This window comes from Lampetra planeri, chromosome 1 (genome assembly GCF_965212315.1).
Source record: "Lampetra planeri chromosome 1, kcLamPlan1.2.h2, whole genome shotgun sequence".
NCBI lineage: Eukaryota > Metazoa > Chordata > Hyperoartia > Petromyzontiformes > Petromyzontidae > Lampetra > Lampetra planeri.
Genome location: NC_136107.1, coordinates 13,060,068 through 13,132,156, shown reverse-complemented (window position 1 = coordinate 13,132,156; position 72,089 = coordinate 13,060,068). Strand labels below are relative to the sequence as shown.

Sequence of the window (72,089 nt, the reverse complement as noted above, 5' to 3'; positions counted from 1 at the left end):
CTTATGGTCACAATGGGCTCATTGAAAAATCTGGTCTTGTAAATAGAGGGCAGTTAAATCCATTGCTGGTAGGAGAGATTGTTTTGTGTTTTGCAGGGCTTTGAGTTGTATCCCCTTGGATGCATGGGATTTATCTGGGTACTTCAGTTCACTCCCACCTACCACTCTGTAATAGACCATTTATAACAACTTTCTGTAAATGATAAGAAACTCATCAGACAGAATAATGCGTGGAAGCTGAAAACAATAGTTAACAATAATGCAGACAAAAGGTGATTTCCAGATGGCAAAAGGCAGAATCGTGACCATAACATGTATCCACTCATCATCCCATGCACGGTAGATGACATCACCATACTGTGTGTGCATATATAATGCATAAAGCCTTTCGATTGACAACTGCGTGGGTTTTCGCGGCTGGGCTGTATCACTCTCCGATGTGTTTTCTGGTTATACTGCGTGTTATTTGGCATGGTGTCAGACGCTTCGCTCCATGTGTTCGGAGCTAATTCAAGAACTGATTTTCAGATTCTAAATGCGAGATCCTCCTGAAAGAAAGGTCTTAACTCAACGAGGTCCCTCTTGGATAAATGCAATTTTTCGTTTCATTCTGATGCGTTCTGCGTACGCGTAGTGTTTGGAATGTTAATGCAACATAGCCTTCAGCATTCAGCAACCAAGACTTCACAACCTTTCAAGTGCTATTTCTGGTTAAACTCCAAGTCTCCTATTATGACACCAAATGGTAGACAGTACAGTGTATGTAAACGTATGTAGACTACAGCGCATGTATATGTACAAGTCTCGAGATAAAAGCTTTCGTGACGGCAGGGATTAATCTTCTTGGTTCTTTCGGTAAAGTCACGTAGAAGGGAAATAATAAAATAATAAAAATAAAACATAATAAAATAATTCTCACGACGTTTCGGCCACAACGCAAGCAGCCGTACTCAGGTGAAGACCAGGTCTGTCGGGGAGACAGCGTCAGACGCGTGAGAATTATTTTATTATGTTTTGTTTTTATTATTTTATTATTTCCCTTCTACGTGACTTTACCAAGAACCAAGAAGATGTACAGGTCTCTTTTGTCAATCCATTGGAAGATGAGGGTCTCCCCACGCCGTCCAGAGCAGTGGACATTATTTTGCCATACTTCACCACGCTGGTCACTGCGGGTTTGTGAAGGCGGGGGGGGCTTCGAATTACGGCCCAGCAATATATTGTTTTTTTTGCAATGCTGTTCTCTCTGTTGACCTCCACGGAAACGTGGCGTGTATGATGGTCGTTTCGTCCGAGCACGAACCCAGGCTCCAGCCTGCTTAGCTTCCGAGATCTGTCTCATTCCAGTTGATGTTGTCATAGCAAAGTACGAGATGTACATTTATTCACTGTTGTATGTCGGTGTTGTGTCCGTGCAAGTTATACTATGTATTAATAAGCAATACTCTCTATACAAACCCACAAAACAAGCAAATGCAATAGGTGTAGGTCTATAGATTACAGATAAAAGTATTCATACTCCGACAGACGGACGACACCAAAGCCGATGTGCGCAGTGAACCAGGTATTGTAATCCAAACAGGAGCTGGTCAATGCACCGTGTGCTTTTGGAAGCCAGTCTTGTATGACAGACACATCTACTATGTTTAAGCAGACAAAATAAATAAGCGGACAAAATAACGCCTACTTAGTTCCCATATCGGTCCCTCCACGTGTAAATGTATCGTATTTTCATAGGTTACATTAGCCACGGGGCCTTCTGGGGGTGCAAAAGGCGCTGTGGTTTCACACAAGCAACCTCTGGACCGGTTTGGACATTCGGCGATTAATTTGCTCATGGTCACAAGAGACTGAGCAGTGAGAACAGCACCGCGTCGTGTCTGGACACGCGTAAGAGTACCGGGCGTGACACACTTGCCACGTCTTCCCCAATGGCACGTGGTCACACCAACTCCACTTAATTGCGCTCGTACACGATGTACATTTAGGTAGGAACCTCCTGGTGACACCAGCCCACACGGGATTATTGTGTCCGTCCGTCGTGCAGGGAGGGGCTGGGTGGGGAGGGAGGGAGGGGCTGGGTGGGGAGGGGAGGGTGGGGAGGAGCTGGGTGGGGAGGGGCTGGGTGGGGAGGATGGGGTGGGGCTGGGTGGGAGGGGTGGGGCTGGGTGGGGGGTGGGAGGGGAGGGGAGGGTGGAGAGGGGCTGGGTGGGGAAGGTGGGGAGGGGCTGGGTGGGGAGGGTGGGGAGGGGCTGGTTGGAGAGGGTGGGGAGGGGCTGGGTGGGAGGGGTGGGGCTGGGTGGGAGGGGTGGGGCTGGGTGGGGAGGGGCTGGTGACCCCGTGGTGCCCTTATAAAACTCAACGTTTAACCTACTCACGCCGGCTTGTGCCCGCCCTCACAGTCGGGCATATTTGCGGAATACACCACGCCGCCGTTGACCCTGGCCATTGACCGAGCAATCCAACGTTCCTACCAGCTCCCTCCGCAGGAATGTGTTGCATGGGCAGAAGAGTAACACATATCGTTGTTAAAATACATAAGCATAACTAGACCAGTTTCCACATGTTTGTCCTTTGTTTATTTACACATCACATCAACCACAGGGTCTTGTGGGAGTGCGTAATTTCAGCAGCATTGGTTCAACACAAGCAAATTCCGGAAAGGTCGAAAGACATAGTGTCTCATCAGCAGAATTAGGCTCGCTTGTTTGCTTATTTTATTACATAGTGATTCGAAAAGGCAAAGTGATTTCTTGTTCAAATGAGCATGGAGAGAGTGATTTTGCCTCCTGTTTGCAGCCCTTAGCCGGCGGTGAAAATCTCAAATTCCTTTGGCGGAGAGGTGAATCTAACCATAGAGACATTGTTGACTTCACCACAAAAGGTGGTAATATATATGTTTTATCGATTTGGGATGCAATACGGGTTCAGTCAGCACCCAACAAGAATTTGAATTCGCTCATTCCGATTGCAAGTAACTAATACACTTAGTAGTACAAACTAAATATGCGTAGTTATGGAGCATTATGGATATATAATATACAATGCGGTACTGTATAAGCAAACTCTGTTCTGCGTATATTGTTTATGATTTTATCTTACTAAATATATCAAGGAAATTACATTCACATTATTGTTTATGCATCTGTACTGGAAACCTTTCTGGTGTTAATTCGATCAATCCATCATTATATTGGTTCATATTTCTCAGCACTAATTATCAAGGTCCATAGGAAGTGATTTGTTTGGATATGTAATTATAGTGTCTAATTGATACCCTGGGCACCCTTGCAAACGAGACGTTCCATCTCCAGGGATTATCCAGGTAAAATGTTTGCATACATACCAAAAACGTTATGTCACAGGTAAGAGCCAAGAATGTCATGTTACCAAAATAAAATGTTTCTTTAAAAAAAAACAACACAGAATTAAGCAGCTTTACAAACACACCGAATATTTATGTAAAATAGTTTTCAGAAAACATGAGAACATGAATATAAGCTTTTACTAAATTATGTAAATTTCCAGGGATAATTTATGTTAAATTATAAATTAATTATAATAGTGGGGCGTGTCGCGAGACTGCGCATGCGCAGTGTGTTCCCCGGTAGCTCGACGGGGAAGTGCCGGCCACTGTTTCGGGTTGGCAGCGATCAAATCGGTTTCGTCTTTAAAAAAAGCAAAAACATTTATTCATTCTTTTTTATCCCATCGTTACGTTGGTGAAAAGGGGGTATGTGTAACAATTAAGAGAGACGACGACGAAGGCGACGAAACCGACATTTATAAAAAAACAAATTTTAATAACGCTACCGGTACAATGACATAAGGTGCGGCGGCGAGGCAGCGCGCAAGGTACGAGAAGATACGCCGCGACCCCCACGCGAAACGTCTCCACTCTTGGGGTTTTACATTGGTTCGTGTTGAGTGTTTTGGGGCGACCTCTAGCAGTAGAAGAGCTTGCCTTGTCGTGTGAGTGTGTGGAGTGTTTTGCTTAGAGCGCCGTGTGGGTGGGGGGAGCGGTGGTGCAGCGGTTAGCGCCGCGCTACGAACCCGGCGTCCCCGGGTTCGATTCTCGCTCACGGCCAACACCGCTGACGATTGTCTGAACCGGTCCTGGGCCCTCCCCCCTAGGTCGACTCAGCCTCAAACGATTCCCTGCTGCGGTGTGTAAACATCGGCCCTGGGGGAGACAAAGGCGGCCGGGCGTGGTTTGCTGGTCACCACCCCCCCCATCGTGTGGTGCCGTGCCGGCTGTCGTGGGTGCTACTCACTAACATCACTTGCCCCACCACAGTGTGACATCGCGTTCACGTGTAGGGCTTGTTTATAGTTCAACATTTGGGACACGCGCGTGTTCGTTTAGTCTATTTATATGTGTACACGGTATGCCCCCCTCCCTATCTGCCTGTTTCTTGTTTTTAAATCCTTTATATTAAGTTCACTTGCTTGCGCGCTTACGACCGTGCAAATTTTTCGGTCGTTTTTTAACCCAATCCCCGTGATCCAATCGAGCTGACATTTTCCACACAGACTCGTTGTGCGTGACAATTAATTTTCGTGAAAATGTTTTTCCGAAATTTTACACTTTTTAGGAAAAAATAAATTATATTTAATTACCAATTGCTTAATGGTGGCAGGCAATCATCTGACCCATAGGTGGCAGCCATCTCAAGCCAGAGGACGAGAGGACTCTAGCCGCCACGCATATAAAGGATTTATAGTGAAAAACTTTGTTTTTACGGGTAAATTTTGTATTCGTGAACACTGGTGCCACCTGCGGGTTGGTTCGTAGGTTGTTGTTGTTGACAAGAGGACAACAGCGCCGTCTTGAAGGGGGCGTCACGCCGGGCTGACTGGAGGCACCAAGGACGAGGCCAACTCACTCCCATCACGAGGACCAAGGGGACGGAGAGGGCCCTGCACTTACCAACAGGGAGGGAGGGAGGAAAGCCAGACCTGACGAGGAGACTGGCAACACGGAGAGCAGAGGTACGACGGAGAGACATTCTTCTTTTTACCCTGTATTGGTCGGAATTCTCTTCGCCTCTTCCCAATGGCAAAATGTTCGCGAGCTTAAATGTCGATGTCTAGGTAATGTTGGCCATCACGAGAGGGCTTCAGGAGAGCGTTTGTGTCGTTTTCTCATGAACACGATTAGAAACGTGTTCTAGATTTGAGGCTTTCGTGTAACTGCAAGGATTCGTACTCTTTGATTTTTTCGGTGAAGTCAGGTAGGTAAAACAATCAATAAAACAAAATAAATGAAAACAATCAAATCGCGACGTTTCGGAGGCAACACAAGCTTCCTTCATCAAGTGTAAAAAATTACACAAAATAATTGAAAACAACCAAATCAAATCGCGACGTTTCGAAGGCAACAAAAGCGTCGTGTTGCCAGTCTCCAACACAAGCTTCCTTCATCAGGTGTAAATTTTTACACCTGATGAAGGAAGCTTGTGTTGCCTCCGAAACGGCGTGATTTGATTTGGTTGTTTTCAATTATTTTGTTTTATTGATTGTTTTACCTACGTGACTTAACCTAAAAAACCAAAGAGTAGAAACGTATTGCCCACGTTACCTGATTGCTGTAACAAGATGCTGGCTGGCTGGTTGGAAAATTGCCTGAAATGGATGGCTTTGCTGTGGTCCTATTGATTTGCTCGTGAAGTCGTGGGTCGTTTTGGTAATACTGTATGTGACTACAATGTTTGGCTGCGTGGTGATTGTGTACTGCGGTTGTGGACTCGCCCATTGGTTTTGCGGCTGGCAAGCGCGGCAGATGATGGCTGCTGGTTCTTTAACCATGCCACCCATATTATTTTTTGTATCGGTTGGGCTGGCTGAAAAGTGATCGAGACCCAATGTGTTTGTCCGGTTAACCAACGAGCCAACTGACATGCAGTTTGGACATTTAGTCTGACGACATGTTTGGTAAGCGAATTATGTTTGACAATGTGGAATAATGCATTTCATTTTCTAAAGCTTGCCGTGGGCTGTACGGTATTGCTTATGATCTGTGGTTGTCGAGCTGTGTCGTACACATAATAATGACACTTTGAAATGTAAAACACCATCTGGCTAGGATGTGAAGGTAGCATGGAAAGGACACCTTGTGATCAAATCACAATGAATACATCTGATCTCATCAGATCTCGGAAGCTAAGCAGATTCAGGCTGGATAGTGCTTGGATGGGCCACCATCATGCATACTGTACGATGCTCTCCCCCTTCAACTTGCATTAACCAGCGGGGTGAAGTATGGTCAAATTACTCCCATGACACAGCATGGATAGGCCCACATCTAGCAATGGATTTTAAAAAGGGATGTACATATATGTACGTTGTAGTACTGTACATTGTAAAAGAAAAATCAATTTAGCTTTTATTTGAATACGTTGGTTGAAATGTATAATTACTCTTTATATGATGTCCTGCTTAATTGTGTCTGTCTGAGATGTAGCTGGCTTGGTTAATGTCGTAGCAACCTTGTAACTTGTTAAATGTTATCTATTCGATTATTGGCAGCGTTGCCTGGGTATGTGAAAATGAGCAAGGGAGGGAATGTGGTCCGTGCACGTTGAAATACATTTACATTTGATAAAGAGTAAATTGGGACGTTTGGTTACAATTGTGTTTCTCCCCTCACCAAAAAAAATACGAACAGTGTACGCAGTAGATGTTTTTGAGTGTCACTGCTGTGTCCACTGCCTAGCTACGGCAGTCATTAAAAACTATCCAATAAAAACATTACATTTGTTTTAAATGATTTCATTCCCAACCCTAGTAACACATTATTTTTTGCATTCTAACGGGTTTTATTATATTGTGAGCCGCACAATATAACTTTCAATTAAGGGGTACATGTAGCTGCAAGAAAAAAAAACTATGATGAGGTTAATTCTAGATTTGAAGCTTTCGTGACTGCAAGGAATCATCTTCTTAGGTTTTTTCCGGTAAAGTCACGTAGGGTTACCTACGTGACTTTACCGAAAAAACCTAATATGATGAGGTTAGGTTGTGAATTCAGTGCCTTGTTTATACTCTGTAGTCATGTTTTTGTTGTCCTTCCCACGCACCTATTAGCACGGTTGACTACGTACAGTGCGATATAAATTCAACATACATGTCAAAAGGATTTATCCAACCTATTTATGCTGAAATTTTTACATTGGATTTGCATGAAATGATAGTGCATAGACTCTTTCCTTTTGAATTCCTTATGATTTATTTTCACATTCTTAATGGATGTTTTGTAATCTTTTTTATGTATGTGTAACGTTGTCAAATTGATTTACGTCTGTGGGTCCAATACAGGAAACCTTTCAAAGAAATTACAATGTCACATCTAGTATGTCAATGTTTGGCAAGCCCCAATGAATAAATGTAAGTTAGAGCCTTGTTTTTTAATTCACTGCTTGATGAGGGCTTCTCTACACTTTACCAAGTTGGTCAGTGTGGGTTGTTGAGGTGAGATGTGGGTTGTTGAAGTGAGCATATGTAGAAGCATGCCTGAAGTTACTATATAGGTGATTACACATTTTTTTAAACATACTTAGACTAAATTAAAAGAAGAATGAAGTCAAAAGGTCATCACTGCCACTTTTGCTTCCTTTTTCAAGATTTTACTGCTTCTGTAAAGTTGAGACCTGACCTGCAAGGTTCTCATAATGTCCTACCAACTGGGTTTAGGTTTTTGTTTTTTCACCGATCTCTGGGTACCACTCCAAATCCAATGTTGGTAACCTACCTTCATCCTGCAGACGTGTCCCAACCATTGCAAGCCTTACTTCACGTCTTCCAAATTTATATTTTAAACTTCTAAGCCACTCCCTCCTATCCTGCCTTGAATGTTCTACAATTTATTGCATGGACTTGTATTTAATTCAGCTGACAGACTTTGCCCAATATGCTCTAAAATTTACAGCATCCTCAGGTAGAGGCTCTGTTTGAAAAAAGTGGTCTGTAAAAGTACTGTCTGCTTCAGTAGAATTGTAACATGAATTGTTTTTCATAACAGTTTTAGTATGCGCTGTATGTGGTCATATTCACGCCAGGTTGGATGTAATAGAGTGACAAAATAAGTTAAATCTAATATCTTGCGTGCAGTTTTTTTCATGTTACCCGAGTGGTCAGCAAATGAATTGCATGCTGTTTGTACGCATATGGCTCCTGCATGTAACCATGGAATAGGGAGTGGTTGGTGACGTTGGTTGCGGCAGAACTTTTGGCACTGAACAGTACTTTTTACTTCATGTATCATGCAGTATGCCCGCTGCGAAATAACCATTTGGTGTGCATATAAAACAATTGACCTCCGTGTTTCAGTATTTAAAAGTATAAGAAGGGCACTGCGTCTCCATTTTAAGCCAGCTGGCCACTTTTGGGTGTGGCATGTACACACCATTTGTATTTTCAGATTGCCTCGTTTTCAAAGAAAGGAAGAAGCATTTTTGCTTTAAAGCTGCCATTTAACTAAAAGCACCTGTAGTCTGCATTCTTCAAGGTCACCTTAATGGTATAGCCATATGGTATGTTCCTCCGCCTTGACCACAAACTGAGTAAATTAAGCTACGTGCTTAATTTATATACTAAATTATTGAGGGCTTTAATCTTTTGTCCTTGTTATGGATGTGGGTTTTGAAGTGCCATGCTTTGTTATGGATAATGCCAGTCACCACTTGGATACGTTTAAGGAGGCAGAGATATTAACTCAGAATGACTGAGACCCCTGAACAGGCACTCAGACCTGCTCAAGGGCACACGTAGCCACATTCAGACCCATGCGGTCGCTTGTGTAGATATACCGAAATACTAGGAAACACAAACATGGACACAACAAACGTTGACATTCTGGAACAAGCAAGGTGAAACATGCTGGGAAAACGTATTTATGCTAAATGAGGCATTAACATTTAATGACAAGGTTTGGAATATCAGTTACATAACTCTGATGCAACATTGGACTCTTAATCTAATCTGTGTAGGATGTACTGGGTTTCCAGATTTATTTTGGTCAGATCAAATTTATTAAATAAATTGGCCACAATTTTCAGCTCGGGCCAAGGTCCGTTTATTGTTATGAGAATCATGTTCTCTACATGGATTTGTCAGCTAAGTTACTAATCACCGAATTGTGTGGTATTGGCTATTTCAATTCAGCAATGTCACACTGTCAGTGCTTGCTGAAGCATTTGGTGGTTCCATAGAGCATTAAAGCTGGAGACAAGCCCACGTCTAAATGATTGTAGTCGTTTGTACAAACGTTTTTGGGGACAATGCAAATCGTGTACACAATCTGTAATTTTCTGTTAAGATTTTGTGTGCTTTTCAACTCATAAAAGTAGTTTGTTTAGATTTGTTGAAAACACAACATTGGCCACAGCTACAGATGTCACGCAGTTAAATGGGCCTGGTTAACGGATTGTTTTCATTGGAAACAGAAGAGTGGTGTTATTGACTAACCTGGAGTCTCGAGACTGAGCTCTCAGCTGGGACAAGGTACTTGTGACATCTCTCTGGTGGCACAGAGGCAATGAATAAAACTTAACAGTATGTGAAAGAATAGCAACGCACTGCTTTCAATCTACTCAAGTAGATTATTGATAATAATGGAAATAAAATCTTTGATACTGTATCACATATTAGTTTTTTCTTTGACCATGGCAGCATGTAGTATGAACAAAAAATTGCACTTTGCCTTACATGGTGAAATATATTGCCACTAAGTATTACTCTAGTCTTCTACACCATGCATTTGCATTTGCCTTTACAAGACCTGTGAAACTATACCTGTGTGACATATCTTATATGTTTTGTGTAAATAAATGCAAACAACTATGAGAAAAGCCCTCAACTCACTCTTAACATTTTGATTTACAGGAAATTCCTTCACCCAAGTGATGAGCATTTCCCCGCTCGTTCACCTCTCCTAAAGTCCTCATCGCACCATGGCAGAAGACGACAAAACGGCCATCTTGTCTGAGGATGAGCTGGATAAAAAACACCGCTACATTCTCACTGAGCCAGCCAATGGGGTCACGCCGAGTGCAACGGAGGAATCACAGGAGAACTCCACAGACGACGAACCCGACTGGATTGAGCGACGATGCATAAAGATAAACGATGACCTCCTCATCTCTAAGGCCTTCTATTTCTTCTTCTACTCGGCCTACGGTTCACTTTTTCCATTGCTGCCTGTCTATTACAAGCAATTGGGCATTAATGCCAGCCAGAGCGGACTACTGGTCGGAATTCGTTATTTCATTGAGTTCTGCAGCGCGCCCCTGTGGGGGGCTTTGGCTGATCGCTTTCAAAAGGGGAAACACCTCTTACTTTTCTCCCTGCTTTGCTGGATTGGGTTTAGCTTGGGAATTGGCTTTGTACATCCGGCTACGCCACACTGTACCCTCAAAGAACTCTCCTTCGCTAATGGGACGACAACCACTATAACCACAACTTTACCAACATCTTCATTCTCCATTCCACCTACAAATGCCACGGGGAATTTAAGAAGGAAGCGTGAATTGGCAACAACAAATAACGTTCAAGAATCCTTTGCATTAAAATCGACCCCTCCAACTAAGATTCCCTTTTTTTCCATTGGTTATGCGCATCCATTAAGCACGCGAGCACCTTCAACCACAATTGGCTTTGTGAGAAATGTTAAATTATTCGGAGTGAATGGTAGTTCTTTACCGAACACCACTGGCCCTCAGACAACAGGAACCACACCAAAAACCACAGTCGATCCCACCAAGTTCATGATTGTATACGACAAATTGGAGCTTCGCACCATCTTCTTGCTGCTGCTGGTACTTGTGCTCATCGGAGAGTTCTTTAGCGCGCCCGCCATCACCATCGTGGACACAGTCACCCTGCTTTACCTGGGACGGAACCGTGACCGTTACGGGCGGCAGCGCATGTGGGGTTCACTTGGCTGGGGCGCGTGCATGCTATCAATCGGCCTCCTTATCGACTATACAGACGTGGATATGACTGGCTGGGTGGAGGCTCCATGCCTCCCCCCAGAGTACCACAACTACCAGATCGCCTTCATCGCATTTGGAGTCACCATGACAGTGGCTCTGGTGGTGGCAACACAGTTTCACTTTGACTACAAAAGGTGCGTGTCTGACCTGAAATAACAAAGTTATGCTTATCTCGAAAGAAAAAGTGTGGCTAATTATGCATATCACAACAAGTTTGAACACACCAGATGTTTAATAAACAAGCGAAACGTTATTACTACAGGGAGACCCAGTCATAGGCTGTTATTTCCACCATTATAATAGTACCCCTTGCGGGTTTGGGTGGGGGGTCAATCACGTTGCCTTTTTCATGAAAATGGACAACAATTTCACATTCATCTCATTCATATTAGTATAAACTAACATTTGTATAGATTGTATTCGCAATAAATATTCTGTTAAATGCGGAAAATATTCTGCAGATCATGCGCTAAATTATTTCCTTGCCAGTAATAATTATAATGGGTGGAGCAGTGATGCAGTTATTACCACACTGTGCTTGTGAACCCAGTGATGCCATGGTTTACACCAGTGACGAGTGGTCTCTGAACTGGTCCTGGCTGTCCCTCCACCCGTTCACTAACCCAAACGAACCAGCATGCTCGAGTATGGCCAACCAACCCCCATGACTCACAACATGGGGAGGTTTTCATCCAAAGTATCTTTTAAAAGGGGATGAAAAGATGATACTTATGAAAAACATGTATATAATAATTAAAACAATAATAACTGTGGTGGAGATCCCGAGAATGATTAATAGCAAAAATTTACCCCTGCAGGTTCTCGCGAGAGGCAATTGAGGAGACGGAGTCAATCGAGATCCCGCACGTGGAGCCTGTCGACAGCACCGCACGTGAACGCCGCACCAGCAGCAGCACCACCACGGTGTCAAGCACGTCTGCCATCACGGCAGCTGTGCCCATTCCCGACGACAGCGGGGGCAAGCCCGAGCCCAAGAAGTACCGCTACGGGCACCTGGTGAAACTGCTGTGCAATGTGCGCTACGGCTCGGTGCTGTACGTCACGTGGTTCATGGGCTTTGGCTACGGGTTCGTCTTCACGTTCCTCTTCTGGCACCTGGGCGACCTGGGCGGTACCCCAACCCTCTTTGGAGTGTGCTCCGTGCTCGACCACCTCTCTGAGCTGACCGCCTACTTCTTCAGCCACCGCCTCATCGCCCTCATTGGGCACGTACGGTAATGCTCCTGTGCGTAGATTTTCGCGGTTGTACTGTACAGCTCTCCGATGCATTTTCAGGTAGTATCGCTTGTTGTTCGGCTTGATATGCGATCTCTTAAGTTTTTAACGAATATTTCAGCACATGGAGCAAAATTTTTGATATTATGCCTAAACATCATGCCGAAAATCACGCGGTACAACCTGAACACACGCCGGAGAGTTGTATTTTGTAATATCTATAATCTGCAACCTTGCAGCATCGGCTGGGCCCTTAATAATTAACCCCCTTCTCCCACCTCTGAGACACGTCACGTAAAAGGCTTCTACTGGCAGGAACGAAGTGAACCAGCCTACAATAGATTATATCGTCCGTCCGTCCGTGTAGCAACATCGCCCCCTACTGCAAACACTTGGCAGGACCCTCCAAAAACCTTTAGACTCAGTGACGCTTTCCTGGCTAAACAAGTGTAACATTCCCTTATAATTCCCTGAGATAGCTTTTTAATTAAAAAACCTTTAAACTCAGTGACGCTTTCCTGGCTAAACAAGTGTAACATTCCCTTATAATTCCCTGAGATAGCTTTTAATTAAAACATTTAAATTAAAAATTAACTCACAGCGGCCTCAAGCCTACAGCTAGGCATAAAGCCTAGAACTAGGCCTCAAACTCTCCCTTCGTATCGTACCCCCGCGTGTGTGAAAGGGAGTTAATGTTTAACAATGTTACATTCCCTGATGTTTTAAAATAGAAACATTTAAATGTAAAGCTTTTACATAAATAATTAAAACATTTAAATTAAAAAATAACTCACAGCGGCCTAAAGCCTACAGCTAGGCCTAAAGCCTAGAACTAGGCCTCAAACTCTCCCTTCGTATCGTACCCCCGCGTGTGTGAAAGGGAGTTAATGTTTAACAATGTTACATTCCCTTATGTTTTTAAATAGAAACATTTTAATTTAAAGCTTTTACATTAATAATTAAAACATTTAAATTAGAAATTAACTCACAGCGGCCTAAAGCCTACAGCTAGGCCTAAAGCCTAGAACTAGGCCTCAAACTCTCCCTTCGTATCGTCCAATTAGGTGTAGCAACATCGCCCCCTACTGCAAACACTTGGCAGGACCCTACAAAAACCTTTAGACTCAGTGAGGCTTTCCTGGCTAAACAAGTGTAATAATACATTATGTTTATATTCTTTGGTTATTCGTTCCTACCAGCCCACCCCGCAGGGTCCTGTTTATTTATTAAGAGCACACTGGGTGATGCATTTATGTAACGCAGCTACACATAGCCGACCCTAACACACAACCCCATCGTCGGCGTCCAACTACGCAGCTGCCCGACTAGCGCAGTGACGGTGATGGTGAGAGCCTTGCAGGAGATCGTCCACGTAGAGAGACGACGTAGAGAGATGATAGCGAGCAGCGACGCAGCGAGGACCCAGGACGCGCAACAGCACCGAACCTTTGGTTCGGGGTCCCCCTTATATACGCTTCAGCGTGGCCAAGCCCTGCCTCTGGCCACGCCCCCTTCTAGAGCCCTCGAGCAGGTTCCCGAAGCTTCTCGACTGACTCCGCCTTTCACCTTTACCCCAGATACGCCCTCCTCATAATTAGGCATTACGTAATGTGCCCATAACTGTGATTACCCCTTCAGGCCGACAGGTGGCACCCTGTCATTACACATGCAACATATAAATCAATACTATTAGAACATCAGAAATGTGAAGGCTACAAAGGTCGTTGACCCAACCAGCATGTCTCATGTTTCACCGCGTTATAGAGGAAGCCCTTTGTAAGGTTAAGCCGGTGTCACGAGATATCTGACCTACCCATAACATGAGTCCCTTGGATCTACCAGTATCCTATAAATCAATACATTACTAATAATAATTTACAGGCCTTTGTCAAGATTTGCCCAGACTCTGTTAGTCAATGGGATTGTTTAAACGTACTTCACTGGGGGGGGGATCAGGACCGGTTCAGATATCACTTTCCACTGATGTTCGCCAAAGCCAGGAATTTAACTCAGGTGGTTGGATTTAGAGTGCAGAGTGCTAATAACTGTGACAGCGGTCCCCCACAGGCAACATTATGAATATAGAACAGTCTATTATCACACGTACTTGTTGATGCATGTATTGTCAGTGTAAGGATTGATTTTAAATCAATAATTGCATGGATCATTATACCTTTTAGTACTGGCTATCATTTACTTGTCATGTTTGTTTTAACTGATGAATTTGTTTAGAAACGAAGGAGGAGTATGTTGAAATACAATGTCTTGTAGCCTGGGGAAGTTATCTCTGTCTGAAGTAGAAACTTATATTTTTACCATTTTAATGCAGTTTAATTGAAGAATCTGGTGAAAAAAAAAGTTTGTCAGTTTTTTTAAGTTGTTTGCTGTTTTTATTTATTTTACTTGTTCTTCTCAGCTGTCAACTTATTGAAAACATGCATCCCAATCTCTTGTCTCTTCTCTCAGTTTTTTTCATCTCTTAAGTCAGTAACTATCATTAGCAGACAGAATATAATGAGAAAACAACCGGATATTGTGGGGGCATAATCGATTTGTTTTTCTTTTACTTTGATTCCATGTTATATGCAGTTTAAGCAACCTTACGTTCTATGAACTACATTTTACCAAAGTATAAATCGAAATTTATATTTTCAAAAAAAGTCAAGGTTTTTTTTGCTGCAGTATACTTAGACTCACAGTAGCAGTGCATTTTGTCGGAGGTGTAATTGAACATTTTACATTGCATATGCAACACGCACAGAAGCACGCTCATGTATTCTAAGAGCAGGTATCTTGTTAAAGGACCATTGTCGGGTTTCATCGTGAGTATATGTGGTTTAAAGATGAGTCATTGTTACATGTCATGAAAGCTGTTGTATGGCTGATGCATTGAGAGCTTGTTTTCATTCATTGTTCATGGTGAAATTAGCATTCATTGCCTATGGCTGTCGGGGCAAATAGACCTTGTCCTGCACCTCACACATGGAATCGTACCAAAATATAAAGTGCAACATATTCCTTATTTTTGACTGTAGGATAACACGAATTCAATACTTAATAATGATATAATAACTGACTTAAAGCTTTTGTGACTGCAGGAATTCATATTCTTGTATTTTTCGATAAAGTCACATAGATAGGTTCAAAGAAAATAACCAAAAATAACAATAAACTACGACGTTTCGATCGCAACACAAGCAATCGTCATCAGGAGCAAAAATAGCGGGAAACCTGCTGAGGCAGGATGTTTTAACGGTTTGAAATGGGTGTAGCCCAAGGGTCATAAGCGAAGTGGGCGGGGCTATTGATGTTAAAGTGAGAAATTTGCATGTCAATGTAAGATCGGAGAGCTACCGCCACGACGACAAAGCTGCGGAGGTGGCCATTGTATTGTGAGAGATTAGGTTAAATGGCTTTACATTAACAGGTTAAATGTCTCACTAACATAGCCACCGTTGCTGGTTTTCCTCAATGTGGCGGTAGACCCTTGGGCTGCACCCATTTCAAACCTTTAAAACATTCTGCCTCAGCAGCTTTCCCGCAATTTTTTCTCCTGATGACGATTGCTTGTGTTGCGATCGAAACGTCGTAGTTTTTTGTTATTTTTTGTTATTTCTTTGAACCTATCTAGGTGACTTTACCGAAAGACCAAAGAATATGATACATCATATCTACATCTCATTGTAAAGTTCAGGGCAGACTGCATAATTAATTATTTTGCAGTTGTACCAGACAATGAAAACAACTATTATCTTGGCGCTGATAATAAAACTTACTGGTGCGAATATATAATAAATGTTTGCATTAATCTTCTTTGTTCTTTCGGTAAAGTCACGTAGAAGGGAAATAATAAAATAATACAAATTAAACATAATAAAATACAATTCTCACGACGTTTCGGCCACAACGCAAGCAGCCATCCTCAGGTGAAGAACAGGTCTGTCGGAAAGACAGCGTCTGAATGAACACCACCAAGCTTGGCAGCGTATATTTAAGCTGAGTTAGGGGAGGAGGGGCGCCTTGACAAAGGAATTTGCATATCAACAGAGGAATTTAGCATATTTATGGAAAAATGCAGATATGGATGTTTGCATTAACTTCTCACACAGTGCATTGCAAGTGGAGGTGGCGAGGTGGCTTAGAGGTTAGCACTAAGCTGACTCCGGCGAGATCCTTGGTTCAAAACAGGCAGCAACTTGTGATTGATCTCAAGTGCAGTGAGTTGATGGTCACAACCGTCACCAATTAATGCACGAAAAATCACATTTGGTTTTTGTGCTTAATGTGGCTAAATTCCACCTCTGATAATGAAAAATTAATTTGGCTCTTTTGGTAAAGTCACGTAGGTATAAAATGCTGAAGTGCCCACTTCAGCAATTGTTTCTTGCTGTGGTTGTCCCACCTGATGACGGACGCTTGTGTTGCGCCCGAAACGTCGTGATTTAATTTATTTTATTTTATACTTACGTGATTTTACCAAAAGAACCAAAGAGTATGGATCCCTGCAGTCACGAACACTTCAAATCTAGATTAATTTGGCTGTATTGGAGTGAACATTACTCTCATTGTCAGGGTATATGGAAAAGTGCTGCTCTCTAATGTGTGAACCAGAGGTCACTTGAAGGGAACTCAGAAGTAGGTCTGTGATATCAACATCCATGGTTCTTTCTCTTAACACTTTTGAGTCTCTGCTCGAGACCAAAATGGATTGTTTGTCTCATGGGGCGTGGCCAGTCGTAGCACAATCAGGATACAATTGGGGGGAAAAGTAAAAAAAAGTGTGATGGCTACTTACCTCTCTCTCACCTCTTCACTCAGAGTCCTGTATCTGGGGCTGGCCTGCAACACAGCACGATACCTCTACATCTCATACCTGGTCAACCCGTGGTATGTCTTGCCCATGGAGATCCTGCAGGGTAAGTGTGTCCTGTCAGAGTGCACGGTCAGCATGGAATTTGTTTGCATGTAAGGTGCTTTGAAAATGTCTCAGTTGCTCACTGTTTATTTGCAAATTACTATTCACTTGGGGAATTCCAATAATATTTTACAATAAAATCACTAGTCAGTATATTGTTGACCGGTAAATGTTAAATTAAATGTTAAATTGCAGCTTGTTGATGTGGACTCTAGAAACAATACAGCAGGGGGATATGTCCTTGGGAATGGCTTCTATTTGGCTCTTTTAGAGTTTGCTTTTTTAAAACTGTGTATTACCTCCTGTGACGTATGGATAAAAAAAATTGTCTAAATAAGCAAAATGGAACCAGACTGCAAATTGTGCAGGGAAGCATTGAGAGGTGCACGTTTGTGCTTACACTGGGATAAACGTGGATTAGAGAACATACGCAAGATAGAGACATCATCAGACAAGTATTGGGCTTGTGTGAGAAACGCCGCTCAAATATCTGGTGGCCGCTAGGTGAGATTAATGACACGGTGGTAGCCAGAGGGACCACTCAAGTGGGCATCAGCTGTGGAGATGGAGCAATAAAATTGGTGCATGTGCAGGTGCTAGTTGGATTACTGAATGCCAGGACTGAGAGAAGGCCACGGCTTAAGTAGGTGGGAGGCCTTTATTCCAGCAGTGGATTGATCATGGTTGACGATGAAAAGAGCCTGGTTTGGCCTTAGACTGAGAATGCATTATTTAAGGTGAATAAAAACAAGCATAGTGTCGATCATGTGCACTCAATTTACATGAGACAGACAGCCTCAGATATTGTGCAGTCCACTGGGTGTGATCTGTTGATGCAGTTGCTAATAGGAAATGACATGGTGTACAGTGTACATTGCGCAGGGTGGTTCTCTGCCTGCAATGTGTGCGTCATTCAGTTTGCTTGTATTCATGCCATGAATAAAACACACCCACTCCTTGTTGTTCGTCATGCACCCAGTGGCTCATCTAGAGCACAGACAGGGAAGGAAACACTCCTTTGAGAAATAGTGCAAATACGATTAAAATTCAATGTTGTGGAAGAAGTACATTGCATGCAGATTTTGACATCTTTACAGTGATTTGTTCTGTGCTTGGAGTAGTAGCTCAGTGGTTAGCACACTGGGCTATGAGCTCTGCGACCCGAGTTGAAATTGAGGCAATGTCTTTACATCAGCGGTGAATGATATCTGAACTGGTCCTGGAACTCTTCTTCATCAATCCACAGTGACCAGCGTGGTGGTCAAGAAAATCCAGAAGTGGATTGACTAAGAGCTCAATGCTATGTTGTGTTGTGCTGTGTTCATCCCATTCGCTGTACATATACATGATAGTTTATTCACGATTTGGTAAGGTGGCATTTTGTGACTATTCGCTGGCAAGCTTCTCAAGAAGGAATTTTCAGTGTTTAGTGGAAGCCATCATCAATTTAGGACATGGCAGTTAGCCAAGCCATGAAAGATTAATACGTTTTTTACTCTTACAAAAAATAAAGCGGTTGTTTTTCACATTACCAGATTGGTAGCTAAAGAGAACAGTGCTGACAGCAAATGAAAGCGCCTGCCTACATTTATGGTGAAATCAGATGAGCTGATAGTGCACAAGTTAATCTTTCCCCAATTAGGATATATATAGTCCTGAGAGAAAGCCACCTGTCCTGAATGGTGTCTTTGACAGTGACATGCAGGCGTTTTGCACTTACATTCACGCGTGTGTTTGCCAGCCGCGTGTGTATGCTTAACGGCCGTGTTTGCGTGTATCCAGGTGTGACGCACGCGGCCATTTGGGCGGCCTGCATCTCTTACCTTAGTGCGGCGGTGCCACCCTCGCTGCGAACGTCGGCACAGGGCATCCTGCAGGGCCTGCACCTGGGTCTCGGCCGAGGCTGTGGCGCCATGCTCGGCGGGGTCATGGTCAACTACTTTGGTACTCGCCAACTCGCCGCTGATGATCAGAGAAAACAGCACGTCCTTATGCTGCTAACTCAAGTTTTAATTTTCTGTCTTGTTTTATTTTTGCTCGTGTTACTGGAATAATGATAGTAGATGTGTTTACAATGATAACTAAAATTTTACTGTTTTTATGGCAGCATTCTGCAATGAGTAGCAATTTTATTTTAGATCTTCAGGTAAATCCATTATCATGTCAAAGTGTCTCCATGCTTGAACTTTTGGGTGGGGTGGTACTCCCTGCCACTGGTGACCCTGAGGCAGTAGCAAATATTCCACGTGACTAATTTTATTGTGGGGGGTATACAGTCTCTTCACACACCACACACTGTTGACATTTCCACAGTGAGCTGTAGTTTGAGCGACCCACCATATCGTTGATTGCTCATGTGCTGCAAATATGGGCTAACCTGCAGTGCAATTAAACATTTAACTATCTTACTTACTGACAACCACATAGAGCTAAAACATGGGTGCACTGAGTGTATTGGTTCAATGGAAATACGATTATCATCAGCAACTTAATCTTGAATAATTGCCCTTAATTAGCCATACGGAATCAGCATAATCAGGCATGATTAATCCACTGCTTGATGAGGGCCTTCTAAAGTTCTCATTTATCACGGTTCTTGCACCTACACATGAGCTGATTTCATCGCTGTACAGGGTAAATGTTCTCTTGGGCATGTTTTCTCCTTTGACTGCCACTTCAACATTGGTCTTCGCCACCATCCATCGTCGCTGCTAACCATGTGTCATGTCCAAACTCACATGACTTAAGCCAGGCTATGTTATTGTACATAATCAACGTTTTTGGGTTTAGATCGCGTTATTTATAAATGTGTCTTAACCCTCCACCACCCGACACGGCCAATCAGTAAAAAAGTGTCACGTTGACAAAAGACAAATTAGTTCACTGCTTTAGCCCACCGGTGTGTTGAAGCGCGAAACCACAACATTTACAATTTGAGTACGACGTTTCGACGTTTCGCTGGTAATTGCATCCAGCATCATCGGGCAATTCGCCAGAATGGTGAGGCTCTGCTGTGTCTCCCGTTCTTATATAGAGCAGCAGCAGGGTGACGTCATCATTAACTCATGCATTTTTTTAAAATTGGGTTTGGGGAAATTAATGCACTCGTCTTACGTCGCTGCTATTTTAATGTGGGGCTTTAAAGGGGAATCATGTGAGAGTGCTACAGAGCAGTGGCGTGGCCATGGGTGATGATTGCATGGTGCGTGTCCACGCGTGCAGGGGCTGCGGAGACATTCCGTGGGATCGGCATGGCCTCCCTCGTGACGCTGCTTCTCTTTGCCTTCATCCAATGGCTTCTTGGGCCTGAGGAACTTCAAAGTGAGTGCCGAACTTAGTTTGATGCAGCTGGCTTTGATGTGTACCCAGAACTGTTGTTCCAAAATGTAATGCTCCAAAATATGTACTTTGTTGGTTTTCTGGTTGTGTTTTATAGCTCTTTGATGTGTTTACGGGTCGTACCACGTGTTTAACTCGATGTCCAACTTTTCAATTCAATGCTGAATTCAGTCCCAGAAGAAGCTCCCAGCATTTGGAGCAGAATGCCAGACATTGTGCTGAAGGACATACTGTTCAAGCTGAAAACATGTGTGAAAACCTCCAAAATTATATTTGTTATTTTAACAACTAAGATATATGTAGCCAATGTAATCGAAAAAACCCAGCTGCTATAGCACAACGAGAATATACTAAGGTATTATTTTATCTCCTTTATGATGCCACTGCAGCGACGACGACGCTCGTAGCTCAGCCAGATCCCCCAGGGGCGCCGATCGCCACCATTCAGGTGCTGGTATCGCATGAGGAGTCTGATGGCCAGCGTGAGCGGCGTCCGCTGCGAAGCCGCAAAACCAAACACCAGGAGGAGCAGGAGGACCCGGGACGGCCGGCATGGGGAGTGGGAAACTCCTCGCCATGGGTGTCCCTCACCTACACACTAATGCAGCTCAAGGAAGCTCTCAAACTGAGGAGGGAGCAGAAGATGATGAAGGCAGCAGCAGCTGCGCAGGTAATAAAACCGTTACCGCCGAGCACATGAGCATCATGTGTGTGTGGTTTGTTGGCTCGATTGGCATCTGCATTCGCAGTCAACCCAAAAACGTTGCATTTCTGTATTTTGCATATTATGAGCCAATATGATATGTAAGTTGATAAAGCTTTTAATATTATTAAATAGTGACAACTGACATTGGCGTTTCTCTTAATGCATTTTTAAAAATGACAATTCCATTTGTGATTCTTTTAAAGCTACTTAATTTACACTCGATCGTGTTTTAGGGTAAATACGAAATTGGAGGTGGGGGGCCTGGGGCACCACAGTGGTCTTGATAAGGTTGAGAACCCCTGCCATGAACGAGTAGTCGTTTAGTGTATACTGAGCAAATACAAGTTATAATCCTTTCTATCAGCAGCAGGCACAGCCTGGAGAGAAAAACCAACCATCCTCGGGTTACCAAGCAGGCGGCGGGCATCATCCCACGGAGACGAAGCCAGAGGGGCCAACGTCGGAACACGGGCATCCAGATGGGCAACAGGAGAAGAAGCCAGCCGATGGCACTGCGACATCCGTACCCACCGAGCCAGGCCACGTGCCATCTGAAGACGAACCAGGGTGGCAGTGAGCGCAGCAACCGGAAGAACGTTGGTGATGAGAAGAAAGGAAGGGTTTAGCAATGGTGGTGAGTGGGTGTGCTTGCTTTTTCTCCCCCACCCACCCCAACAATCCTCATAGTTGATACCTGTCGGCCCAAGCACTGCCTGCAAACAAAACCTGTTTTTGTGTTCTCTGGATGCGTCTCAGAAAGACATCGGGTAGCTTTTGTCTTTCTCACCTGCAGCTGGTTGTATTGAAGACCGTCAGATTGGAAATGTTCAGTGTAAGAATAGGTCATTGGATTGGTTTTACAGTTAGGAAAGTGGTTTGAATGCTGCTGTACCTGTTTAACTCTCTGAAGGCTTTGTAGATATTCTTAATTGTAGTTTACTGTATACATTTTATTCTGTGTCAAACTGTCCAATAGCATAACCAGAATTGTATTACATTTGCTGAAAGTAAGATCTCGTGTAAATCTGGACATTTCTTCCATAAATATGGCCATATGAAAAACTCAAACTCATAGCCCATCTCTGTTATCAGGTACACTGAAGGCCTCTGGAAGTGTTTTTAAGAGTGTCATGGTGCAGACTTGAGAAGGCATACGGCATTAGAGTATTTTACTGTTGTTCTGTGTTCAGTGTGGAAGCATTCACATAGTTTGTGCTTGCCATTATCATCAACTAATATACGAATATAAACAGTTAAGTCCCCAAGCTTGCTGCAGATGTTTTCCCTTGGAAACCCAACGCTTGGTTCATATTTTACATTAAACACATAAATTGCAGTTCTTGTATAATCTAAGGCATTCAAAGCCCCCTAACTAAATGCTTGCACGTTTTAAACTTTCTGAATGTTATGGATTTTATTTTAATGTACCAAAGGTTATCATGTAGTTAATGTGATTGCAAATTTAATATTAAATCCTGTCATTGATTTGGCTCAAATTCCAATTAAGTTACAGTCCAGTGAGAAATACATTTGCGCAAATGGCTTGGATGCTTAGCTGCAATTTAATCTCAGGCCCCCTTTTTGAGCACATTTATTTATTAAACTGTCTTTCTACTAATATTTTGAGTTAAATGAAAAATTCTCATCCTTATGATTTTGTAAAATATGACTCTTAATTTAAATACAGAACAATAAGCAGGTCAGTATCTTGCAGTCAGATTTGAGGATGAGCAGTCTTAACACTTGGGTTTATGGATTTAACGCGCATTTGTGCACAGTTTTTTTATTTGGTAAACTATTTCACTATCCATTATTTAAAGAGGTAGCAGTTGTTGAAGCACTCATGCTAGGTAGAATGAAAGATGGTGCTTATAATACGGTATGTGTTTGTGTGTGGTTTGTCATTTTCATTGGCTTCTCATACTCATTTAGTGGAACTCATTGTAATGGGATTAGTAGCCATTCTTGCAGAGAATTTCTGTGGACCAGGACTTAATTTCACGAGTTGCCATGAATACCATGCTTGCAGTGAGATTGTTTACTAATGTCTCCGGGAACAAAATTGGACCTATTTAAAATATACAAAACATTGAAATTGTAGTTTCGTTTTTCCCTATTGGCTGCACCTAATGTGCAAAACGAAAGTTGTCTGCTATGTTTTGTGAATCAAACTGAGTTATGAAAACCAGAGGTGGTAGCAAGCTTGGCTTGTTAAGTTGAATTTCTGCCTGCGCCTGTGTATACACAAATGGAATACACTATCCCATTACTGTCCCATATTCCTTGTCACGTATCAGGGGATTAGTGACAGGCTCGTATTTTGCTACCCTCTAGAGGTGTGGTGATGAACCCGACTAATTGAATACTGCAATAAGATGTGACGATGTGTATTGAATCTGATGTGTAAGAATATTATTTTAAATACCGAAACCTTGTCATAAAGAGTTCACATCGCCGGCCTACAGCCCCTTGTGGCTTCAGCATGAGCCACGTTATCAGAATATTATTTAATTAAATTGCGAAAAGCGTATAAATATTTGTACCTTAACTACCCTCCTACTTTACTGTACAAATTTGGCCAAAGGGCATGTTCCAACCTCTCGAAAAGGCTTCGTTCTTGCAGTTCAACTTTCAAGAAGGCAATCAGGCAGGATGTTCAAACAGCTGTACACAAAAGGGACTCAATTCTTGACGAAATGTTATTTATCTTCAACAGTTTGGAGGAAAGGGGGGCTTATTTTAGGGTTTACATTGCATGCACGTGTGTGTGTTTTATGGGACCATTTTAGGATTGAGTGTGACCTGGAAAAATTCACAAAAATATGTGTTTACAGAGTTTTATTTACAGGAGATTCATATTTTGGCACGTGTCTTAAAGAGAGAAGATAGTGTTTTTCCCACTCATGCTGAATTTATGTTTCTTGATGCACGCATACAGTAGTTTTGTATTGTTATTCACACAGACATCCGATAGGATGTGTCCAGGATTTATTAACTTGACCGAATGTTATTCAAGCCCAAAGTTTGGTATCATTTCTTGTGATTGGCCAATGTAAAATGCGCACAATATTCTATAATTACTTTGAACTTTCCCCACAATAAGCCAGATATGCCATGAAAATGTTGCAAGGCTCATAGATAATGTATTACCAATACTTAATCCCAATGAGACTACATTCCTCTGTTTATAGTTACGTTTTCTTTATAGGATCCATGAGGATCGTTTATAAATTGAGGGTGCAGTCTGCCCACTCTTTTCTATTATGCAACATTAAATGTCATTGTGAAAATCATCGCTGGTTTTCTTACTGCAGTGCTCACAGTTTTGAATGTTAATGTTACACTGGGATATATTATTTTAATTTGATAATTTCATCCTTGCATATTTCCACCTAAAACACTTTTAATAAGCAACTTTAAATACTGGTGACTTACTCGAGTTTCATTAGAGTTCAACTTTGGCCTCATTATCCAACGTGCGTTTTGGACTGTTTACCGAATTAAAGTGGCATTCAGGTTAATTTTTGGAAATGGTTTGTTTTATGTGTTTTTGTGGAGTTTAAAAACACGGTACTAAAAAGTTAAAGTATCGAGTTGGGTTTATGCATTATTTATAGTGTAAATTGTTTGCTGTGTGAGAATCAAACTCGCATTACAAATTGTTGAGCATGAATGAGTGAAGTGCCAGCGCACCTAGCGTCATTGAGTTCAGCGTTTACTTTGGCATACACTTTTTAAAGTGCATCCTTTACGGATTTTCACGCTTTTTTCTCAGATTCACCATTTCAACAACTGCAACACCCCAGAGTGCTGCATGTCGCTCGTTATATGTATGTATACTTTCACGTTCAGCTAAAAAACAAAGCCTGATTTTCACAACGTCCGTTGTACCGTGGAACAGGGTTAAGATGAAGGTCCGCTATATGCCACTCGTGCAGCGAGGGTTGCTTCTTGACAATGGACTCCTCAGAATTGAAAGCTTTTTTTGCAGATGCACTTTTAAGTTTTCCAGTGCCTTCATCCATGTTTGTGGACGAAGTTTGTGTACATTTTATTTTTCGTGTGGTTGGGCTGCTGGTCGTAGTGTGCTTTGTAAATGATACAGCGTGAGTAGAGATCCACATTGAATATTAATAATTGATATACCAAACAATTGCACTGTATAGTACAGTCGGGAAATGTTTTGCAGAATTGCTAGGAAAGAGGGTAATGTATTTTTGTGTCGAGGAACTTTTGCATTATTAAACGTCCATGTAATGCTTGATGTATGGCAACTATTAGACACCGAAACCTGCTTTGAATGTACACCGCTCAATGTCCCTTAAATATCTACTCAACAAGGTGGTGCAAATGACACACAACACCGTGCACTCAATGGGCTTGACACTCCGTGGGAGTACCGTGCCTGACGCCATTTGCCTCTTCACATTTGAATCTCAATGTCGAGTCTCTTGCCACTGGCCAAATTGCAAATGTGGCCTGCACAAAATCATTTTAAATGTTATGCACATGCATTGATTGAGGCTTTGCGGATTGTGAATTCTCAAATATCCCTTGAGTTGCGTAGACAGTAATTAATATGCTCCAGCAGAGCAATATAAAGGGAAAAAAACGTAACTATCCTAAATGTGCAGCACGTCACACTTTTGCAATTGGCACTTAAGCATGGATTGATACTGGATACAACCAAAGATTTGAATTGTGTTTGTCATAACGGAAGCAGTGGCATAAGTTCCGAGTAGATGAATATGCTACCTATGGACTATAAATTGTCATGTCACATTGTTAAAATGCATACCTGTAAGGTTTAATGTGGTAAGTGTTGTTATTGGTTTAACATGTTGGTTCAGTGACATTGGGGTGTACTAGAATTAGTAGGTCGTTTAAGAATGTGTAACTACTGTATGTGATGGTGTGAGCACTCCACAAGCTGGTAAGTGGTGGACTTTGCAGTTAATCAAATGGCAGGCAGCTGAACAATCCGTGTAAAGGGAACACTGCGAATACAACGTATAAGCATTCAACAAGGCAGTGTTGGCATGCTCAGAGTTACTCTGCAAGACACATTTAAAGCACGCGAATGGTGGTCATGACCATCTTTTTATTTTACTCATGCCAAAGTCCACCCGTGCGCGTGGCCTTACTTAATGGATCCGAAGCTGTGTAAGGAGAAAAAAAAGGTGATATTTTTAGACTTCAGACACAAACCCAGGCGTTCAACTTCCAATCGCTCTGCATGGACCCACGTGCATTCAATCACACACCTGAAGCCGTTTAAATGAGCGGTGGGGGGGGTAATGACATCTGACGTATGGTTACCAATCTGTCGTGCAGTAAACGTTAAAACGCGTTCGTGTAATGGTTATAACCACCAATTTTAAGTGTGCTTTATAAGCGAGTCATTCCACTTGTGGCGCCAATTGTCGCTCAGCCGTCAAAACAATTATTCTGCCTTCTATGTGCATATGTCGGTTTCGTGACTGTACAGCTTACGATGTAAAAAAACATTGTGGTTACGCGATGATAAAAAGGAATAAAAGTATATATCTATTGCAACATTCGTGCGATCGTTTTCATTTCTTTTTGGGCCTCATCTTAACAGTCGGTGTGGGGTTGTATGGGTACACACATCATCGGGAGCAGAATCTCGTGGTGACGGATGTGGTCGTGTTGTGGTCCTACGCTGCCCCCGTGTGGATAATGTCCACGTGGGGGAAGGCCGTGTTCCGGTTGAATACAATGCAGGGTTTTTTTGGGGTTATATTTCGTAAATATATAAATGTGTCGTTAAACCCGCCACCACCCGACACAGCCAATTAGTAAGGATTGTCACGTAAACATGCAAATTCGTTACTAGTACAGAACACCTCGGTGTGTGGAAGAGCCAAGCCACAACATTTACAATCTTGAGTTGGACGTTTCGCCAGTAATTACAACCAGCTTCATCAGGCGACAGCCAGATTTGTGGAGAAGTCCACCTGTTTCGTTCCTTAAATAGAGGCGTAGATGTTGCCTTATTCTAACCTTTATTCGCAGGCCTTGCAAGCAGTGGGGGGTTCTTTGACCACACTTCATCTAATGGTCAATGGGATACGGCAGTTGAAATGCAACCTCGCGATAATTAATGGGTGACCGCATAAATAACATTCGTTTTCAGGAATGAACAATAATATAATCCGTTCCACCCCCGTTATAGCAACGCAGTTTCATTGTCCAATGTTTCTAGCCTGCACGTACTTGTGTGGCGGGTAATTGTAAGGCGTAATACGCCGTCACCACTACGCCACTGGAAATATGTAGCTCCAGCCATGGGCCAACAGGGGGCAATAGCGGATCCGTCCTGTACCGAGTTGGGCCAGGCAATCGAGAGCAGTTCGGGACCGGTGGTGGACACCCCAGGCCCCCCAGTGGGGGGCTGGGGGATTGCGCAACAATCTAAGTCCCTCCAGAACAGTGGTGGGGGGAACGTTTTTTTCTGCCAAGGGCCATTTGGATATTTACAACAAATCATTCGCGGGCCATACAAAATTACCTACTTAAAAATTAGCCTGTTATATTTGGTCAAACATTTCATTAACTCACCCCTAATGCGATGGCTGGAACTGCTTCTCTTTGGCGAGGCGTGGTGATGTTAGCTGGTATTGATGATGTTGCTGCTACTCGCAACTGCTTTTACAGGTTTGCTCCTAGATTTATTGAATTTCGAGTCCCGCCTGCGGTTGCCTTGGCAGGGCCACACCAAATGATTTTGTGGGCCTCATACGGCCCGCGGGCCGGACGTGCCCCACCCCTGTTCCAGAAGGTTCCAGAGAGTGGGCGTGGCCAGGGGCGGATTTACCCTGGGAGCCCTATAAAAGCCGGACCCCAGAGCGACTCTGGCAGTCGGCGTCAAGTTCAAGTTTGTTTGGTATAGCCCTGTGAGCCATGCGGCTCTTGAATCGGGTGCAACCGCAACAAACAAAAAACATGAACAAGAAAACATCTTAAAGTGAATATGTGACTAAGTGCAAACAGAAAATCCAAGAAAAGACAGCAAAATATTGCAGAAATAACACCGTACACCAAGGCTGTGTGCTAAAATCCCAGTGGGATTCAAGTCAAGCCGAAGAGCTCGCCTGAAGACGAGGACCCTGAAGACCCCCAGACCCGACATCCTTATCAGGGCCGGGTCTGAGTGGGCCAGAGACCCAAGGACCTTGGCTGGGTCGGGTCAGCCTCCTCTAGGTCCCGTTAGCCGGAGGGCTGAGATTAGGTAGTCCCAGTGACTTGGGCACGTTAGCCCGGAGGCTATAACCTCAGGTCGTCGGGTAGAAGGGGCCCATTACCCCTTCGCGTTAGGGACCCCGTGTGTTCACGTTATTGTTAAATGAATACGTGTTGCCTCCTAAGAAGACTCCGTCTCCATACATACCCACTACACTTGTGTGTCTGGTGGGGTGTCTCGTCAGCTACAGAAAGTGCTTGCATTTGTTAGTGTTCCATTTTTTAAAAGGTATCGATCCCCCTCGTATAGACTTTAGCTTATCCCGCATGTCATCAGGTGTTCCTTCAAATCCCATAAATGTTATCGACTGTACTGCATTAACCGGTCAAACGGTTAAGCGCAAGGGCAAGCGACATTCGAACAAGTTGCGAGTTCGAATACTGACTGGGGGGTTGGCTCAGCCCATCACCCCTTCGGGGTCGATAAAATTTCTACCGCTTTGCGGGGAAATCAAGTGGTTGTCCCCTATATAGACTCGCCCACGCCATTATAATAGAAATATCACCAGTAAACTAGTTGTCTTCTTCTTTCATATGGCATTGTGAAAAGCAACAGCTTTTATTTGTTCTTAATGTTGTAATTACTGGCGAAACGTCATACTCGGAACGTAAATGTTGTGGCTTTGATCTCCAACACACCGGTGTGCTGTACTCGGTGTTGTGTAATAGTTGATGACGTTTTGTCACCCTGGGATATATAAGCTCGGACCGGTGACGTGAAGGGGGTCGTCGCGAAGGGCCAGGAACGGAGAGAGTTAGGAAGTCGGGATCCAGGGTAGGGTGGCTACTTCACCCGGCCAACCGAGTTGGATGACCCCTCGGTCGGTGCTGAGGGAAGAGCAAGAATAGCCTGGGGGGAGCTAGGGACATCCCAGTATCCTTTCCCCTGGGGAGATATTAAGGTTGTCAACTGTTAGGTGTAAGCCTTGAATAAGTTACCGGCATTATTAGCCCTTAATAAACCTTGGCATCCGCCCTTACTCGAGAACTGTGTCAGCGTCGTCTGTTGCACCTCAGCACTAGTAACGAATTGGCATGTTTTATTTACGTGACAACCCTAATTGGCTGTCTCGGGTGATGGCGGGTTTAACGACACATTTATGCGATCTAACACAAAAAAACCTGTATTATGGAGTCCCTGTAAAGGTCTCAGTTTTACCTTGAATAACCATATCATTAGCTCTAAGGAATCCACACTACCATAGACTACATGCAATGCCTCAACTTTCAGTGTCGTAAAACAGAAAAGTAGCTAAACATTTACAATTCTAAGCTTGTAAAAACCATTACAGTGTAATCTTGAATGAATGAATGCATCGTGCCGTTAGTAAGAATTCACCCGTTGCAAACGGTATTCTCACAAATATGCAAAACCATACATTTAGTGCAAAAGGAACCGGAAAAATTGTATTTCTTGTATTCATACGTTGGAAAATTGTGATGACAACTTCCAAATTATCGCTCGTCTATATGCGAAAAGAAACATTGTTTGCACCAATCTATTGCTGTTGTAAAATGTACAATGAAGAGCAGGCAAAACTTCATAACCGTGAGGTAATTCGAGCGACCTCATGGGTAGTTGTGTAACAGTACAGGAGCTTTAAAAACAAACCAACATTGTCTACATGTGATCACACCAAGACCAACAGTCATTGAACCACGTTTTTAATTTGTATTCACTGTAACAAAGTAGCGGGAGAAGTGGTTTGTGTACTGCACTATGAACCTGGTGAGTGCTATCTCAGCCTTGTGCAGTGTGAAATATGGTCAACCAACCCCACGGCCAGACACGGGAAGCCATCACTCAGTTGCGTCTTTACAAAGGGCTGTAAAAATTACAAAGTAAAACATTGTTCGATGATATTGATCGATTATCACCCCAAACCAAACACCAAAAGAAGGCGAACAGGGAATTAAATTGTGCTCAGGAAGTGAAATTTCAGAAGAGCTCTATATTTTCCACATCAAAGTTGATCAGTTTTGTGATTACAGGAATTATTATTTGGAAAGTTCTAAAATTCAGTTTTGTGATATTAAGGCAATGCATACTAACTAAAAAATATATATTTTAACTACATATTTATAGAAAACTACTCACTTTAGTTATTTTGTGGTTTTAAAATGCCACCAAACAGTATACAGTAGCTTACATTTTTATCATAAACACTTGTCACAAAATAACTTATCATTTTGAGCTCACAGCCACTTTGAACGTAACATCTGGAAGTATAATATTCAAAGGAAGCCTCCTTTTTCATAAGCCGAGTATGTAAACAATGGCAAGGCAGTCTCAGGTCTACTGCTACTTACATATAAACACAGTGCCAAGTCAGTGAAGACGCGTGCATATCATTTTATGCAGGTCGAACAAAAAAATACCTGTTCATTGGTTTAGAAATCGACATTCAATGCTGATCAGTGATACCGATCCATCCCTGCAATATGGATTTGACTTTTTTGGCCATTCCCTATTATAACCACCACTCCCATCTGCCACAAAGGGTTTCCTGCTGCTCCATTACTCTGCCTAGCTTTGCCAGGCCCCATTCCTAAACAACTATAGTTTCGTTGACCTATTATTAATTTGAAAGTTAGCCTCATGTACACTAATAGTGGTCGTGGTAGTCGTATAATATATCTGAATGTTGCAGTGAAGTCCAAAAAAATAGATTTTCATCAACATGCAACGGAGGAAAAAGGGTCAAATGTCCACTCAACAAAGTACACAAATCAGGCGTGCACATTTAGACAACTCGGCAAGCAATTATATTACCAGCAAAGTTGCCCCCCTTATCTCATCCATGCGACATGTAACAAAAAATATATACCATAAAAAAAGTGTTTGTTTTACAATCCACACCGTCAGGCATAATGTATGGCTGTAGGGTTTTAAAACTTGCTTTTGCTCTACCTGATTTGTAGTTTTTTTGCATTTGTAACTTAGAAAAATTAACAATCTGCAATGACATGCATGTTTGGGTGAATTTGAATAACCTGGCACAGTTCAGTTCAAAAGTGTGTGCCTGTGAAATAAACCACACAATGCACTACTCCTGCAGAAGAATTTACTGGAGTTGCCAATTACATGCACTTTTGACAAATATTTGACAGGTTTGTGGAGAGACCCTGATATCTCAAAGGTGCAATGAAGTAATGTTAGCATTTTTCAAACTAAATTCAACAGCAACTCACAGAGTGCATTGACTCACAGGAAAAAGTGACAAGTTCTTATGATAAATTGTTAAAGGGGAATGTAAAAAGTCTTGCTCTTTAAAATTAAAGCATTTTTGTAAATGGCAGTCATATAAATTATTTTCTTTTCCAACATTTCCTATACATTTCAAGAAATCTCATTCCAAAAGTTTCATATTTGCAAATTAATTCTGGAACCCCATAAATACTTGCATATTTAAAAGCAGCAGAATAATTAAGTCAGTGCGAGTATTTTATTTTACAACATTAATGTTTGCCTGAGATCAAACTACTCACTGCGCTTCACAAGCAAGCTCAGTAGTGAACCCATTACCTCAAATATCACTTGCACAGAGGTGTTTTAAAATTACTAAACGTTTATAACGATTGAACTATAATTTTAAATAGTTGTATAACTATGGCTGGTAAAATATATATTTTAAAATATTCACTCATATAACCAACTAAAAACAAGGCATATTGCATATTTCTTTAAAAAAATTGCTTGCACAGAAGAGTTTGCAGCACGTGTGTGAATGCCTGTGTAGGCGTCAACTTGAATGCTTGTTATATAAGTATGCAAATATAGTAATGATGACCCTCCTGAAAAAACAGCCTTGAGACTGTGCGAAGCTTTTGTGGGTAAACAAGAGTAAATTAAATAAAACAATAATGCTGGCATATCGACGCACGTGTGGTCACACGGATCACAGTTTACATCGACATCGTGTTGCTCTTGTATATGGCAGCGTCAACACCCCTGCAGTTGCTCAGTTGGTCGTGTCTACATGGACGAAGAGAGAGGATGGAGCCAGGCTGGTGCCGTCGTGAGATAGCAGAGGGACTTGCCTGTAGCCTGCAACAACACGAGATGATAAACAGCAACACAGAACGAATTGACCGGTCCATATCACTGCACAGAGAATCAGGCAATTGGCTATCTTCAGCAGGGCGGGGTGGCTTCACATCAAGCGTGACAGCAAAGATGTCGGCAATGCTGGAAATGTTTTTGAACCTCGTTTGCAAACACCAGAAGGTTATTCCTGTTCTTCCTCTTTGCTTGAGATAATGAAGCAAGAAACAATGCAGAGCAGATACAATTCAAGGGCTTGTCAAAAGGGACCAGGTTGTGCAAATTCCGGGTTTGCATCACTCACGAGATGTTTAGCCATCCCTGTGAGCCTGTTATGCTCACTATAAAATGAGCGATGTCTGCCAAATTACCAAAATATTTTAAATACTGAACCAAATAATATAATTACTGTCAGTAAGGAAAAACAACTCTATAAAATATATAACACAAATCCACAATACCATCGATAATAATCAAGGCCAAACCATATGTGAGGACAACACCCAGACACCAATTTTTTTTTTACAACATGCAAATGTGTCTCGACAGCTCCACCAAACACACGTTCACTATGTTAGACCTTGAGTGTGATCCACGTATTCACCAATGTTAATTTTCATACAGCTTGCAGGAAAAACACCACAATGTCTCCATTACCAACAAAGGAGAAATTTGCCAAGACAATGTACTTTGCCCAAGATGTGAATCTGAATCTGACCCTCTGTTTTAACGTTCCACGCGAGGTAGAAGATTCATTCACTATTTTACTTATTGTGCTTGTTTACCCGGCAAAGCCTCACGACTCTTTTTCAGGAAGATCCTGCTATTTTTTTTACAACAGGGGGCGACGATTGCTATGCATTTTCCAATTAAGTAACTTAATTTGAATGATGACGCTGGCACAGAGTGGTCCAATTTTGTTGAAATGACATCAGCGGATCTTTAACATTCAATGTGGAGCAGACATGCACGTTTCATGGTAAATACACCCGTAGAATTAACCAGGGCAGCCTGTCTAATTTCAACTGCGCAACCTCTGAAACGAGCGGTGAACAGGTTACCGCTGATCCACATCACCCCACCCCAAGATGTGGCATTTCCCCCCCTCCTGGTCCAACCCACCCACACCCCCCGAGGCACACCTGTTTTCATGCTACTCATGGGCAGCGTGTACTGGCCCAAAAAGTCATTGCGCGACGCCTTGTCGTAGTCCTCCACAACGAAGCGCACGAGGGCCAGCTCAGGCACTGTCACGCGGAACGTGAGCGTTTTGTCCCAGCGCGGGTTAAACCCTGAATGGAGAAACAGAGAGTGACAATGACTTTTCCGTTTAAACCTCTCTCAAAACAACCTCCCTCCCAGAAGCAAATGAAGAAGTCCTCTGGGGTGGCGCTGTAAGAAAAGGGATGTAGAAAAGTCATGAAGAACTTTTTATGTTTTCCACCTCGTCATGGCTCTGATGACTATGCAGTCAGCAAATCTTAGATGGTTAATATTCTCTCTATTTATATTCATGCCTTTGTTTCTCCAATTAAGTTTTCACAAAACATGACGGTCAATGTGGGGAAACCGTCATCCAGCAGTAGGTAGATAATGAGTCACTCAGTTCCATTAAACACACTCCCATTACATCTGCTTTATTAGAACTACAACTCCCAGCGATATGTATATATCTCGATGAAGCACAGTATTCCATCATTCACACACACGGACCGTTGTTGTCGATGTGGTAGGTGTGCTGGTGGTTGTTGTCCTGTGGAACGCCATAAACCTCCACCCTCACCAGTGGATCCATAATCGAGCCCTTATTGCTGGCCTCCAATTTAGGCAGCTGCTGCCCACTGATGACCTTGAAGCGGGAATTAAATGAGCAGAGTTACATCGCATTGTTGTTCACTGTGATAACTTCACTCGTGGTTGTATTTGATGTATACCCCTGTCTGTGTACATATGAGTGCAATAATCAACAGAAATGCATTTTATGTTCAGCAACTTAATTTTACCAAGAGCTGTATTTTAAAACTTTTTTTACAGGAAATGTATAACATTTAATGTTCATTTATATTTGTGCAGTTTTCGATTTCTTCTACAATGTGGTTGAACTGTCTTGAGCTGTTTTTGCTCAAATTTCTGTTTCCTTCATTGTTGTACTTTGTGTTTACTTCTATTGATTTTGTTATTTGGTGAAACAGGTCACACTTGCAACTGAGACCCATCTTTGTCTCTTGAGTTCTCACCGTGTTAAGCAAATTAATCTTGAACCTTGAAACACCCTGTAACTACAGAGAACACGTGTTCCGTGACTGGTGCCCGCACCTTGATGGAGAGGTTTATGGGGTTGAGGCCGGCTCCAAGCTCTGGGTGCTCCGGATCAAAGAGAGACTCGCGGTTGCGTGTGACGCTTGGCTTCAAAATGTAGCCACATCCACCGTTCTGCCGGAACTTTCCATCGTTAAGGTCCATCTCCCGGCCTGCTGTCTGAAAATTCAGTGCCACTGGGGTTGGGGGGTGTGGGAGGGGGGCAGGGTGGAGAGGGCAACACCAAAATGAAATTAGCCTTCACGTACATTTCCACCAACTTGGGCCAGTTAATCTTCACTCTGAAACCACAATCTAACCCCTGGGGGTGGCAGTGCAATATGGTGGTTTTGCAATACCATGAAACAACACTGGCAGAGAGGACTGGTCGACTGGTTGAGCGATTGGGTTAAAGCGATGGGCAATCCTGTAGAACCGCGGTGGGAGGCTGTGTACCAATCTGGCAGCCGGTGTTCCATGCCTCCTGGGGGTTGTAGTTGGAGGAGTCGGTTCGCCGGCCGCCCGGGTAGACGCGGCTCAGCTGGAAGGAGTTGTAACGCACAAACTCGTTACCTGCACGCACACACCGTCCGCATTCCCCACAGCACACAACAGAGACGCGCTCGCCCCCCAGCCACGTGTGCACCACAGTACTCTCACTTATGGACACGTGAAGCACTAATGAACAAGGCTCTCATGTAAAGCACTAATGAACAAGGCTGTCACGTAAAGCACTAATGAACAAGGCTCTCACTATTCTCGGTGGACAATTTGCGGGCCTTGGCCTCTCCGAAGGATGATATGTCGTAGCAGCAGCCCTTCTCACGCGAAATCTCGAAGCCGCGGAAGTGCACGCTTTTGCAGTAGACGACGCAGTCTGACAGATCCTTCGACAGGGTCAGCTTCCCTTTCTGAAATGCAGCAGGGTCGAGACGCGCCGTTAATGGAAAGCATAAGAAGCCAGCGAGCAAAAAACATTATTATTAAAATTGGTCATTTATGCCGTTTGGGATTCTTGGTGCAGTGTGGGGTCCTTGCCACAGGCATGATCTTCTTGACCGTCTCATCCTCTATCTCAGCAGCCTCATCTTCATCTGAAACCTCTCCCTGATTGGCATGAACACTCTCCTCCAGCTGGCCGAGCTTTTTACCCTTCACCAAAATCCGGCCTTTTAGTTCCTGCATGCACGCACACGTGCACACGCATCGCACAAGTGTCGCACACACGCCATGCACACGCACCATACATTGCAAAAACACCAAATAAACTCCTTCATCGTCCCTCGGTGGTTTGTATTTATAAGGAGCTTGCGCCCTGAATGAAGATGCACATCTTCTGATAACCCCATTCACAATTATAAAAGTGAATGCAAATCATCTTAATTATAAACACAAATAACAAACACATAGTGTTTGCCATCAAAAATGCATAGTCTGGCATAACACTGGGCAATTCGCGACAGATAAGGCTGACAGAATGTGTACAAGTTTATCTGTACACCTTTTCCTCATGTAACATGGTTGTTTTTGCTCCAATTTATATTGTCTTCATTGCTGTACTTTAATTTGTTTTGCTTTGGAATGTTGGTGATCCAGGTCGCCCTTGAAAATGGTTACCATCCTTCGTATGGCCTATGAAGACCAACTATTAGAGATTCAGTTGCAGGTGATTTACCTATTCAATTGCTTTGTCAAAAAGTTGTTGAATTTCACATACATCCACCACATTCTCAATTATATTCTGAGTTTGGGAAACGGCTGAGCTGCTGGCACCAACTGAAGCACCTCCGATTAGCACGGTTGGCTCCGTACGATGCGAAAAAAGTTCAATATACATACAATAGGACAGACCATGGGGCAATCGGGTCAGCATTGGCTGTTTTTGTCTCTGGACCTTGCATCGTGGCGCCACGACCTTGGGGCCAGGATAATGTATCGTGGTCAAGATTGGAAACTGGGCTGCAAGATCACATTACAGTACACCATCCTGTTGAGACACAGCGAAATGTCGTGGTGGCAGTGGCAACACGCGGGGTGTCTCACCTCGGGGGACGGCAGCACCGTGGGTACCTTTCCTCCAAGTGGCACCGTCAACAGCTTGTTGCCAAAGATATTGCGCATGTACTGAGCCATCACCGTCTGCTGTGGAATGGTGCAGTGGTTCTCGATCGACAGAATTAACGGAAACTCCGATGTCTGCCAACACAAATGCAAACACAGCAACGTTTCGCCAGTTTCAGTGGCATCCCATGCCAAGGCACAGGACATTATATCTAGAGGCACCGTAGAGGCCCTACCAGACTGACAGCTTGATCTCAGTCGTACTGTGTTCAAACCACCATGCTGCAGGTCAAAAAACATTTCTCTTTCTGCTTCTTGCCTAACACTGCTAGGCTTTGGCATTCCCTCCCAGCGTCTCTTTATCCCCGACGTTTCAAAGCCTTGCTCAATTCAAGAAGCATCTTCACTCTTTACAAATTACATCTCTTTGATGGTGCTGTTTGTTGCTGGTCACTTGATGCTTTGGGCATTTGGGCCCTATGCTCAGCAACTGTGTTTCAAAAAATATACAGGTGTATCATTTAATTTTTTTATAACTTATTTGTGACTGATGTATAGACAGTTGACTGATACATTTAACATAACGATGAGCACCTCCAATTAGCAGGTTGGCTATGTACGGTGCAAAATAAGTTAAACATCCATGCATAAAGAGACAAGGTCTTACAAAGATACTCTGACGGAGGAGTCGAACCTTCTGCAGCTCTGCTTTACAGGAACTGAAGCTGCTATGTTTAAGAGCTTTGAGCTGCATACCATATTGGTGACAGCTGCAAGCATGAGGAGAGGCGGCAGTACCTGGAATGCGTACTGATTGATGACCTCGATGACATCGCGGAAGAGGATTTTGGAAGTGAAGGTGTAGCCGTGGTAGACAATGGGCTCCCCGTTTGGGCCGTCCCAACAATCGAGCTCCACGCAGCGGCACCCGCGCTTCAGAGCCCTGAGCACGGGGAGGGACCGACCGCTCAGCAATGATTTGACACCTCCCTAGACAACGGGACTTAAAGGGATCAAACTCGTTTAGACATCATCATAGTCCCCTCCCCACTTCTTCTCCTATCCACCTGTCCCCCCTTTTCTCATGTTAGTTATATTTGCCTCTACCTTTTTCCCCTCTCCATGTAAACTTTCATGCCCTCGCTAGTGGTCCCCACGTGGATGGGGCAGTGAGCCCAATTATCCCCCTGTACTAAGCCCCGCCGCGCCGAACTCGGGCTGTTGTTCGCATAATTTTTGTTCCCCCCTCCGTTCTGTGATCGGCGCTTTGTACCGGGCTCGCATTGAGTCACAATAAAAACAAAACAAACAAAAAAATAAAAATAAGTCATCATAGTCCCATGGTACTGATTGTAATTGCATAATATACATTTCATTACAATAATACATATATACATGTAACAACAACATTCGCCAAACACCAAGACGGATCGTAGGCAGGCCAGCCTGATTATTTCCAGCTGGCAGAGGTGTTTCTGTGAAGAAGTCCACGTTTTACAAATATATATACACACACATACAAGAAAAGACAAACACAAAGATCCTCCAAGTAGCCTGACAGACTGTTGGGTGGCCAGTGTCATGTCTCGACTGCCTTTGTCTCCTTAGTGGTGATGTTTACACATTGCACCAGGTACTAATTTGAGTCTGAGTCGACCTAGGGAAGGTCCAGGACTGGTTAAGATAATCATCACTGGTGTTGGCCATGAGCAGGAATCAAACTCGGGTTACCGGGTGCAAAGTGCAGGGCTCTAACCATTGCGCCACAAACACACACACTAACACTCACACACTGATGCATACTTAAGCACCTGGCATAGGCCTCAGTGCTGCTGGGTCCGCGGAGCTGGTCTTCCATCAGGTAGGTGTTGTGCGAGGATGAGATGAAGTAGTGGCTGAGTGGGTGGGTCATGTCCTGGAACACGTGTCCGTGGCTTGGGTTGAAAATGCTGCCGTCCGCGGACATGAGGTACATGGTGAAGCCATCCAGAGTCATGCTCTGCTGCTCTTTAGCTGCGCGCCCAGAGGACACCGCATCGTCTATCAGTGTTATTCATAACAACAAAAACAACTTACATCTATAATTCACCCACAGCGTAATAAACGCCTCGGAGCAGAAACACAAGGAAGGAAAACGGGAGGGACCGAGTGAGGGAAGCAAAGAAAACAGGCGATTAAGGGGATCCAAACACATGGACAGGGATTGACGAGAAAGATTTAGAGCAGAGACCTGATAGCAGAGAAAGAGGAGGGGACCAGGCCTCGTTGTTTGAAGAGGAAGTTCCATAGGGCGGGTGGCATAGTGGCTAAATGAGCAGCCACAAATGGTGGAGTAGCGGACCCTGGGAGTAAGGAGGCACCCAGAGTCCGTAGAGTTGAGGGAGACGGCTGGGATGTAGACATGCTGCACCCATGGTGGGCGAGTGGACTACCATGATTTCAACAAGCACTGCTTGATCTGCTGATGTCAATCATTATAAAATCTTGTTGTCCAGGACAACCTCAATGTATCTGAGCATATTCTTTGGGATTCTGCTTTGGAAGTGTCCATACAATATTTGATGACCAAGTGAGACAACCTCATTGCTGATAAGAACGTTTCAGAGATGAGAAAAATTTCCTCCTAATATCTATGGAATATATTGAAACAATCCACCACTATTAAACATGATAATCACGAATAAGTGTATTTATTGTGAGGTACAGTGCACCTCAACGATTGCAATTATCCACATACTCTATGGAATGCACGTGCTTTCCTATCATCCATGTGCTACGCTCTTCCCATTAACCAAGCCATAATGTAGATAAGAGAAAGTGACCCGGGAAAGTCAGCACGTGTTATTAATTGTGCTTATCTGCAGTGGAGAATACCCGTGCAGAACTCCCAGGGCTCGGAATACGTCATCAACAATTTCTTATGTGTTGTTGTTGTTGTTGGGGACGCTTCCTACTTGTCAGTCTTGTGGCGATGATGATGATGATAGTGGTCATGCGTTTGGTGGTCATTATTTTTTTTATAGTTTTGATTATTTATCCAAAAATCTCAACTAGTCTCAAGAGGGTCCTGCTAGGCTCTTCAAAGTAGGGGGCAATGTTGCTACTACAGTATGTGTAATAACAATTATGTAAATTGCAGGTATTTTTTTCAGAACTGGGATGGGGTTTTTTTTGCTATGAGAGACAATCAGAGAACCCTGTGTAAACCCCATCCAGAGCAGGGGGAGAACATACCAACTCCATGCAGAAAGGTGCCCGAGCTAGGAATCGAACCCAGGTGCTTCTTGATGTGAGGCAAAAGTGTTACCCACTGCGCCACCCTGCCACCCATAATGCCATAATCACCTACTGGGCGGACACCTACCCATGGCCGAGGGCTCGTACATGTCCAGGATCGCAGCTGCATGGCCCTCGCTTGCTCCGGCCTCCATGTCCTCGTGCTGCTGCTCCGATAGGAAGCGGCGGAAAAGCTCCAGGCTCAGGAGGTTTTCACCCGACGTCAGCTGCGAGAAGAGTGAGGTCACCTCCTCCCGGCGTGTCAGCTGCTTGTAGAGCTGCACAAACTCATCTTCCTCCAGCACACCAGACTTAGACGTGTCGCAGTGCTGTGGGAAATGCAGGCGATAATGACAAACACTCACAAAGCTTGCGGTGGTGGTGGTGATATCGCCTAGCAGTAGCACATTCGCTGATTATTGCAGAGGTTCACAATTCGAATTCAGCAGTCGCCATAATCATCATTACTCCGGGTGTAATAACCGTAATAAAAATGTGCCATCTCCTTCACAGTGAATGTTAAAGATCCCCTGGTAGGCCATTGTGTGCTGGCGTTAGGGTCTACATTTTCCTTTTTAGATGATTATCCAAAAGTTACTCAACTGAGATTACACACGCCAGGATTGTTGCATCACAAGACTGTCAGAGATGTGATAGCTTTGCGTGGTATTCATCTACCAGTGGTTAGATCATGGCTGACGATTAATAGTCTTAATTATCAGTTGGACATCAAAACATTACCATTAATAACTGGAGTCATAATGACCATACACATTTCCATAAGTGTGGACCTATATGCGGCATAACAGGCTGGATTGGATTAAAGTCATCAATGATTGCTTTAATAAACCTTGAATATTAAATGTGCAAAATAAACACACAGCTCACTGTATTGGAAGTGAGTACTCATCACATTGTACTTAAGCCAAACAAATCAAAATCATGCTGCTACTGCTACACAGAAGAGCAGGTCGACATTGGTTACCAAGACCTACCTGCCCTGTTCGCTATTTGGTGATGCTGCATTGGCAGTGGTGCACAAGCCACAATAAAACAAATCTCAACAATCAAACTGTGTGTGGCCTTCAAAGAAAAACAAATAATTTGCGACAAAATAATGTATTTTGGGCAATGGCCCTTCAGAGCACATACAATGATGTATGTGTGTGCTTTATGAGGAAGGACCATTGCCTCAAACGTTGCCTATTATACATTTTTATTTATTTAAATACCAATGTTAATGATGAATGTGTTGAGTTGTTTCACTACTAGCTGCTCTAGAGCAGCGTTAACCGCGAACACCATCACTACCGCTACCACCACAACACCATCACCACCACTACCACCACAACACCATCAACTACCACTACAACCACAACACCATCAGTACCACAATACCATCACTACCAATATCAAGACACCATCACTACCACCGTTACTACCACCACCAACACCGTCACTACCACTGCCATGCCTACTATCATCATCACTAACAACACCAACTCCATCAATACCACTAAAACACCATCACTACCACCAATTTAATAATTTCACAGAATTTAAATATATCCAGGTTACATTTTACTTCAGCTATTATCCTTCGCGTTTTCATAAATCTCCCCGCGAAGATGCGTCGTGGACATCCTGTCGTTTGGTTTGGCCATCTGCATCGAAATAAATCCTGTTAAGACAGTCGTTTCCTTCTCCCCACTCTATCCCGGCAGCTTGTGCCACCGGACAGAGTTCCCGAACACCGTCTTGCAGAAGGAAAGAGGAAAAAAATGTTTGGCGAGATTCTGTGCCAATCAGGGCAGGGCTTGGCTATTGTTGAACGCATCTATGCTGTGCTGTTACTCTTGACAACTATCGGAGAATAATAACATTCTCGACATCGAGTCAGCCTCCGAGGCCTATAACACAACCCTGAAAACGATTGTGGAGAACCCAATCTATAGGCCTTTTAAAATAAATATACACGTATGTACGCACAAATGTAAATCTCAGTAGCTATGATTCAAAATGCTCCTCGTTGCTTCGGCAAGGTCGTGCGGTGACTTGTCTGAGAAAACTGCATGCGTTTTTCACCCCCTGAGGGTATGTCAATGAGAGGCAACGCCCTGCACCTCCGCCACAGTCAACATCGTTCAACGCTTCAGTAAATCTAACACCACAATGGACAACTAACACAGCTTCAACCTGTGTACAAATGCTTAGAGGTACAGTGCCACTGAGTGTATGATGGATGTATATATGGATGAATACACGAAGTGGTACATAATTTAGAGTTACTGCAGTACAGGGACACATTCCATCACCATCATCAATCAGTCATGATCAATCCACTTCTGTATGAAGGCCTGCTCAAGCCGTTGTCATCTGTCCTGTGATGTAATATTCCACCTAGCACCCTACACACAACCCTATTTCATCACTCAGTCAGTCAACCAAATTGCAGATAACGTGATTAATTTACGAACATGCGGAGTGTGGTTTATGCACAAACAGCACTCACTCCGTTAAGCCACCTCCACGAATTACATTGGAAACAAAACATTCCCCTCTCTCGGTAAAGTCACGTAGAAGGTAAATAATAAAATCATATTAATATAAAACAATACAAATTCTCACGACGTTTCGACTGCAACACAAGCAATCATCAGGTGGATTTCACACCAGGTGGATTTCACACCTGATGATGATTGCTTGTGTTGCAGTCGAAACGTCGTGAGAATTTTTATTGTTTTATATTAATATTATTTTATTATTTCCCTTCTACATGACTTTACCAAAAGAACCAAGAATATGAATCCCTGCAGTCACGAAAGCTTTAATTCAAGATTCCCCTCTCTGTTAAGTGCTCAACAATTTAAAACATGACAGCGCTCAAAAGGGGATGTGGATGGAAACGAAACGTGTGCAAACGTTCGTACCTGAAAGAGACCCTTCACATATTTGTCGTCCACGGCGGTGTTCATGAGCTTCAGCAGGCTCTTCACCTCCGAGAGGGTCATCTTACCATCCTTGTTTTTGTCGGCCTTCTGCACCCAGTCATAGATCCACGTTAATGTGCGTCAAGGATTTCTTTTCGCAACACAGGTGAGGGGGACGCAAGCAAGTACAGTCTCTTCTCCAATAACGCGCATTGTCATAACACGAATTAGATATAACGCGATGAATGTATTAGGGAACACATTTTTTATAAAGTGTATGCGAATTGGATATAAGGCGATTGAGTGAGCAGAACTACATCGCGTGAGTAGGAATAAGAGGTTGTATGGCTGCCTAGGTGTAGCATCACACAAGGCGGGATGCTGCTGGATGATTCTAGATGCTAACCACGCGCCTCAATCTTTGTTAAGCCTGCATGTGAATCTCACGTGTTATCGCGGACTGTGCTTTAGCCTATAGTCTAAATTATTTATTCTAACGCGATCGTCTATAACGCAGTGTTCTTCAGGACCGCAACTACCGCATTATATGAGAACAGACTGTACTGACTGTAGTTGTCAATATATCAAGAACTTAAAATTACAAGTGTAATTTCACTCAATGTGGACATGGGGTTATGTAGCTGTGGAAAATCTCTGAAGAACAGTGACTGGCGAACTCTGGGCAGTGTCCCATTGTAATATGCTGTATCTGTGCAAAATCTGCACTATTTTAAAACGTTTTAAATACATCAATCGTTACAACTTAAAAGGCAAATGGTAGCTATTTTTTCCCAATGTTCCCTCACTGTGGCAACTCCTTCAAACTGGAAGGTTATTGATCAGATGCGTTTGCTCACTAAAACTATGTTTCAACTCCCGTTCATTTGATGTATTTGTAACCATTGTTAAAAAGGTTCTTATCTGTATGCAAACACATAGCGAGTATAGGTGTCAGAGAGTTCACGCTGACTTTTGCCCTTTTACCTGACCCTCTCTACCCTTGCCCCTCTCAATATCATCTCGCTCCTGCTCCTGTCAATTCCTCAAGGCCCAGGTGGTCCCGACTACCACCAGCAGAAGAAGGATATTGGTCGAGCTTCCCGCGATGGTTCTGGCTCTTGTGCTGAGCCATCAGCTTGCGGAGGCCTCGCACCCAGAGCTGGGCTTCCTGTTTCGAGGAAGCCACCAGGTCCAAGTTCTCCTTCCGTCCATGGAAAGCCACCGAGAAGCAGTGCTCCTGGGGGAATTCATGCTGCACGAAGCGCAGTGCCTCCGATTGGTGGCCCTCCAGGACCATCTCCATCTCCTGAACGAAGTCTGCACCAGGAAGAATTCGATTTTTATGGCAAGATGTGTTTTATTCGATCTAAATTATGATTGTCATTCCTTTCCAGGTGCTGGACAGCATTATAATTTCCCATGGAATTTCAAAATCACCTGTATTTATAATTCCCCGACATATATCCTGAGCTTATAGATAGTTTCACTGACATCCATGCTTACACGTAAATGTGTATTTGTGATTGGGAAATATACACAAACACCTGCAATATTTAGCCACTATGAGTCATACATAACACTGTTAACACTGTTCACTTTCGTATGTGGCACATTTTCATTTGATTTCTTTAAATATTTTAACCTGGATAATCCCTTGAGATGAATCATCTCGTTTGCATGGGTCTTCAGGGTGTCAAGTTACACATGCATGGGATATGCGGAGTGACACAGCATGAGGTTTAACTCATCACGACCACTGTATTAATATAGCGCACATAATCTGTACCAACCGTACCTCTTGCTCATTGTATCTGGTGACATTGTTAAAGGGTACATTGTTTTTAGTCATTATGCCAGCGTGCCTCTCAAATAATCCACAGGCTGTATACGTATTTGTCTGTAGGTGAAGCTGCCTTGTACTCACACGCGGTTTTGGACTGGCCAAATTTTTTGGAGTCGCAAACCAACGAGCTGAGGTCGTCCTGCAGCTGCAAGCTGCGCTTCTTGTTCCATCCGTTGGCCTTCACCTTGCGCATTGTTCTGCCCTGCACCATGGCCTGCAGATCTTCATCGAAATTCATTCCTGCACAACCAAGACCCACGAGTGTGAATGCCCCATACTTCATGCGTGCAGTGATAAACAAATGCAACCAGACCTTGATTCCGGACAGAACCTGCCTGCCTCTCTCAAAGAAAGACGAGTACCAATTTTCGCAATTAAGAAACATCTGCACCGATCTATGCTATAATCATGGCTGATATTGGGAAGAAATTACTGGGGGAACTCGTAAATACTCCCACCACGGTGTTCTGACCTATTTCCACCCGTGGGTATAATACAGTACTCGTAAACTATCCACGGAGCATGTAAATTGCTTACAGCTGTTATGCCCAAATCCATCCTGAATGGCTCTTATACAAAATAACCACTTGTTTAAAATAACAATTCTGGTGTGAACACACAAGGAATATAGGCTATCAACACCTGTCAACACATACGAGTTACATTAGAAGTAGTTGTTGCGGCAATTGTGGGATCAACAATGTATCAATGAATCTGCATACACTGCGAGTGCGGTGCAGTTGTATTTAGTAATTTTAGTTCTACTGTATTATTGTAAATAAAATATTTTGTATGTATGTAGAACTTCTTTCGCACCATATTTAACCAACCGTGCTAATCAGAGGTGCAGGGGAAGGACAACGAACTAACCACAAAAAGCAGCTCTTAAGAAATTAGTTTTCAATCTGGATTTAAAAGTCCACAGCTTCAGTGACTTCTTTGCATCGAAAGAGCGTTCCAGACGGCCACAGAAGGGACGTCTCATTTGCAAGGGTGTCAATTGAGTTTGGGGTAACGTTCGTGCCACAATGCCAACAGGCGGATCTCAATAAGCAATGGAAGCTGATGTCTTTGGGTCATGCTGCTGACATGATGTTGATATTATTGCATTTGTTTACCCAGTAGAGACTCACTCAAAGAGTCTCGGATTCCAAGCTTGGCAGGAGGGTTCCTGCCAAGTAACATTTTATCAGTAGGGGGCGACGATTGCTATGCGCTTCCAAATTAAGTACTTTGCCAGTGCGTACTGTACGATGTATTCTAGATTTGAAGCTTTCGTGACTGCAATGATTCATATTCTCAGGTTTTTTCGGTAAAGTCACGTAGGTAAAAACATTAAAATTAATGAAAGTAAAATAAAACAAAACAAAAATAAAATTCACGACGTTTCGGAGGCAACACAAGTCTCCGTCATCAGGTGGGACCGTCACAGCCGAATTAGCTGCATCATTACTGTACGATGTAATTTTCTCAAATGTTGACAAATTATAACGACGGTGGCGGTGATGATGGAGGAACGCACAGGGGTGGTCTAAGTCGTATTCGATTTGATTGACGTCCGGAGGAAATGATCCGTCTCGAGGTGGTGAATACATTGGACGCCAATTCCGTCGTGTCGGTGAATCCGATGACTGAGCGAGCCTCGCACGACGCACACGGAGGCGGGTGACGATGAAGACCACGACGACAACACCACCACCACCACCACTACACCATCACCACAACACCACCACTACACCACACACAACACCACCACACCACGCCACCACCACCCCACCACAACACCACCACCACTACACCACACACAACACCACCACCACACCACCACCACGCCACCACCACCCCACCACCACACCACCACCACTACACCACACACAACACCACCACCACCACACCACCACTCAACCACACACAACACCACCACCACACCACCCCCACACCACCACACCACGCCACCACCACCCCACCACAACACCACCACACCACTACACCACACACAACACCACCACTACACCACACACAACACCACACCACCACCATACCACCACCACCACCACACGTCTCTGGCTTCGAGGGGGGCCCCCCTATCGGAGCGGTGTCTCCCCGCCAGCCCCGACGTGTGGAAGAAGCGAGACCCCCCCCCCCCCCCGTGGGACCGAATCAGATTTATTTCACTGAAACTAGAGTCACGAAAGCTTCGAATCAAGTTTGAAACTAAGTGTACACAGTTACGTCCCTAATCGTGACAATACCCCGCCACGCACCCACACATAAGCACATTTACAATGAATACAAGAACAAGGCGAGGTTTTAAAATCTATTTTTAAACATCGCAACTGTCACCCACGTTAAGGGTTCGTTAATTTTTTTATTTTCAAATTCCGCGACCACCACAAATTGTACGAATAACCACAAAGCCCCCCACGGTGTTTGCCCCTTCGCGACGTTTCGCTCCCCGTGCCAGTGGCAGGAGCTCAACTGCGGGGTGGCGTCCACCCACGAGAGAGGAAAACCGATCTGATTAAAGACCTTTTCAACATCTAATCCACACACCACACCCCAAAACACACAGAGAGACGACCCTGACAGTGGCGCCCTCTCACCCAGGTGGAGGCTCTTCTGAGCCGCGGCGGACGAGCGCTGCTGGGCCATGGCCGGTGGCGTCGTGCGGGAGAAGCCAAATTTAACGAAGACCTCCTCCTAAACAACAACAGCAACAATGTCTCTCTCTGTCGTCGTCTCTTCCCAGCGCCACCGCCACCGACTCGTGCCTCGCGGAAGACGTCCGCGCTGAGACGTTGCCGGGGTGGGTGGGTGGGGGGGGACCCGAGCAGCCGAGTCGGGGCTGGTGGTGGCGGTGGGAGGAGGAATGCGGACGGGTCGCGGGTGGGAGGCAGTGGAGGAGGGTGGGAGATGGAGAGGGGTGGTGGTGGTGGGAGATGGAGAGGGGAGGTGGTGGTGGTGGGAGATGGAGAGGGGTGGTGGTGGTGGTGGGAGATGGAGAGGGATGTGGTGGTGATGGGAGGTGGAGAGGGGTGGTGGTGGTGGGAGGTGGAGAGGGAGGTGGTGGTGGTGGGAGATGGAGAGGGGTGGTGGTGGTGGGAGGTGGACAGGGAGGTGGTGGTGGGAGATGGAGAGGGATGTGGTGGTGATGGGAGGTGGAGAGGGGTGGTGGTGGTGGGAGGTGGAGAGGGAGGTGGTGGTGGTGGGAGATGGAGAGGGGTGGTGGTGGTGGGAGGTGGAGAGGGAGGTGGTGGTGGTGGGAGATAGAGAGGGATGTGGTGGTGATGGGAGGTGGAGAGGGGTGGTGGTGGTGGGAGGTGGAGAGGGAGGTGGTGGTGGTGAGAGATGGAGAGGGGAGGTGGTGGTGGTGGTGGAAGATGGAGAGGGGAGGTGGTGGTGGGAGATGGAGAGGGATGTGGTGGTGATGGGAGGTGGAGAGGGGTGGTGGTGGCGGGAGGTGGAGAGGGAGGTGGTGGTGGTGGGAGATGGAGAGGGGAGGTGGTGGTGGTGGTGAGAGATGGAGAGGTGGTGGTGGTGAGAGATGGAGAGGGGAGGTGGTGGTGGTGGGAGATGGAGAGGGGTGGTGGTGGTGGGAGGTGGAGAGGGAGGTGGTGGTGGTGGGAGATGGAGAGGGGAGGTGGTGGTGGTGGGAGATGGAGAGGGGTGGTGGTGGGAGGTGGAGAGGGGTGGTGGTGGTGGTGGGAGATGGAGAGGTGGTGGGAGATGGAGAGGGGTGGTGGTGGTGGATGTGATGGAGGGGAGGAGGTGGTGGTGGGAGATGGGAGGTGGTGGTGGTGGGAGATGGAGAGGGGAGGTGGTGGTGGGAGATGGAGAGGAGGTGGTGGTGGTGGGAGATGGAGAGGAGGTGGTGGTGGTGGGAGATGGAGAGGGGAGGTGGTGGTGGGAGATGGAGAGGAGGTGGTGGTGGTGGGAGATGGAGAGGGGAGGTGGTGGTGGGAGATGGAGAGGAGGTGGTGGTGGTGGAAGATGGAGAGGGGAGGTGGTGGTGGGAGATGGAGAGGGGAGGTGGTGGTGGGAGATGGGAGGAGGTGGTGGTGGTGGGAGATGGAGAGGGGAGGTGGTGGTGGTGGGAGATGGAGAGAGGAGGAGGTGGTGGTGGTGGGAGATGGAAAGTGGTGGAGGTGGTGGAAGATGGAAAGGGGTGGTGGTGGTGGTGGATGTGATGGAGAGGGGAGGAGGTTGTGGTGGGAGATGGGAGGTGGTGGTGGTGGGAGATGAAGAGGGGTGGTGGTGGTGGTGGGAGATGGAGAGGGGAGGTGGTGGTGGTGGTGGGAGATGGAGAGGTGGTGGGAGATGGAGAGGGGAGGTGGTGGTGGTGGGAGATGGAGAGGTGGTGGTGGTGGGAGATGGAGAGGGGAGGTGGTGGTGGTGGGAGATGGAGAGAGGAGGAGGTGGTGGTGGTGGGAGATGGAAAGTGGTGGAGGTGGTGGAAGATGGAAAGGGGTGGTGGTGGTGGTGGATGTGATGGAGAGGGGAGGAGGTTGTGGTGGGAGATGGGAGGTGGTGGTGGCGGGAGATGGAGAGGGGAGGTGGTGGTGGTGGTGGGAGATGGAGAGGTGGTGGTGGTGGGAGATGGAGAGGGGAGGTGGTGGTGGTGGGAGATGGAGAGAGGAGGAGGTGGTGGTGGTGGGAGATGGAAAGTGGTGGAGGTGGTGGAAGATGGAAAGGGGTGGTGGTGGTGGTGGATGTGATGGAGAGGGGAGGAGGTTGTGGTGGGAGATGGGAGGTGGTGGTGGCGGGAGATGGAGAGGGGAGGTGGTGGTGGTGGTGGGAGGTGGAGAGGGGAGGTGGTGGTGGTGGTGGAAGATGGAGAGGGGAGGTGGTGGTGGTGGGAGATGGAGAGGTGGTGGTGGTGGGAGATGGAGAGGGGAGGTGGTGGTGGTGGTGGGAGATGGAGAGGTGGTGGTGGTGGGAGATGGAGAGGGGAGGTGGTGGTGGTGGTGGGAGGTGGAGAGGGGAGGTGGTGGTGGTGGTGGAAGATGGAGAGGGGAGGTGGTGGTGGAAGATGGAGAGGGGAGGTGGTGGTGGTGGTGGGAGATGGAGAGGGGAGGTGGTGGTGGTGGTGGGAGGTGGAGAGGGGAGGTGGTGGTGGTGGTGGGAGGTGGAGAGGGGAGGTGGTGGTGGAAGATGGAGAGGGGAGGAGGTGGTGGTGGTGGAAGATGGAGAGGGGAGGTGGTGGTGGGAGATGTGATGGATGATGGGTGACGAGAGAGAGGTGGGGATGGAGATTGCGATGTTGTTGGGGGGGAGCCCAGCGGGGAGTGTCGCTTGGCGTCTTGCGTCTCGAGGCGACTGGATGGGTGTGGGTGGGTGGGGGGTGGGTGGTGGGTGTGGTGTGGGGGGGTGGGTGGTGTGTGGTGGGTGGGGGGGTGGTGGTGTCGGTGGGTGGGGGTGTGGGGTTGGTGGGGGGGTGGTGGGGGGAGTGGGGGTGTGGGTGGTGGGTGGTGGGTGGGTTTGGGGTGTGGGGGGTGGGGGTGGTGGGTGGGAGTGGAGCCGCTGGGACCCCAAAAAAAAATCCTACAAATATTACGGAACGGAAAAAAACAACCGGTGTGGATTTCTTCTTCTTACTACTACTAATTATTATTATGTTTCTACAGTCGACGTGGGTGGGGGGCTCGTTTACGGGCAGGTCCTGGGCGTAAATTAGTTCATGGGCTTGCTCATACTGGACATTTGCGAAGAAGAGCTTTACCGCTCATCGGATTCATCCAGTCTCAATAAAGATTCAGAATGTGAAGCATCGGCACGAGCAGAAACGGGGCTGGAGGGGGATGAGCGCAGCTCAACGCCAGTGCCGCCACCGCGTTGGGACACGACTCGTTCGGTTCAGATGATGCCCATCGAGGCCAGGCACCAACCAGCTTCGATCTTACACGGAAACATTGGGTAGCGTTTAACCAGATCCGCAGAAAACCCACGAAAGACGCAGGATACCTAAAGCGTAAGTGGGAAATGAAGACTCGCTCCCACCCCTCTCTCTCTCTTCCTGCGCGCCACATACCAAATCATAGACCACATTATTTTTTATTTCGTGTGGGATGAAACGAAATACTGTATCCCGAAGATAACCAAGGCACACGATGGAGGCAGGGGTCAGTTCCTGCGGTAACGGAGCCGCATTGCGGCTCTTTAAGGACTGCTCCGTGACCTTATTCACGCGCATTGCGGCTCTTTAAATATTTATGTTTTTTTGTTGTTTGCTGATTCAAATTTTTTTTATCTTATTTTTATTTTTGTTGTCGACCCCCTGCGATAGACAGACATGTCCCCCGCACAAATCTGTCTCTCCACTTCACAAAAAAATACAATATATTTCACGATACGAATATTGACTTCGACTGGAGCAATCCGATGAGCTATGGAGCTCTTTGTCACGTGTCCAGTAGGGGCGGCCCAATGGCCTTCTGTGAGTGGATAACTCCATCAGCACTGATTGAGTACAAGCAAACTCTGGACGTGCATTGACACGCAGTGTCTCATCAGCAGGGTCAGGCTTGCTAGAATCAATGCTGGTGAACTTTCAAATGTTAAAGTCTTTTTAAAATATGGGTTTAACTCCACACAGATTGCGTTCTGGCCACACGATCACGACATAGCAGTGGGAGTCTTGTCGTAAATCATATTCCATCTCTACGCGATCAACCAACCCTACTTACAATTTGTTTACCTATGATACAGTACCGTTACCGTATTACGAACGTGCGCCCCTAGAGGTAGTCTATATATGTCGATTTAAAATGTCAATGAGCAAAGTAACAGCCAATATTAGAAGGTATCAGCTTCCAATTCGCTAAGCTAGACTAAGGTACCTTTACAATTATTGGGGTTATTGTTAATTCTTGATGCGGAACGTGTCAGTTTTAAATGCAACATTGTTGAGGCCAACAATTTTGTTGGCTCATCCAAAAATAGCTCAGCTGCAGAAATACACTTTTCAAGTTCTTTGTAATCTAAAATCAAGTAAAACGCAACGTCTAAGCAGGACGATAGTGCAGACCGGCACTCCATACATTTAAAACGACACGTAAACACGTGATGAGTGTTATGATCATGACGATGGCAATAAATTGACTACGAATTATTCGTTGATCGTCCTCACACGAGAAGACAGCACAGGAGTAAGGTCACGAGTTCAAATCTGCACCCTAGGGCAGCCAAAAAAATGAGTACCACGTTGCGGATAAGTAAAATGGTTGTCCTATTCAAATACTCGCCCCCGCCATAGGAACGTGGAATGTCTACCACTGTCTTAGGGCTGTATACAGGAGGTGAGTGCAGCCTCAATGCTCTCGTGAGCAGGAAATCACGGACCTATCCATGTTGTTGTTTTCATGTGTTGGCAATTGGAGCCACACACAAACACATCTTACTGGTAGGAACCTCCTGGTTACACCAGACCACAGGGGATTATTGTGTCCGTTCGTCGTGCAGGGAGGGGCTGGGTGGGGAGAGGAGGGTGGGGAGGGGCTGGGAGGGGAGGGGCTGGGTGGGGGGTGGGAGGGGTGGGGCTGGGTGGGGAGGAGCTGGTCACCCCGTGATTATTGTGTCCGTCGTGCAGGGAGGGGCTGGGTGGGGAGGGAGGGGCTGGATGGGAAGGGGAGGGTGGGGAGGGGCTGGGAGGGGAGGGGCTGGGTGGGGGGTGGGAGGGGTGGGGCTGGGTGGGGAGGGGCTGGTCACCCCGTGATTATTGTGTCCGTCGTGCAGGGAGGGGCTGGGTGGGGAGGGAGGGGCTGAGTGGGGAGGGGCTGGGTGGGGAGGGTGGGGCTAGGTGGGGAGGGGAGAGGCTGGGTGGGGAGGGTGGGGAGGGGCTAGGTGGGGAGGGGCTGGGTGGGGAGGGGCTGGGTGGGGAGGGTGGGGAGGGGCTGGGTGGGGAGGGTGGGGAGGGGCTTGGTGGGGAGGGTAGGGTGGGGAGGGTGGGGAGGGGAGGGGCTGGGTGGGGAAGGTGGAGAGGGGCTGGGTGGCGAGGGTGGGGCTGGGTGGGGGGTGGGAGGGATGGGGCTGGGTGGGGAGGGGCTGGTCACCCCGTGGTGTGTGATGCCGCCGCCACGAAGCCGTTCGGCAGGCGCCCCATCCCCGACCTCGCCACCACCAAACAACGGAGCCAACCCCTCGTCCCCCTCACCTCACCTCACATGAACACACCCGCACGCATTTCCCCCCCCCCATAGAGCTCCGAGAGGAGGTCACCTGGCCGACCGGTTTTTATCCGAGAAGCCCTTACCGGGATTAAACTTTCACGGTTTCCGGCGACCAGGGAATTGGACGACCTCCCCCAACGCTACTTTGCACCGCGGCGCTGCGACCGGCCTTAAGATTGCAAGGTCGCAGCGAGGGGCCACTCGGCCACCGCGGGTGAAACGCATCCCACACACCCCACACACGCAAGTATCGACGGGGCAGGCAGAGGGAATAAGCATTGTGATGGAGGAGCATCATTAGAAAACACGCAGCGCATCTGAATTGCATAATCAGGCACCCCCGCACAGGGAGCGGAGGGACGGCATAATTACGCTCGGGCACGCAGGCACCATTGTTAGGGGAGTTAAAGGATAAGGCTGTTAGTATGAGTAATCGGGAGAGCGGGGTCACGCGGGGAGCCGTGCACAAATTCCCACGGCGCACCTTTGTGACGGCCGCCGCCGCATAAACTGCGATAATGGGGGGGGGCTGCATGAGAAAGGGATTGATTGGAATTTGCGCCGCGCAGGTTGAGCATTAATTAGCATATCAAAGGCGGATTGATTGGAATTTGCGCCGCGCAGGTTGAGCATTAAGTAGCATATCAAAAGCGCCCGGAACCGCGGTGCGCGTGCCAGAGGGTCGCGAGCCTATTGTCCAGAGCCGCATTCCCTTTGAGGTAGGGAGGATAAATAGTGGGCGCAAAGGGGAAATCGGGCTCTCCCTTACTCCAGCGCCAGGCGACCAGACGCAGCTCCAACCAGCGACCCGGACGTCCGTGCGACGCGCCGAGGTACGCTGTTAGCACAAGGATCAGCGGACCGCCGTGGACACTTAACGGTGAGTAAGGAGGTAAAAGTAGGATCATAGCCAATAAATAGAGAATAGATTCAGAGGTATCAGCGTAGGCCAGCCTCGTCGACTCACTGATTTAACATCTAGTTCCAGGTAGCGGATAATAAATCATTAATAGCTGATCGTGGCCTCGTGTGATCTCGTGTTATAAGTGTGAACGCGTGTGGTACTGTGTATGCGTAAGCTCGCGGCGTGCGTAATCGGCGTACCCCAGGTGCGCAATCATAACGTGAGCGGCGAGCGCGACGCAGAGCGGCGCAAGAGTGGGTATCGCGTGTGGAGCTGTATGTGTGTGTGCGCGCACGTTCACGACGTGTATAATACAGGTGCGCGATCCTAACGTGAGTGGTCAGGGTTGAGTGAGTGCCGCGCAGAGCTGTGTGTGGGTGTGCGCGTACGTAATTAACCATGCCTACTACGCGGACCCGCGGGGGAGGGGAATCCTCGAGCGACGGCTCTCACCCCATGGGTGAAGAACCCAGCAGCGGTTCGCCTAGCAGCGAGGGGGCGAGTAATGAGGTTAACCCGGCCGTTAGGGGTACCGAGGGAGGGATCTCGGGGGCTAGCGACCCTCACATATTGGTGTCAGAAACGGGACGATCCCCCGCACCCCCAAGGGAAAGAGGCCCCCCAACCCAGATTAAAATCAAATGCACATTTACGGGCAAAGGAATTCCATCATGGAAATCGTTTGCCCACAGCATCAGAGGGGCTAAAAAAGTTAATGGGTGGTCAGATGAGGAGGCGTTGCAGCAGTTAGAGTTACATTTAGATGGGCGGGCAGCTGACTTTGTGGAAGCTTTGCCCGCAAGCGCACAAAATCAGTGGGAAAAATTCATGTGCGAACTCGAACGGCGCTTCGGCGCCTATGACGAGGAGGATGCGCAGGCGGCCTTAGAGGCACGCCGTCGCCAACCCGGCGAGGATCTGCGAGATTACGCCGAGGATGTACGCATGTTGACCCAGCTCGCGTACCCAGAGTACGAGGCCAAAATAATTGAGGGCCTCGCCGCCGGTAAAATCCAACGATATTTGGCACGCACCCCGTGGTGGCAGCCAAATGTAGACGGTGCACGCCTCTCCTTTAACACCCTCGTCGAGCGCGCGCGAAAATGCGAGAAACTCTCAGGTGAGCGCGCGCAGCCTCGAGGGAGGGGACGAGAGTGCGCCGTGGCGAGCCTACTCTCCGACGAGGAGGAAGAGATCGCCATCGCAGTAAGGGGACGGGCAAGGGAGCCCCAGAGACCCAGCGAGACCACCCCAGGGTGGGTAGCCGGGTTACAGGCTGGCATAGGAGATATACGCGAGGAAACGAATAAAAATATGACCAAACTGCAATCCTCCGTTGAGACCATCCGATCAGAGATGGGGGAACTAGACTCCACGGTAGGAGGGCTAACTGGAAGGATAGCCCGACTAGAAGCAGAGTATGAGCAGCAGCGCACTGGGGGAGGAGGGAGTGGGAAGAGAGCCCACTACGGAGCCGCCACCCCTCCCCGGGCGTGTTATGTGTCCGATCGGCGAGGGCATCTCAGGAGAGACTGTCCTCAGGTCGCCCGAGCTAGACAAGAGCTAAGGTCAAACACTAAGGCCCCCCTAGAGAGGGGACCACCGGGGGGTGAAATCGACGTAGCCCCAACACAAACAAGCTGTAGTGATAATGGCGAGCGAGTGATCTCCACACAGGTTCCAGCAACAACGCCCACGGAAACGATGACTCCTGGCGACTGGCTACGGGAGCTGGTGGCGGGGATCACGGGGGCCACGTCGCTGGTGGAAGGGGAGGTAAACAGAGTGCGTACCCGAATTCTGCTGGACACGGGGGCGGTGGCCTCGCTCGTGAGTGCAGCGCACTGCAGCGCGATCGGGGTCGACGTGCGTCACCTGCAGGCCCCGGACCGCGCGCTGCACACGGCGAGCGGAGCCAGAATGGGGTTGCTGGGGAGAGCCACCCTAGAGGTCCGCATAGGCAGCCAGGTGTGCACCCAGGAGTTCTACGTGTCGAGTGCGTTGTGTCACGAGTGTATCGCAGGTATCGACCTCTTAGAACGGCTGGGACTCAACGTGCAACCCCGCCAGCGATGCGCCACCATGGAGAGCAACGGCGAGCGGATACCGTTCCTGGGACGAGAACCGACGCGCCCCCACTTCGCACCTGTGGCCGCTATCCTGGCGACGGCAGTCACCATCGGCCCGCTCACCGAGATGCTGGTGCCGGTGGCAACATCTCCCACCGACCCCGCGCTCCGACCATCAGGGGAGGTAATGCTGACTCCTCACCTGGAGTTGGCAAAACGGTATGGGGTCGTGGGTTCCGCCACGTTGGTAAACGCAGATGGGGACCAATTGTTTATGCGGATGTTTAACCCCCACAGTACCCCAGCGATACTGCGACGGCGCACCCCGATAGCCACCGTACACCCCCTGCACGCACGCCACTCTAACGACTCGGTGTTCGCACTCTGGGCTGAGGACCCCGGTCGTCCTGAGGGTGACCAGGACCTGGCCTGGCGAGTCGGCCCGACTCCCCGAGCCGAGGCCATTCCCCTGCTCGACGCGTTACATGTACCATGGGTGGATTTACCTAAGGGAGAGGCCGATCGGCTGCGCGAGTTACTGCGGGAGTATGCCGACGTATTCAGTGAACACGACTCGGACGTGGGTCGGACCGATCTTGTTAAGCACCAAATTGACACCGGTGCAGCCCGACCCATCAAACTCCCTGCGTACCGAGTGGGCGCACCCGAACGCGCCCAAATCAAAGAGGCAGTTGGGGACATGCTTCGCGATAACATAATTCAGCCCTCGGCGAGCCCCTGGTCAGCCCCAGTGGTACTAGTAACGAAAAAGGATGGGTCAACCCGGTTCTGCGTCGATTACCGTAAACTAAATGCAGTCACGCTCGGCGATGCCTTCCCCATACCCCGCATCGACGACACCTTCGACAGCCTCGCCGGAGCGCGATATTTTTCCACCCTCGATCTCGCGTCCGGGTACTGGCAGGTGGAGATGGCGGAGGAGGATCGGCTGAAAACCGCATTCACCACCCCGATGGGGCTATTCGAGTTTCGCGTACTCCCGTTCGGACTCACCAATGCGCCCGCGACGTTCCAGCGGCTGATGGAGTTGGTGATGCGGGGCTTGCAATGGGAACAGTGCCTGATTTACTTGGACGATGTGATAGTGTTCAGTAGATCTTTGTCTGAGCATTGGTCCAGGCTTCGAGAGGTGTTCCAGCGACTGCGAGCGGCTCATCTCAAGCTCAAGCCACGTAAGTGTTACATCGCACAACGCGAGGTGGGGTACCTTGGGCATCGCGTCAGCGAGGCAGGCGTGCACACCGATCCGGAGAAGGTACGCGCCGTAGTGGAGTGGCCACGGCCAAGGAATCTGACGGAGATCAGATCATTTTTGGGGCTCGCCACCTATTATCGTCGATTTGTAAAGGGATTCAGCGAGATTGCACGCCCTCTCACCCAACTCACCTCCCCTAAGCACCCCTATCAGTGGACGGGGGCCTGCCAGATGGCCTTCACCACTCTCAAAGATCACCTCACCCACGTCCCCACCCTCGCTTTCCCCGATTTTACCACCAATTTTATTTTGGACACCGACGCCTGCAGCAGCGGGTTGGGCGCGGTGTTGTCACAGGTACAGGATGGGACGGAACGAGTCATCGCGTACGCCAGCCGGACCTTGAGTGGGGCCGAGCTGAACTATTGCGTGACCCGCCAAGAGTTGTACGCCGTGATTTTCGCATGCAAACAGTTCCGGCCGTATTTGTACGGCAGGAGATGTCGCGTACGCACTGACCATTATGCTCTGCAGTTCCTTCTTACATTCAAGGAGCCGCGGGGGCAGATGGCCTGGTGGTTGGCGCAGTTGCAGGAATACAACCTGCAAATCGAGTATCGGGCTGGCCGGACGCATGCAAACGCGGACGCCTTGTCAAGGCGACCCACGGTGTACGCCGAGACAAGGGCGGAGGAGGCCTGCCCGTGTTTCACGGGGGGACGCTGCCGGCAGGCAACGGACCCCCGAACGGCCGCGGCCACTGACCCCCCCCCAGCGAGAGAGAGTGCAGTGTGCGCCACAGAGACCCTCACAGGTGGCACCGAGGATCCCGTCGACCGCCCGGCAAGCGCGGGACCCGCGGCTCGGGACCTGATCGGACGGATCCAGGAGGACGTTGGCTGCGCCTTCCCGGGTCTGAACGACGAGCAGCTGAGACAGACCCAGCAGCGAGATCCCGATCTGGCGGCAGTGGAGGCGGCACTGCGGGAGGAAAAGAGCGCCCTACCAGGACCCTGGAGCGGTTTGTATGCCCGGTTGTGTGTGCAGAACGGAGTGGTACGGGAGTTAACCGAGGCCGGCCAGCCGGGGTGCATCTGTGTTCCTGCCCAGGTGCGACCCCAGCTGCTACGGCTGGTGCATGACCACCCACTCGGGGGCCACGATGGGGAACGACGCACTCGAGAGACCCTGCGTCGCCAGTATCTCTGGCCCAAATTGGCACAAGACGTGGCGGCCTGGGTACAGGGCTGCCGCGCCTGTCGGCAGTGCGGGCCGAAACCAGCACGATACCAGGTACCCCTAAGGCCGTTCCGCGTCAGCCGCACAAATCAGCTGGTCGGGATCGACCTACAGGGGCCATTCCCGCGATCCCATCGAGGCAACCGGTATATCCTGGTCGCAGTAGAGTATTTCACCCGCTACCCCGTGGCAGTGGCCATCCCTGATAAAACGGCCTTGGTGGTGGCCCGGGCATTTGTGGAACATTACGTACTGAAGCACGGGATCCGAGAACGAGTCCTCACCGACCAGGGTAGCGAGTTCGAGGCCGAGCTGTTCCAGGCACTGTGCCGAGAATTCGGAATCCAGAAGGACCGAACCACAGCGTACCACCCCCAAGCGAACGGTATGGTAGAACGCATGAATCAGACCCTAGCGGGGAAACTCAAACGTATGGCGGCCGCAAATCAACGGGATTGGGACGAACACCTCCCCTACGCCCTTTTCGCCTACGCCACCACCGTACACACGTCGACAGGACAAACCCCGTTTTTAATGATGTTCGGCCGTGAGTCTCGTTTACCCGCAGATCTGCTATTCGGCGTCCCTTCCCCCCAGCCGGAGGAGGGAAGCCGCCCCGTGGAACACCTGTTGGAGACCCTGCGAGAAGCCCGAGGCCGAGCATACCCGCAAGGGGAAGCCGCGCATCGGCGGCAGGAACAGGGCACCCGACCCCGCATGGAACCCCCCTTATTCCTGACAGGCGCTAAGGTGTGGCTACACACCCCTCGTGTCGGGGCGGGGCAGGTGGGGAAACTGACGACCTACTGGCGGGGACCCTGGACCGTGGTGCGACAGATCTCCCCCTGGACGGTACTAATTTATGGCGGGGAGACGGATCGAGAGACGGTGGTCAACGTCCGCCGCTTAAAACCGTGGAAAGCGGCCCCGGCGAGAGAGAACCCTGTCACCCGAAGGCCCCGAAATCCCAGAGTACCCGCACCCCTCGTGTTGGGGGGCCTCGCACCCTACATGGGCCTCGCCGGGCCCCCGAGACGCCCCGATCCAGTCAGGAGACGACGCGGACGACGGCCCCTAAACCCTTCCGCTGCTGAGTTTGTGCCCCAGCCCACAGGTGCCGGAGGACGGGGAGAGCCGCTGGAGTGGAGGAGGAGGCCGCCGCAGGAGCTACAGAGGACGGAGACACCCGCCCCAAGACCAGCCACCAGGTCCGGACGGATCCCCCGGACCCCGCAACGTTTCCTCGTGGGCGCGGCCCAAGCGAGGTGCTCCAGTCAACCCGGGACGGGGACTGGCACCTCGGAGGGCTATGTGATGCCGCCGCCACGAAGCCGTTCGGCAGGCGCCCCATCCCCGACCTCGCCACCACCAAGCAACGGAGCCAACCCCTCGTCCCCCTCACCTCACCTCACATGAACACACCCGCACGCATTTCCCCCCCCCATAGAGCTCCGAGAGGAGGTCACCTGGCCGACCGGTTTTTATCCGAGAAGCCCTTACCGGGATTAAACTTTCACGGTTTCCGGCGACCAGGGAATTGGACGACCTTCCCCGACGCTACTTTGCACCGCGGCGCTGCGACCGGCCTTAAGATTGCAAGGTCGCAGCGAGGGGCCACTCGGCCACCGCGGGTGAAACGCATCCCACACACCCCACACACGCAAGTATTGACGGGGCAGGCAGAGGGAATAAGCATTGTGATGGAGGAGCATCATTAGAAAACACGCAGCGCATCTGAATTGCATAATCAGGCACCCCCGCACAGGGAGCGGAGGGACGGCATAATTACGCTCGGGCACGCAGGCACCATTGTTAGGGGAGTTAAAGGATAAGGCTGTTAGTATGAGTAATCGGGAGAGCGGGGTCACGCGGGGAGCCGTGCACAAATTCCCACGGCGCACCTTTGTGACGGCCGCCGCCGCATAAACTGCGATAATGGGGGGGGCTGCGTGAGAAAGGGATTGATTGGAATTTGCGCCGCGCAGGTTGAGCATTAATTAGCATATCAAAAGCGGATTGATTGGAATTTGCGCCGTGCAGGTTGAGCATTAAGTAGCATATCAAAAGCGCCCGGAACCGCGGTGCGCGTGCCAGAGGGTCGCGAGCCTATTGTCCAGAGCCGCATTCCCTTTGAGGTAGGGAGGATAAATAGTGGGCGCAAAGGGGAAATCGGGCTCTCCCTTACTCCAGCGCCAGGCGACCAGACGCAGCTCCAACCAGCGACCCGGACGTCCGTGCGACGCGCCGAGGTACGCTGTTAGCACAAGGATCAGCGGACCGCCGTGGACACTTAACGGTGAGTAAGGAGGTAAAAGTAGGATCATAGCCGATAAATAGAGAATAGATTCAGAGGTATCAGCGTAGGCCAGCCTCGTCGACTCACTGATTTAACATCTAGTTCCAGGTAGCGGATAATAAATCATTAATAGCTGATCGTGGCCTCGTGTGATCTCGTGTTATAAGTGTAAACGCGTGTGGTACTGTGTATGCGTAAGCTCGCGGCGTGCGTAATCGGTGTACCCCAGGTGCGCGATCATAACGTGAGCGGCGAGCGCGGCGCAGAGCGGCGCAAGAGTGGGTATCACGTGTGGAGCTGTATGTGTGTGTGCGCGCACGTTCACGACGTGTATAATACAGGTGCACGATCCTAACGTGAGTGGTCAGGGTTGAGTGAGTGCCGCGCAGAGCTGTGTGTGGGTGTGCGCGTACGTAATTAACCATGCCTACTACGCGGACCCGCGGGGGAGGGAAATCCTCGAGCGACGGCTCTCACCCCATGGGTGAAGAACCCAGCAGCGGTTCGCCTAGCAGCGAGGGGGCGAGTAATGAGGTTAACCCGGCCGTTAGGGGTACCGAGGGAGGGATCTCGGGGGCTAGCGACCCTCACAGGTGCCCTTATAAAACTCAACGTTTAACCTACTCACGCCGGCTTGTGCCCGCCCTCACAGTCGGGAATATTTGCGGAATACACCACGCCGCCCTTGACCCTGGCAATTGACCGAGCAACCCAACGTTCCTACCAGCTCCCTCCGCAGGAATGTGTTAAGCCACAAACACCTGGCAGGCGAGTGCAAGCGGAGAGACGTCAAGTGGGAAAGCACGTGGCTGCCGTTTGCACGTTACGCTCGGAGAGACTGATGCGACGTACGATTTGGTGAGGTTCATCAGCACAACTCTGCGCTGCCAATTCCAAAGCACTGTAAATGCGACTTTTGCAGCGCTTTAACCTATTATTTTTAGCGAGCCAACCCCCAATATAATATGCATGCAACGCACACAAAAACTATGACCCATATCCTAAAGAGAAGAGGGTCCTTGGGCTAAGCATGTGGCAGTTCACCAGCATGAATTCAAAGTTAAGCCTCACTCTGCTAATGAGACCCTGTGTGTCAAAACCGGTCCAGAGTGTGCTTCTTTCGCACCGTACGTTGACAACGCACTCCCCAGAAAGGCCGTGGGGCCGACGACTTTGTTTACAGAAATACTTGTACGGTATTGTTTTGTATATAGATTAAGCTATATGAAGGAGATATTGTCTGTTTATCTGTGTGTGTATATATAACTAGCCTTTCGCCCGTCCAAGGACGGCTGTATTGCAGTAAATCTGAAACTGCAAGCAAAAAGCAGACCGCGACGTGATATTCATTGCATCAATTCGTGTGCATTTTGTAAGGGCGCGGTGACACAGACGTATTTCATTTTAAGGTGATAATCCCTTGTTCTTTCTTGACGTTCTTTTTACTTTGATGTCTCAACAGCGTGACGGAGATCACGTGACGTGAGGGTTCTGCCTTTGTAGTGAGGGTTGTGAGTTAACGCCGAGGAGGGAGGAGGAGGCCCCCCCATGTGGAGGTGACGTCAGCCACTAATTATTATGAATGGAGGGGGGGGGGTCCATATGGAGGACATCACCTTATAATGATTATTAATGAGGGGGGCTGGTCGATGTGGAGTGACGTCACGAGCGTTAAGGACAGACATTCCTGGGTGATTATAGTAGGTTTTATAGTAGGTATATTGGAAGTTTGTTGCGTGTCACACTGACATTACCACACTGTTGGTGGAGCACACAGAAACAATGCCCCTGTGAGACACCCACAGAGGGATCTGTTTAATCAGATATAGGTGTCTGACCTCTGTGTGGCGTTTTAACGATGTGCCCTCGTAATCACGAGGTTACGCTCCCTTGTACATTAAACAGTTCCCCCTTCCCATCATCGGTGCTAACACCTTGCAAGGTGGAAATACAGTCCATTAATTCATTAGCATGAAAATACCCACAGTGTTATCTACCTCGCCTGGTTTGCAGGAAGTCGTGTGTTTGATCCCGACACTGGCCTGGCTCCTGTATATTTAGAATTTGCATTTCTCCCCGCGGTCGCGTGGATTTTTTCTCCAGATCCTCCGTTTTTTACCTCCACTTTTAGAAACATGCGTTAATCGTTAAATCACACTTCGATGACCCCTCATGTGTGGCGAGGTCGCACCTGAAAAAGAGGTAAGTGGGCTTTACCCGGTCAATAAAGTCGTTCAGTTGAGTTCACTTCATATGTTTACCCACCAGACCCTGGGTTATTTGTAAAAGCGCCTTTTCATTCATTCACCATGGGTGAGAACGCTTGTAACACCTGTGCCGTTCGTACTAGACAGCACTTGATCTCCCTCGTGCCGTAGGGTGTGTGTGTGTGCACTGTGCGGAATATACTGTTCTGTCATAACACGTGGCCCGGGAGGAAGTTTTCCGCCCATCGTGTTTCACACCTGGTACGGAATTCTACATCGCCTTGACAGAGACACACGTCCCAACACCAAAATGGCAAACCAAATATTAAGCGTCGCCTAATATAACTGGTATTTTACGTACTAATTCAGTAACTATTCACGTGACAATTTTCAAATGTTAATCAGGAAATATATTTTTAATTAACTATTATTATCGGGCCACATTGTGTCAAGCAAGGCCGTAATTATAATAAATATTGGGGAGGGGGGGGGTGACACATCCCCCCCCCCCCAAAATTCAAAGATGCTCAAAATGTCCCCCCCAATATATTGCTATAAAATAGATTCATGCTTATATGATTGTGGTTATGGTTGTACTTTATGAATCCCTAATCTCTGCCATTACATACAATGAAACAATAAAAGGTAAAAAAAAGAAATGTAATACAATACACTATTTGACATTATTGTAAAAAAAAAATCCGTCCCATGTGTTAGTGAATTTTTTTAATGTTTTAGGCAGGAAATGGCAGGAAATGAGTTTTAAAATTTAGATTTTTTTTTCTGGAGGGGCCTATCTGTGCTATGAAGAAGGGTCATTTCCCGAAACGTCGACTATTATATATTTTCCTCCCTTTAAGGCCAGTGTTATTGACGAATGTGTTGAGATTTTGTGTCACAATACGTGTAACATCATGGAAACCAGGACATGTACAGCATATGTGCTTGTGTCTTGACTTATTCCATCGCGATCAAATTCCGATGCGAACGGAAAATCGGTATCAACTGCGTGCTGTTTGGGAGTCCAACCCAGGTTAAATGGTCGCACGAGTGAGATGCGATTAAGCAAATTACATCTCAAAGCGCAGGGTGGCCTGTGCGAGACATCGCAATATTGCCGAGCGTCCTCCGTGCAGTTACGTGGTGAGACCCAACCGGAACCGTGTTTTACATGGATCAGTGCGACCATGGCCTCTGCAGTCAGTCAGTCGGTCACATTTCGGGTAAAGCCCATTGAGCTACGACGCTTTTTTGCAAAGGCGACACGACCAAAGCGGCTAAACGTGTTACAAAATTTCCTTTACATCGTCCGACTCTTCTGGAATGAGGAAACGGAAGACATGGCTGTTTAAAAGTTAAAATGTTCTAAAAAAAATTGAAAACTGAAAACTCAACACGTTCGCCAATAACATTGTGGCCTTGAAAGGAAACATAATAGGTGACTGGCCCTTCGTCATAGCACATTAATAGAATGGACGGAGAGACAGATAATAGTTGGAGGCTGCACTAAACACAATGATAATTACATTTTAAAAATGTTTTCTGATGACCAATGTTTTAATTGGCACATGAATAACTGCAGAGTAACAGACACATTCTTCAATATATAATCAGAGCTATGACTAAAATCATGTGGGTTAGATGCACTGTGTCCAATAATCTGGAGGATCTTGCCTCTCTTGCTGAAAAAACGGACTGCCCTAAAAGCGACTCTACGTGACTTTACCAAGGCGACTCAATTACCTTACAATAACATAATTCAGGACCAGAGCCAGTGCTCGACAATTCAGTCCTCAGATGGGAAGAGATTATTCTTACATAACACAAGCATAGCGATATTCCAACCATTTAAACTACTCCAGGATGATCATCATGGGACTGATTATACCCAACCCAGCATTTTATTCGTTCTGAGATTTGTATGATGATCATAATATCTCACTATATATCTGCTCCCAAGATCACGCAAAAACGCATAACACTCAGCCTTTGTGTATTATGCAACAACCATCAACAGCTCGTGTTTTTTCCGTCCTCCACTAATATTGTGTCATGATGGGGTTTTCTCGTCGTTTTACAGACTTGAATAAACCTGGATTGTACTGTCGTGTTGCTTAGAAGAAAAGCCAACACACGTCACCGTAAATAAAAGTCGGCGAATGTCTCCACTCATCCCGTATGTTTGCTTGGGTGTCTTTAATGAACCGGTGGTCATCATGACTGCGTACCGAACCGCCTCGCCCTTCGCAATACCTATGGTGATTGCATCTAAACGTGCACTCGTGGAATTAAACACATTATTTAATTATGCTCCTGCTGCTGCGTTGGCAAACACAATAAACAATAACGGCAAAACTCAACACATTGGGTGTCAATAAAACTGCTTTAAAAGGGAAACAAATATAAGTAGGCGACGTTTCTCGTGCAATGGACCCTGCCCATAGCACGTCAAATCTTGGAATTGTTCAGCCACCGTGAAGAAGATCTAAAGCACATCCGTGAATTTCGGAAGGCGATCTGTCAATCGACTCGCACCTGAACACGCGCGGGGTCACGGTCTCTGGCGCCGCCGACACCACACGCACACAGGGGGACACACACGAGATCTCCTCGCCACCACCCCTCCACGAAACACTCCACAATATACGGACACACACCACCACCACAACCACCACCAGAAACACTCGTTTGTTACTGTGCCACGCGTAGCCTCACGTGGAGCGACGAACCGTGACTCCAAACGGGGAGACTTTCAACCTCTTCCACTGTCAGAGGCGTTCGCGATGTCCCTCCCCACCCCCGATGCCCTCACTGGCCGCAAAAGGTCGGAGACACGACGCAGTAAAAGGCTGCGCTTTTGCCGGGCGGCTTTGGATGGAGAATGCGGTGGGCGCTGGTTGATGAGAGGTGTGGACCTGCCGCACGGCACTGCGCCTCTTGAATTCGCCTTTGACGTCCCAGCCCGTGGGGAGGAGTGAGGGCGCCCATCCCTGCAGGTGCGCGCGTGCTGACACGGCGCTCTTCACGTGTGCCGCCCAGTGTGGCCATGGACAGTACTTTAATGGGGGATTAACCGAACAACCACAATTGTAGGGGCACAGAACTCGATCATGGCTGTCTTCCCGCTTGACTGCTGCTGTGCTACGCCGCGATTCCGTGCGAAAACTGTTCGCGTTAGAAATGCTGCGGCGATTTGAGATTCAATTTGCATGAATAACGCTAGATACAGTGATACCTCGGTGTACGTCGTTAATTCGTTCCAGAAGGTATGACTTATACCGAAAATGACGTATACCAAACGAATTTTTCCCATAAGAAATAAAGGGAAAGGAAATAATCCGTTCCAGAGTATAAGAAATTATATTTTATGGCATATTATACATTAATGGGGTTGTATAAAATATTAATACACTAATTACTAAAATGCATAAATTTATATAAGTGCATAAATAAATTAAAATAAATTGAAATAAAAATAAAATTTAACATCACTTTACCTTCCTGAGAGGAGTTGATAGCCTACGAGGAAGGTGGTGAGGAAGGGGAGGTGGAGATGTTATTTTTTGGAAGGAGAGTCCCCTTCCATTAAAACTTCAGAAAGCTGAAATTCTGGGTTTTTTTCTCTCTTTCTCTTCTCTGTCTTTTTTCTTGACTTGGACCTGGTTGAGGCTCACCAGGTTTGAGTTTTACTAAAAACCTGTCCATTGAAGTTTGTTTTTGCCTTCTTCTAAGAATGTTCCTGAAGTGCGACATTGTCTGGTCATTCCACACAATACTGTTACGAGCGGCATTTTGTTTCAGTCGTGAACGGGGTCTACGCGGGTACGCGGTGACTCACCCCGACCCATACAAGTTCTAGCAAGCGCGTCGTATCCCAAGCAAGACGTCGTATCCCAAGACATTTTTTTCTCGTCAAAACACGACGTATACCAAATTCGACGTATTCCAAAGCGGTCGTATATCGAGGTATGACTGTATAAATTATTATCAAGTGTATGCTTCTCCTTTCATATCTTCTGAATGTATTCTAAACTGCGCTGTCTCTTACCTATAAAAGGCATTCTTTGTCTGTCCGTCTGTCTGTGTGCGAAACTCGCGAAGGATTTGGCTCGCGAACCGTGGGGTTTACGTTGAAAAAAGAGTGGCCAGGTACCGCGCCATGAGACCCGTGGTGATCCAGCGTTTTCCCATTCGGCAACTTTAAAGTAGTTCAATAAACAATTGAGTGCTATTTCTTATTTTTTAATTATTTCCTCGCACCGCTCCGCGAGCGCTACAGCTGCCCGGGGGTTGCCCCTAGCAATGCACACGTGTCATCCGTGGAGGGGGGATTTCTCATTCGCGTTCAAAATGCAAAAGAAATACACAACGCCGAGGTATATTCATCAAAGTGTCATGTCCTCTTCGCCCCTTCCACCCCAATGTGTGCACTTACTACTATAGGGGCGGTAGATACTAATATTATAGCGCTTAGATAGTATAATTGTAGCGCGGGCAGGGGGATGGTGGGGGGGTAGCGGCTGTAGTGATAGCAGGATACCACCACAGTCAGTATGTACTGCTGTAGTCATAGCAGGTGCCACCACTGTCAGTATGAACTGCTGTAGTGAAAGCAGGTGACACCACAGTCGGTATGCACTGCTGTAGTGATAGTAGATACTGCTATCGAGTTGGTAGATACTGCTATATAGAGTTAGTAGACAATTAAACAGTCAGAATGTACCACTATGGTCAGTAAATACTGCTACAGTCAGTAGATACTACTTTTCAGTCAGTAGATACTACTATCGAGTCAATAGATTATGCTATAGAGTTAGTAGCTATTACTATAGTCAGTGGATACTACTACAGAGTCAGCAGATACTACTATAGAGTTAGTAGTTTCTACTATAGAGTCGGTAGATACTACTGTAGTGCCAGTAGATACTACTATGGTCAGTAGTTGCTACAGTCAGTAAATACTACTATACAGTCAGTAGCTACTCCTGGCTCAGTAGATACTACTGTACAGTAAGTCGTTACAACTACAGAGTCAATAAAGTCTATATTCTTGGTTCTTTCGGTAAAGTTAGGTAGATAGAATATAAAATAATAAAATAAATTTTCAAATAAAATACAAATAAACGTCGTGGGTTTTTTGCTTTTATTTTGAATTTTATTTTATTATATTTATTTGATTTTCTATCTACGTGACTTTACCGAAATAACCAAGAATATGAATTCCTGCAGTCACGAAAGTTTAAAGTCAATAAATACTACTTCCTCCGTTGTATGTAGTGTGTGTACATTTATATACCTATGCGGGGGAATTTTTTTTAAGGGGGGGGCGGGGGTCGACAATTTTCGGAAACCTTTTATATCAACTATTTACCCCCCACTTTTTATAACTTTTTGGACTTCTGCAAGCCTCTTATAATTTTGTTGGTGGAGAAATGGACAAACGGCCCACCGGGTTTTCACAATAGCTGAGTACCTGTATACGTATATGTAAGGTTTTTAAGAGAAGTTTTGAAATATATTTTTCTTCTGGGCAACGCCAGGTACTTCCCGCTAGTACCTTTTAAATACTGTACGCTCATCAACCACGAACAACATTATATATCCGCTATTGCAATATAATTGTGCGGTGGTTAACTTGCAAAATACGATTCGCGTCTATTGATTGGCAAACACGCAATGTGGACGACGCCATAAAACACAATGACTTTCGAGTTTTAACAACAAATTGTATACCTACAGGACATAATTCAAACGTGTCAAATGACACATCACGTAGAATGCAGTATTTGGTTTGGGATGTCATTGACACCACACGATGGATCGTGCACATTATTTGGTCTAAAAGTGAAGCCCAGCTAAAGCCAACCAATGTCCCCTTGCACAAGAGCACCGTGAGAGATTATTTAATTAACCTGCGCTGCTTTACATATGCACTCCATATATTTAACCGCCATACCCAGCAAGAATTCCACGTAACGCGCAAAATAAAAGCGACACGGCAGCCTCTTCTCTGGGCGTCGTCACTTCTTCGGCTCTACGCTGCCCGGGGTGCGACAACTTTGCCGCTCCACCTGCGAAACACAGCAAGATGCCGTTGATGCCTCACCCCTGACCTTATCTTGACCTTCGTCCGGATACATTTTACAGGACCGAGTTAAATTTCTGGTCTTAGGTCTTTTCGGTAAAGTCACGTAGGTAAAAAATAAAAAATAAAATATATACATTATTTTATTTCTATTATTTCTTATATTATGGGTTATTATTTATTTTTATTATTTATTTTTTACCTACGTGACTTTACCGAAGAGACCTAAGAGTATGAATCCTTGCAGTCGCGAAAGCTTCAAATCTAGAATTCAATTCCTGGGTTGGATTGATTCAGCCCATCATCCCTCCGCGGTCGATAACATGGTATCACTTTGTGGGGAAGCAAAGCGGTTGTTCTATTCATAGACTCGCTCACCCACCAACGCTATATCGAATTTTGACCACTGACTGGCCCAGGCTGTAAACAGGAGGAAAGCACCACCTCAATGCTCATTTGACCAATAAATCGTTTTGACTTATTGACTTTGTGTCTAACTTGTGTTGTCATAGTGTAGTATTGTAAATTACGGCGGGAGACCACTTGACGGGTAGCACACTTTATTAACACTTGTCTTGCCACAATAACACGTGTGGTCACTACAGCTCACGCTACACGTTCCACCCGACACGTGTGGTTACTACAGCTCACGCTACACGTTCCACCCGGCTACACACACACAGGCATTCCAGCCCCGTAGCATCCGGGGGAACCTACAGACCCACCCCAGCTTGGGGTATGGGTCACGACCACTGGGTCCCGCGGCCCGGCCCTCACACGGACGTCCGGCCCTGGGTCCCAAGGTCCCGCCTCTGAGCCACACAGGGTCCCGGTCCTTACAAGGACAGCGGGACTAGGTGTCTCAGGGCCCTATCTCTTCCTCCTCCGTCTTCCGTCTTCACTGGTCACCAACTCCTCGAGCGCCCGCGCGCACCGCCTTATATAGCCCTCCGCTCCCGAGGAGACGGAGCCTATGCAGACCGCGATGTGAGCACCCACCCTAGTCGACCAATCACCACGCGCTGCCACACGATCCCTTTTTCCAGCTTGTGTCAGCGCACACAACCAATCACCACGCGCTGCCACACGATCCATCACTGTCAGCGCGCGTCACCACTACACAGCCAATCACCACGCGCTGCCCCACGATCCCTACTGCCAGCGCGTATCACCCCTACATCACCCCCTCCCACATAGCTCGCAGCCGGCCCGGCTGCTAAACAACAACAACAACAACAAAAACCCCACTCCCCAAGTGTGCCCCGTAACACAACAACAACGCAACACAACGACACAACACAACACAACAACAACCTATGTACAAACCGACGAGCAACACAATAAAAGTTATTCCGAAAAAACAGACGTGTCCAGTGTCTCCTTGACTACCGGTCCCCCTTCCGCTCGCTCCTTGAACGGGGTGATAGGGCGGTCGAACGGACGGAGAACGTAGTGACGAGATGCTCCGGCCGCGTCGGCCCGCATCCCCACCCCATTTATTTGGTCAGGAAAAGTTGCGCGACCTAGCGCGAGACCGCCTGGCCGGTCCGTCATACGGGATGGGACGCTGTCGACCGTCCGGTGGCTCCAGCAGCCCAGGAAGGCACGGTTCGAGCCTGGAAGAACCGGCCGTGCCGCGGGGATCCGGTCGCCGGTGGTCGGCAGCCGTCAGTTCCAAGACACCTGGGAGCGGATGAGGCGAAAACATGTGAGGATCAGGCGGAGACATTTCCCTCCCCGGGTCGTCGGTCACATCACATGCTCGGTCCTCACGACATAAAGGAAGGCCATATGGAGGCGAGAACGGTTTCAGCCGGGAGGGGTGAACGTACCAACGGCGCTTTCCCCATTTTATCTGAACACACTGGGGGCGTGCAATCCGCACGACCTCCACGGGTCCCCGCCATGGCCTCAACAATTTAGGCGACGTAGCCAAAGGTGCATGAGGGCAGTGCAGCCAGGCCCTATCGCCCGGTTTCCAATCGTGCACGGACACCTTCCGTGCACGCAAGCGCTCGTTGGCGATTTGCTGAGATCTCGAATTAAGCCGTGCGGCCTCCCATGCCTCGGCGAGTTTTGCAATGTTAAATTTAATATGTACGGCCAATTTGGAATTAGGCCATGGCACGGAAAGTCCCAGCTGAGTCTCCATGGGCGGATCGGCCTCCCGACGTACATCAGATGAAATGGGGAAAACCCCGTAGCTGCATGGGGGGCCATTCTATACGCGGCGAGGACCCCCGGGACCTGTAAGTCCCAGTCAACCTGCGCCTCGCACACCTGCTGGCACAACATGGAAGTTAAAGTCCTGTGGAGTCGCTCCACCATCCCGTCAGTTTGTGGGTGGTACGCGGAGGTACGCACCTTTTTAGTACCCAAAAGGTCGCACACCTCCTGCAGCAATTTACTCGAAAAATTCTTTCCCTGGTCGGTCAGCAAGCGTTCGGGAGCCCCCTTGTCCAAGACGTAGCCCTGGACAAAGGCGTCCGCCATGGCCGCCGCCGACTGGTTGGCGAGTGGCCACGCCATAGGCCATCGGGTAAAGTATTCCACACCAACTAACAGGTACTTGTTACCCCTAGGCGTGACAGGAAAAGGCCCCAAAATATCCAGCGCAACGAGCTCGTTAGTGCGCGAGACCTGAATAGACTGCAGCGGTGGATTTGGCGCAACGGGCGGTGGTTTCCGTTTGGCGCAATCCACCCCTTCAGTATATTGACCACATCGCTCCCCATCCCCGGCCAATAATAGTCACGCTGGAGCAGAGCAAGCGTTTTGTTTACCCCCAGATGCAAGAGGCGTTCGTGTGCAGCCAGAACAACTTTGCCCCGCATAGCGGAAGGCACGACGAGTGCGTGCCGCCGGGACATATTGTCCCAACTCATTAGCAGGCCCTGCTTGAGCAGCCAGGAGCCAGCTCGCTTTCGACCCTCCTCGGGACCCCCCGCCCTGCGACGCAACGCGAGCAGGGAGCTGTCAGCCATCTGGAGTCGGCCCCACTCAAC

General features: G+C 47.3%; 2 protein-coding genes across 8 annotated transcripts; one reads left to right on the top strand and one right to left on the bottom strand.

The window, feature by feature from the left end:
- Positions 1-3,592: 3,592 nt before the first annotated feature.
- Positions 3,593-26,743, top strand: MFSD6 (major facilitator superfamily domain containing 6). 6 transcript variants are annotated; one of them, XM_078593946.1, is made up of 10 exons: positions 3,602-3,855; positions 4,796-4,992; positions 8,420-8,531; positions 9,883-11,125; positions 11,810-12,226; positions 17,046-17,143; positions 18,925-19,086; positions 20,365-20,463; positions 20,871-21,151; positions 21,552-26,743. In XM_078593946.1, exons 4-10 carry the CDS (start codon positions 9,951-9,953, stop codon positions 21,762-21,764), a joined length of 2,445 nt encoding a protein of 814 aa, XP_078450072.1. In that variant the 5' UTR covers positions 3,602-3,855; positions 4,796-4,992; positions 8,420-8,531; positions 9,883-9,950; the 3' UTR covers positions 21,765-26,743. The 6 variants fall into 6 exon arrangements, with proteins under 6 accessions (XP_078450080.1, XP_078450048.1, XP_078450072.1 ...); XM_078593939.1 differs by lacking the exon at positions 8,420-8,531 and adding an exon at positions 4,135-4,259; XM_078593923.1 differs by lacking the exon at positions 8,420-8,531 and adding an exon at positions 4,135-4,263.
- A 3,356-nt stretch (positions 26,744-30,099) lies between these two features.
- On the bottom strand, positions 30,100-65,864 carry LOC144718513 (1-phosphatidylinositol 4,5-bisphosphate phosphodiesterase delta-4-like). Of its 2 annotated transcripts, none has more exons than XM_078593921.1 (15): positions 65,715-65,864; positions 44,985-45,143; positions 44,149-44,377; positions 43,061-43,190; positions 40,219-40,459; positions 38,666-38,867; positions 37,653-37,797; positions 36,837-36,989; positions 35,832-35,972; positions 35,548-35,704; positions 35,250-35,366; positions 34,812-34,990; positions 34,209-34,344; positions 33,638-33,787; positions 30,100-32,498 (listed from the first exon to the last, which is right to left on the bottom strand). In XM_078593921.1, the coding sequence occupies exons 2-15, from the start codon at positions 45,139-45,141 to the stop codon at positions 32,413-32,415; spliced, it is 2,223 nt and encodes a 740-aa protein (XP_078450047.1). In that variant the 5' UTR covers positions 45,142-45,143; positions 65,715-65,864; the 3' UTR covers positions 30,100-32,412. The 2 variants fall into 2 exon arrangements, with proteins under 2 accessions (XP_078450047.1, XP_078450046.1); XM_078593920.1 differs by lacking the exon at positions 65,715-65,864 and adding an exon at positions 47,507-47,711.
- Positions 65,865-72,089: the final 6,225 nt, after the last annotated feature.

What these genes read in the sequence shown, in the direction of transcription:
- MFSD6 (XM_078593922.1), top strand. Translation starts at nt 9,951, where the DNA reads ATGGCAGAAGACGACAAAACGGCCATCTTGTCTGAGGATGAGCTGGAT. An exon ending in GCCCATGGAGATCCTGCAGG is followed by an intron (nt 17,144 to 18,924) that starts GTAAGTGTGTCC and finishes GCGTGTATCCAG; the next exon opens with GTGTGACGCACGCGGCCATT. An exon ending in AGGCAGCAGCAGCTGCGCAG is followed by an intron (nt 21,152 to 21,551) that starts GTAATAAAACCG and finishes CCTTTCTATCAG; the next exon opens with CAGCAGGCACAGCCTGGAGA.
- LOC144718513 (XM_078593920.1), bottom strand. Translation starts at nt 47,555, where the DNA reads ATGGCCCAGCAGCGCTCGTCCGCCGCGGCTCAGAAGAGCCTCCACCTG. An exon ending in ATGTGAAGGGTCTCTTTCAG is followed by an intron (nt 40,460 to 43,060) that starts GTACGAACGTTT and finishes CATTTCCCACAG; the next exon opens with CACTGCGACACGTCTAAGTC. An exon ending in TCAATCAGTACGCATTCCAG is followed by an intron (nt 36,990 to 37,652) that starts GTACTGCCGCCT and finishes TTGTGTTGGCAG; the next exon opens with ACATCGGAGTTTCCGTTAAT.